General features: G+C 39.9%; 5 protein-coding genes and 1 long non-coding RNA gene across 7 annotated transcripts in view; all 6 read left to right on the forward strand.

Annotated features, from left to right (window-relative positions):
- Positions 1 to 7805: 7805 nt before the first annotated feature.
- On the forward strand, positions 7806 to 11611 carry LOC115747507 (calcium-dependent mitochondrial ATP-magnesium/phosphate carrier protein 2-like). The gene is made up of 4 exons (XM_030683692.2): positions 7806 to 8809; positions 9960 to 10748; positions 10869 to 10959; positions 11079 to 11611. Exons 1-4 carry the CDS (start codon positions 8392 to 8394, stop codon positions 11269 to 11271), a joined length of 1491 nt encoding a protein of 496 aa, XP_030539552.1. The 5' UTR covers positions 7806 to 8391; the 3' UTR covers positions 11272 to 11611.
- Positions 11612 to 23764: 12153 nt separating this feature from the next.
- On the forward strand, positions 23765 to 48819 carry LOC115747455 (potassium transporter 4). Its single transcript, XM_030683637.2, has 10 exons — positions 23765 to 23782; positions 42968 to 43046; positions 43997 to 44237; positions 44316 to 44561; positions 45230 to 45280; positions 45361 to 45621; positions 45819 to 45871; positions 46247 to 46361; positions 46456 to 46710; positions 47247 to 48819. The coding sequence occupies exons 2-10, from the start codon at positions 43005 to 43007 to the stop codon at positions 48326 to 48328; spliced, it is 2346 nt and encodes a 781-aa protein (XP_030539497.1). The 5' UTR covers positions 23765 to 23782; positions 42968 to 43004; the 3' UTR covers positions 48329 to 48819.
- LOC115747510 (nudix hydrolase 12, mitochondrial-like) lies at positions 29715 to 33624 on the forward strand. Of its 2 annotated transcripts, XM_030683699.2 has the most exons (7): positions 29715 to 30359; positions 30500 to 30588; positions 32110 to 32224; positions 32309 to 32392; positions 32703 to 32852; positions 33139 to 33353; positions 33419 to 33624. In XM_030683699.2, exons 2-7 carry the CDS (start codon positions 30518 to 30520, stop codon positions 33423 to 33425), a joined length of 642 nt encoding a protein of 213 aa, XP_030539559.1. In that variant the 5' UTR covers positions 29715 to 30359; positions 30500 to 30517; the 3' UTR covers positions 33426 to 33624. The 2 variants fall into 2 exon arrangements, with proteins under 2 accessions (XP_030539559.1, XP_030539558.1); XM_030683698.2 differs by having other exon boundaries at positions 29716 to 30359; positions 33139 to 33624.
- Positions 48820 to 51510: 2691 nt separating the features above from the next.
- Positions 51511 to 55496, forward strand: LOC115747514 (syntaxin-22-like). The gene is made up of 7 exons (XM_030683702.2): positions 51511 to 51822; positions 51915 to 52008; positions 52145 to 52281; positions 52423 to 52494; positions 52910 to 53067; positions 53179 to 53279; positions 55127 to 55496. Exons 1-7 carry the CDS (start codon positions 51650 to 51652, stop codon positions 55190 to 55192), a joined length of 801 nt encoding a protein of 266 aa, XP_030539562.1. The 5' UTR covers positions 51511 to 51649; the 3' UTR covers positions 55193 to 55496.
- A 2953-nt stretch (positions 55497 to 58449) lies between these two features.
- On the forward strand, positions 58450 to 60561 carry LOC125315077. Its single transcript, XR_007198452.1, has 3 exons — positions 58450 to 58579; positions 59180 to 59997; positions 60207 to 60561. It is a non-coding gene; the product is annotated as an uncharacterized LOC125315077 (long non-coding RNA).
- A 7095-nt stretch (positions 60562 to 67656) lies between these two features.
- LOC115747468 (pentatricopeptide repeat-containing protein At1g11290, chloroplastic-like) overlaps positions 67657 to 70185 on the forward strand; it is a 3306-nt gene continuing 777 nt past the window's right edge. The window contains exon 1 of the mRNA XM_030683650.2: positions 67657 to 70185. This exon is cut by the window's right edge and continues 777 nt beyond it. Within this exon, the coding sequence (XP_030539510.1) occupies positions 67824 to 69704 (1881 nt within the window). The 5' untranslated portion in view covers positions 67657 to 67823 and the 3' untranslated portion in view covers positions 69705 to 70185.

Below are 70185 nucleotides of genomic sequence, written 5' to 3' on the forward strand. Positions count from 1 at the left end.
GAGATCATTGCAGCTCTTTTCCCTACTAATTAATTTTTATCTTCAAGACATGATAGTTAACATCGTCATGTCGAGGTTCTTGGATAACAAATTTATGGATGAGTATTTTTGTCCATCGCAGTTGAAATTCGTAAATTTTCTTGGATCGTTCGAAAAGTCGTAATATTTTATTCTACAGACAAAGTTTCAGATGTTACTTGGGGATTTGATCGGACCCTTGTTGGTGACCAAAAAAAAAAAAAGAATTCTATGTGCCGTCTTTTCATTTAACATTTTCAAGTAAATAATTGTCGTTTTTACATTTTTTTTTCCTCATAATGCTGTAATAATTGGACTTTTATTTCGCGGAATATATCGAAATCTATTAAAGATAAATAAATTTTGACTCGTAGAATCATGTCCAATAAGTAGAATAACCATGTTACACTTCGGACTCGCAATACATTGTGTAAGTTTTAAAAGCAATTATTAATTCAAGGAAAGAGCGAGAAAAATAATTTATTGATTTAAGAAAAGATCTAGGCTTAAATAAGTTAATAACTAAACATATGAGATGCACCTCGGTTTACACTTATATTCTCTTTATCTCTGCGCACAAACCTGGTTTGGGGTTTTCAGTTTAACTCAATGCATTTCACTGTTTCATTTTCATCTTGATTTTTCTCTCAACTTGCTCGAAAGAATTGTTCTTTTCATCATCTTAATAGGAAAATTGCATGACAAGTTCTAAATTTAATGTACGGTGTACCACCGAGTCATGAACTTTCGATTGGGTTCAATCAGATATTAAATCCTTACAGAAAAAAGGGCAATTTTAAGTCGTGCGCTTTCAATTGGCTCAATCAAATAGTAACCTTTTATTGAAAAGTCCATTTAAATCCTAAAAGTGAAAAGGCACAGTTTAATAATGTCACGTAAGCACATATTATATACCCATAAGCAATTTCGGATATTATTAATCGACCGCAATATTTCAGAATATTCACGATTCGATAGAATCAAATAAGAGTTTTTATGACTTAATTGCATATGTAAACAAGTCTTGTGACTTTTATTCAGGTCATGAAAAAGTTTGCTTCTTATTTTTCTTCTTTCTCAAAGACTTCTCTCGTTGGTGGACTTCAGTAATGCAAGTACTCGAACTTGACTCAACATTTTATTTTTTTTAAATGTCAAGATCAATGTTCTCCTTTTTCTCGAAAGATTTTTTTTTTTTATAATCGAGGTGTCCGAACTAGCTTGCGCGCACTTCAACTATTTCTCGGGGAAGACTAGCATAACAATCCACCACCATGGCCCCCCCACTTATATATCCTCCATGTTGATTGGGAACCGAGTTACCCCCATGTTGATTGGAAACGGGGAATATTTACTTGTACTTATTCGAAGTTGGTTCAGAAAATCATGAAAAAAAAAAAGAAATACATGGAGAAATTCTTTCGAGAATATTTACTTGTACTAATTTGCTGTAGAAAATCATTGTTTTTGCATGTGGGCATCATTTAAAGAACACAAATCCGATGACACTATTCAAGAAAATGATTAACTCCAAAATTTAGATGGTGGAATATTGGTCCAAAATTAATGGTACTTAAGAATTCATATATAGAAAATATTAAATGCCCAATATGCAAATTACATAGATTAACTAAATTTGGTTATCTCTCTTGATTTATATTTTGCTACTCAGAAAAGAAACTACACAGTACAAAAGAAGTGAGTAACGCAATATTTAAGCTTATAGGATATATAACTTTGTCGTAAAAGTTTCAGCTATGGAAATAACTGCCATCACTCTTACAGGACATTTAACAAATGTTTTACGGCTGCAATAGCAGGAAAGGTACCAAAAAAGGACTAAACATATTACATTAATACCAATTTAGTCCTGAACGTTTTATTTCGATAAATTAGTCATAAACCTTTTTGCATTTGCACCAATTGAGTCCATCGGACCAATTTTGGCTAGAATAATTACTGATATGGACGCCGATCGTATGATTTGATATGATCGATACTAACGTGGATATTTTTCATTATATTTTAATTAAAAAATTAACTTCTTTTCTTTTTTATTCCTTTTTTTTTTCTTTTGTTGAGGGCCAACAAAGCTGACCCTTGCTGACCATGGGTGAGGGGCCGCACGAGCTCTTGCCTAGTCCTTGCCAACCCATAGTAAAAAGAAAAGAAAAGGAAAGAAAGTAAAGTTCAACAAAAGAAAAGAAAAGAAAACCAAAAAATTAAACTAATATGTCCATTTAACATTGGCATTGCCACGTAGTATGGCCGGTGTCGACGTCAACGATTTTTTGCCAAAATTGGCCAGATAGACTCAATTATACAAATGCAAAAAGGTTTAGGACTAAATCGATCCAATTAAAATGTTTAGGACATAATTGGTATCAATGTAATATGTTTATGACTTTTTTTTATACATTTCCAGTGCAGGAGCTTATAATATAGCCTTTGGGAAGTTGTCTCACCTAACGTTAAGGTATTGCTTTGTCAAAGCATATTTCCTCGAACATACAAGTTACATCAGTTAATGGTACATCTACAACACAACATTGTTACACTTTAACCGTAGCTATATCAAACAAGGTCTTAATCTCATAGCTTTTGAGAGTTGTGATAGAACAATTTCGACAATGATCGAGTGATTTGAGATCTTAAACTAAGAAATGCGTAATTTCGTGCATGGATGATTGTATCAAGTCTAATTCGCCTCTACAGGGAATTGATAGTCAATGGTAGTTTTAGTGATGTTGTGAACAAAAACAATTAATTAGGATCTCTTTGACAACGATTCTGATTATCCGATTTTGTTCCCCGGATCAAAAAAGGATAAAAAACATGTTTGGTAACGTAAATGATTCGATCCCTGTTCTCGAAAACAGTTTTGGAGCAAAAAGAAAGTTAATTCTGAAAAAAAGAACCACTTTTGAAAATCACAAAAAAAAAAAAACAAAATTTTAGTTATTTTAAAAAGATTAAGTTCATGTAGGTTTCCACGTGTACTTCTGAGCTTTAAAAAAAATATAAATTAGATTTGAAAATTTACTAACATCTAATTTTTTAAACAAGTGTTTTTAAAATTAAATTTAAAAATAAGATTTAAAATTTTAAAAAATTTTAAAAAATTTAAAAGGGGAAATTTAAAAAATATAAAAAAAATTCAAAAGCGAAAAATTTTAAAAAATAAAAAATGGGGGGAAATTAAAAAAAATGTAAATTTTTTAAAAAATTAAAATTTTAAAAATAAAAAAGTTAAAAATTTTAAAAAATTAAAAAGAACAAGATGAAACATTTTAAAAAAAGAATTCTCACTACTTGGTTGTTCCCGGAAATAGAAATTTTGTGCATTTACTAAACACGTTTCTATTCGGGAATAGAAATTTTGTTTAGTTACCAAACGCGTTCTAATTTTCTAAAAATAATTCGGAGAACATAATCAGAAAATATAATTCTAATTAGAATAACTTCAACAGACCCTTAGTGATGGGTTGAGTTAAATGATTGAGCTCTTGATAAACAAGTGGTGTATGGTATCAAATCCACTATGCCAATTTACGCAAATCTTTGCATGGATTTTGAGGTTAGAGTGATTATGTGATGATCGATACACTGTGAATTTTAACTAATTTTTTTTTTATAACTATTAAGGCAGTGTTACTGATTTCTTCCCTACCATGACTTTTGCAAAAGAATCACTAGTCATCTAGCTTAGCTCCAACCATGCATTTAACCCTAATCTAACAATCTCAACTTTATTCTTTAGATCTCCAGGTGTTAGACCCTGCCAAAGTTCCAAAGGTCTCTCTCTCTCTCTGTCTCTGTCTCTGTCTCTCTCTCTCTCAATGAAAGAAGAACCAAACAAGCACAAAATCTCCTCATATCACCAACGAAAAGCAGTGCCCAACTTGCATGTGCTTCATTTAGTCAAATGAACAGAGCAAAAATCCTGTGCTGCTGTGCACCCATTAAGATGGAACTCATTATAACTCCAATAATACATGGCCAAATGAATGCGGATGATTATTGTGCACTATAGAGTATAGGAGCTGTAAAGAGAGAGAGCATTGGGGGCTCAGACTAGACTCACCTTTTCCTCCATTCACTTTGTCTTCTTCATCTAGGACATGAGCTTCAGAGTGTTGTGTCACCAACCCAGTCCCATGGACCACATTGCTGACCAAGCTTCTTGCAAGCCATGTCCTCTGGATCATCGACCACCTTCCTCTCCATATAATATGATTTTCTAGCACGGAAATTATCTTCTTTGAGGTTGTCAGGTGCTCTGTTGGCATGAATTTTTCCCATTCGTCTCTCACCTGCATGTGGAAACTAATTATCAGTTGGCCTATGCTTGTCCAACTCAAAAAGATTACTCACCCACTTTATAATTTCTTATCTTTCCCCGAATTTATAATTACATACACCTTTGTTAAATCTCTTGTACATTGCACTCTAGCTATGCTCTTAAGCTACCACAGGAGTTCAAGTCAATGACTCAATGGTATCATGTCCTTTCTGAATAGAATGCTAAACCTAACCTACAAAATATTCTCTACTTTTTCATTTTCTGTAAACCCCATATAAAAAGCACAAGAGGACATCCACGAAAGAAACACAATCAGCAACTTTCTCTATCAATATCTAAAGGAGACAAAACCAGCAATTTCTCTATTAAGTTTTTGAGTTATTTTCAGCTAGGGTTTGCTGATTAATATGGTAACGTAGTAGATGAGATCTTGCCATAATTCATGTATGATGGGTTGAACCTACTTGTCATGCGGAATTCTCTCTCTGTAGTGGCCTAACTAGCAAGATCTCTACCTAGATGTTTTTAAACTATTTGTGATGTGCAGACTAGGGTAGGTATGAATATGGAAGCCATGAGGATTCTGAAATAAATATGCTGAGTAGGTGGGGTGGGAGCAATTGATCCGAGCCTATTGAGGAAGAATGCTATTTCTGACCGAGTCCTTGAATGAGCCCAGCCACGAATTCCACACCCGACCCACCCTTAGTGAAGTGATTGCAATGGGGCGGGACGGGAGCGAGGTTGCATTCCCCCGGCCCCGTCCGGCGATGCTCGAGGAGGCCTCGTACTCGCCTCATGCACGAACGTTCACGGGCTTCGGCTGCGTTTGGTTCACCTTTTGCAGAAACTTTTTGGGATAATGCAGAGAACTTTAGGTTACACGAGTTTGTCAAAATGCAAACGGTGTTTTAGTAAAGTACAATTTAAAAGTGCATGTGAAAGCAACTTTGGTTAAAATGGAGTATTGAGAAAAATCACACTATAAAGACTTTTAATACTTTTTTCAAAAAAAAAAACAAACCTCAAACTAGTGAAAGGCCTCAACGGCCAGTGGGTTATGTGACCCCGACCCCAAGCCGAGTCGCTCGGGGTCGCGCCACCTTAGGCGAGACCGCTGGTGCTAGATCTAGCTTGTAGGCTACCTAAGCCCTTTGCCGAAGACATCGTGTGAGATGGGCTATTTTCGAGATTATGAAAGTTTAGCGATGACAAAATTAGCATAAAAAAAATATTAGCATGTTGGAAAGGGAAATGCATGCGTAACGGTCACACTAATCAATGACAGTGTGACCCGTGCTAGCATGGCACCGCCCATTGTCATTGAGCAGTGGACGGTTATGCTAACCGCTCCCTTTCGAAAATGCTCAAAACTCAGAGTACCTCCGGAGCTTACCAAAACTCTCTAGAAATTTAGCAAACACCATTTGCCTTGGACCAATTAAAGGCCTTTTGGGAAGGTTTCCCAAAGGCACCCTTTATATCCCCACTTTCACGAGGCATTGAGGTTTCATTGTCGCCCTGCTTGTATCGTCCCATCTTTAGTCCTTCTTAATTCAAAAACTTACTTATCTAATCCTTGTAAAAGTAACAGTAAATGATTGTCAAGCCCTATTCAAATTAAAAAACGACAAACAAGGACTTTTTTTTTTCTTCCAAAATACTTGTTACTAGACATTTTTCAATCCCATTCGGACCACTATGCTAAGCAAACATTAGTGCATTCATCCGCGCGTAAATCTCTCAAACGAAACAAAAACATGCATGCCGTGACAAAAAAAGACACTCGCCAAGCGACATCATGCGAACTCGATGAAGACGGTGTTCCGGACGCATGATTTGCTTCGCTCGACCCCCCTCCTTTTTCGCAATTCGCCCGCCTATTTATGATCGCCGCCGATCGCTCCCAAAATGTTTTTCATCGGAGGAGGAGCGAAAAGAACACGACCCCGATAAGCCGACCATGAGCACCATGAGTCCTAGACCCGTGGCTCATGCTCTTGCCTTGCTGATCTTGCTATTGTGCACCGGGGTGGGCTGGGTCGATGGCCAGGGCGGGGGTGGGGGCCAGGACCTGCGAGCACGGTGCCTCCTCGGTTGCGACCTCACGCTGGTCAAGTGCGACTTAAGGTGCGCCAGGAAGTTGGCCCATCCTAGGATCTGCGTCTTCGGTTGCGCCTTGACCAATTTAAACTGTCTCCAATCTTGCAATGGCGCCGCTCCGGGGCCGGGGCCAGGGCCTGAACCCGGGCCTAAACCACCCAAGCCACCTAGACCGCGGCCGGGGCCTAAGCCACCTAGGCCACACCCAAGGCCATGCCCAGCGCCGCCAACCCCTCCACCATTCCCACCGCCGCATCCAGGTCCACCCCATCCACGCCCACCGCACCCGTGGCCACCGCATCCATGGCCACCACTACCACAGCCATTCCCTCCTCCGAGGCCGTGGCCGCTGATCCCTCCGTGTCGACGTCCAACATGCTCGTGAGATCGTGTGCTATATACATGCATGCCGATACTATACGATACAATGCAATGCAGTGCCGGAGGAGGAAATGTTGCCGGGGTTAAGGGAAGTGAAGGCATAAGAAACAATTCAATACCGCCTTAGGCGGACAAGATACATAAATTCTGATGCTCTGATGTACGTTTCATGAAAATCTATATAGGCGAATAAAATTTCATTGGGCCTTTAGGGTTGGAACAATGAAGACAGCTTAATTAAAGATACTTGAAGTATCTCGATTGTCGTCTAGGGACTCTTTATCATTTACCGTCCCTTAGTTCTATCGCAGCAAGAATCCACAATCGAAGTTCAATCTACGTGCTAACTCTCGTACGACAATTTCTCTCGTGACACTTAACCCGGTCCGATCGCGGGTTTTCTTCTTTCGGCATAGCTATCTAACACCGGTTCGATCCGCTTCGATAGCCTGGCTTGCGATTGCCACTCCGATATGGCCTGGCGAACGATCGCGCTGGCAATCCTGGGCTTCGCGTCCGGACCCAATTCGAAGCCGTTCCAAAGCCTCGGGGCAAGATTCCATATCCGGGCGTGTCCGATCCGATCCGATCGTATCCCACCGGAAGGACGGGTGTCGCCGAGGGACGGATAGGGTAACGGATCGAACCGAACCTCGTAGCGGGCCCTCTTCCGTTTCTCATGGGCCGGGCCCTGTGCCTCCTGCAACCGTAGACCACGAATCTACGATTTGTTTAACGTTCACGCTACAGTGGACTCCTCCCCACCCACGTTTAAAAAAAAAAAAACATGAAGCACAAGCGAATATTCCCTTTTTTTTCTTTTGTTTTGGACCACGATTCTAATATTTTATTTATTAAAACAAATAGAAATATTCGTGAAATTTGTATTGTCAAAATATAAATATTCACATTGGATGGATAAAAAAATAAAATATTTTATTTTATTTTCCCATTTCTTCACTATTTTATTGTAATTTAAATAAATACGAATAAACAAAACATACGAAAAGGAAAAACAAAGAAACGAAGGATTCGATTTCTCTCTCTCAATCTCCGTCTCTCTGCCTCTTCTTCCTTTTTACGGATGGGCATCTCCTCCACAATTTGAAGCGGTCATCGCCGGCGATCCAACCCCGTCTCCGGCCGGAATCTCCTCGGCCATGACTTGTCCGCGCGCGCGACGCGATGGACTTCTCCGTCCTAGTCTTCGGTTGGAGTCTCCGTGCCTTTTTTGACGCTCCGTCTCTCCACGTTTTCTATTCTTCTTCGCGTGTTTGAATTCGCTGTCGCCTTTTTGACCTAAATTCGGCTCGGGATTTCGGCGTTTGGGCGAGTTGGTTGGGGCGTCTGGCGTTGGGGCGAATCGCATTTTGCTGCGTGCGTTGCTCTTGCGATTCTTTGATCGGTGAGCTGGTATCACTTTGTTCGGCCACATTTTGGCTCGGATCTCGATTAGGTTATGGTGAAGCCTCGAGGATTGACTCTGCCGTGAGAAGCTGTAGCTCGAAGGAGGTTCTCAAATTTTTCTTTTTCTGGTCGGAGGATTTTGTTAGGGTAGTTCTGTCCGCTTATTTTCGATAAGAGCGATGGAGGCGCATGCGAAGAATGAGAAAAGGCGGCGATCGAATGGGTGTAATCCGGTTGCAAAGCCGGGGCCAGTGTCGATGGATCATGTGTTGTTGGCATCGGGCGAGACGAAGGAGGAGAGGGAACAAAGAATTAGAAGTTTGTTTGGCTTCTTCGATACTGCGAATGTTGGTTATTTAGACTATTCACAGATTGAGGCTGGGCTCTCCGCCCTGCATATACCTTCGGTATACAAATACGCGAAGGATTTGTTGAACGTGTGTGATGCCAACAAAGATGGACGCGTTGATTACCAGGAATTTAAGCGATACATGGACGACAAGGAGCTTGAGCTTTACCGCATTTTTCAAGCCATTGACGTGGAGCACAATGGTTGCATTGTGCCTGAGGAGCTATATGATGCTCTTCTTAGGGCAGGTAATACCGTCTGTTATGAACTTCTATTGTTATTCAAGTGTTATTTGAACTCTTTGTTGTTTATGTCATTTGAGAATGCTGATTTGCTCGATGGCTAGTGTTCTCAAAGGATTGAGAGTTCTGATTTTAGGTTTGGTTGCTTGATTTATTCTCACTGTCTGATTGGAACAATAAATTTGAGGTCACACTCAATTGGGATCACCAAAGTCCTTGTGATTCACTGGGGACTTACAGTCATATCGAAGTCTTGTTTCCATACCTTGAATCACAGCATATTATGACAGGACTTGAATAGTTTTCTTCCCTGAATGCCAAAATTGCTTCGTTTTATCTCCTATACCGATCAGTGATTTGTTCTTGTCGTCAGCGCCCTTACAAAAAAAAAAAAAAAAGGAGAGATAAAGGATCAATCGAATTGAAAGAGATTATGTTATCCTGCAGGATGATGTATATGGACTTTAGAAAATAAGCTCGACAAATTGTTGCTTGCATATATTCTTCATAGCAAATCATCTTTAAATGTCAAGAGAGTCAATAAGAGTTATTCATAGTTGAGGACAATATCTCCAGTAATAAGATAGTCTTTCACATTCTGCCAAGTGTAATTGAAATTATATTTAGTAATTTCAGTTGTTTTTGTCATGAAAAAGGGAAAAAAAAAAAAAGAGTAAGACTGAAACATCTTGTTAACCTTCTGAATATCCGTCCAAGAAAAAGAATGCCAAAACCGAAATTTTCGCTTCCCCTCTTGCACTCGCTGTTTGCTCTTGTGGTAAATGTGATTAGTTCTTTACCCTATTTGTCCCTTGCTATTGTTGTATTTGATATTTCACTGTGTCTCTGACTCGGGGGCTCTGTACTTGTCTTTCAGTCAAAAAATACTTTCATTGAGTCCCAGCCTTGCATCATGTGATGTTTAGCCTGTCGAAATTGATTCAGCAACCATCTTGGTTATTTGTCTTTATGTTGTGAAGGCAGTTAGCAAAATACATGCAGCAAGTAACAATTCATCTGGCTAGGTAGATGTTCATAATTGAATGACTTTATTAGTGGGATGTTCAGCACTCATGGGTTCTTAACAGAGGAATTAATAGACCTGCGTAGATTGGTTATTTTCATTCTATAAGCCACACCAGACTCTTGTTTGCAGGCATTGAAATTGATGACGAGGAGCTTGCCCTTTTTGTTGAGCGTGTGGATAAGGACAATAATGGCGTCATAACTTTTGAAGAATGGAGAGATTTTCTTCTGCTTTACCCTCACGAGGCAACTATGGAGAACATTTATCATTACTTGGAAAGAGCTTGCCTTGTTGATATTGGAGAGCAAGCTGTGGTACCAGAGGGCATTAGTAAACACATCCATGCAAGCAGATATCTTATCGCAGGAGCTGTGGCGGGAGCAGCATCTCGTACTGCAACTGCCCCACTTGACCGGTTGAAAGTTATTTTACAAGTGCAGACCACCCGTACTCGTATAATGCCTGCAATAAAGTCTATATGGAAGGACGGTGGTCTTACGGGATTTTTCCGGGGCAATGGATTAAATGTTGTGAAAGTGGCTCCCGAGAGTGCTATAAAGTTCTATGCTTATGAAGTGCTGAAACGTGTTATTGTGAACGCACATGGAGGAGAAGATAAGTCTGAAATCGGGCCTATGGGGCGCCTTCTTGCCGGTGGTTTAGCAGGAGCTGTAGCACAATCAGCTGTTTACCCCATGGATCTTGTGAAAACTAGATTGCAAACTCATGTTTCTGACGGAGGGAAGTGTCCTAGTATAGGACAAATGACTAGGGATATATGGGTTCAGGAAGGGGCTCGGGCATTTTATAGGGGGGTTGTTCCATCTCTGATTGGGATAATTCCTTATGCTGGCATTGACCTCGCTGCATATGAAACCTTCAAAGATTTGTCCAAGAAGTACATTCTTCAAGATAGTGGTAAGCTTGTCACCACCGCTGAAATGGCTCACTACCTTTATTTCCCCGTTTCACGGTGATTGTGGAGTTCTACTTGTGACTGGAGCTTATTCTTATTAATGTTGTTCTTAATGTCTGTAGAGCCTGGCCCTCTAGTGCAGCTGGTCTGTGGGATGACCTCTGGAGCTCTTGGAGCTAGTTGTGTCTACCCTTTGCAAGTCGTAAGGACAAGGTAAGTCGAAATGGTTCCATCTTATCTTCTCCTTTCCCTACTTGTGTACTCGTTGTTTAGCTCTGGGATTAGGATATCTAATTTTTTGCATCCCATCCTAACTTTGATTTTGATCTTAGGATGCAAGCCCAGCGCCCCAATACAGATGCTGCATATAAAGGCATGTCAGATGTATTTAGGAAAACATTTAAACATGAAGGGCTAAGGGGATTCTACAAAGGAATCTTCCCTAATTTGCTCAAAGTTGTTCCATCAGCAAGCATTACTTATATGGTTTACGAGACTATGAAAAAGAGACTACATTTGGAATAGCAAGTTATGCAAACTTTCCCAGTTCCTACTGGGGGATTGACAAGGCTGACAAATGGCGGGGTGTTTTCATGAGGAAGACTTTGTTTACATTAATAAGGTTACTCATTTTTGGTAGATCCTATGGTTATTTGTCTAATTATACTTCAGTGCTAGCTTAAGATATATTGGAAGGGGCAAAATTGGCTTGCCCACCATCTGGTAGCTGAAACCATCTTTTTTTGGAGTGATTACCAATTAGCCCATGTTGTATGATACAGAAGCATACGGCATAAGGTTGACAGAAACCTGATTTTGTTATTCTTTCTGGCGGCAATTTAATCAGAATGTCCAGTTATGGAGAGATATTGTGTTTTCCTGTACATTTTAGTCATTAGCCTTTCCAGTATTCCATAGTCTTAGCACCTGTTGGTTGTTTTTGTTGTTTTCAGTCCTCTCATATTCACTATGATGGTATCCATTTTCCTTTTCTGGAATAGTAAGCGACTAACCGTGGGATCACTTTAACAGACACATTGAGTTGTCAAAATCTCTTTCTGGGATATCCATATTCGTATTAACCAGTTGCTTAGATCATGTCATTGGCATACGACAAATAGCTTTATAGCTGCAGTCCGATTTACGTGTCAGGCTTGGCTCTTTGATATGGTTTCGTGACTTTCGGAAATTCTGGTGATTTCGTCCATAACTTGTCCCTGGTATGTGCATTTCAGTTCTTTAATGTGGGATGTTTCTGTTGGGGAATGGGTGATTGAGCTGTGGCAGCATTACCTTTAGAACATCTACATAGGGTGAGAGAGAGGGAGGGAGGGAGGGACTGCAGGTGCTTTGCATGAAGGAAGAACGAACTCAGTTCTTATTCTGTGCATTACATAACTCTGATTATTGTGGAGTTAGAGCTGGGCCCTGGACGATGAGCTGTGTTCCTCGTACTGTGCTTGTCGTTTAATCATCGTAATTGTGAATGTCGAGAGTCCATAGCGATTACCTTTGACTGTTCTTGTAGAAATTAACTTGTGCGTCCCAGTTGAGCTGATCTTCTGCATTAAGTTTGCCTGTGCTGGTACAATGCAGTTTAATCAGAGTTTCAATCAAACCTTAAGCTACAGTCTTTACTATATAGCATAATGCTTAATCTTATTATCGGGAACATGCCCTTAGGGAGGATGATATTTTACTTGGAGCGATGTTAATCTAGTCACGGAGAACAGATTATATCCTGGAGGCTAGCAGTTTATGAAATTTCATTCCAGAATCAAATTCTGCCTGCACTGTACCACCACCGAGCTTGATGATTTTTCATCTTCATTTGTTCTTGATCCAGTTGACATTCATTGCTTTCTTGAATGGTTGCTGAATACGACCTTATTCTGTTCTCTCTCTCTCTCTCTCTCTCTCTCTCTCTCTCTCTCTTGAATATTTAGCCCTTGTTGTGTTAGAACGGACAAGAGTACTTCATGAGAAGGAATAAAAGATTTTTTTTTTTCGGTCAGAGAGAAGGAATAGAAGGTTGAGCGGTGATTTTGTATGAAAAGGTGGTATGCAATGCGTGCACTGATGGTGCGAACCTAAACGGTCTAAGGAGTCTCTTCTTCGTACTTTTGGCGAAATAGAAAGATTGATCGGCGAAGGTTGACCGGCGATTTTGCATGAAAAGGCGGTATGCAATGCGTGCACTGATGGTGCGAACCTAAACGGTCTACGGAGTCTCTTCTTCGTACTTTTGGCGAAACGGAAAGATTGATCGGCGCGTCGCTACGAGAACAACCGAAAAGCCAAATTTGTGGCGTGAGCTTTTCAGATGTGGCACTAGATCGGCCCTTCAAAGCAAGGAACAATTTCACGAATCATTGCACGGAGGGGGTCTATGATCATGAGTGCATTTTGGAGGGATGGATGGGGACTTTAGTAGGGACGTCCTAACGATCGTTCGTCGTCGTGTAGCTCTGGGGACCCAAGGGGCTGGACCAGTGTCCCGGCCTTGGTCTGATTCCCTGTCGCGGGAAGTGGCCCGATCTGTGCGTTGACTCCGGTAAACGCACTTTGGCAACATTCACAGATCTGATCAATCACACACCTTTTGGCCCCATTGAGGAGCTGCTATTTTTTTTGTTTTATTGCTTGCGCTGTCCGAGCGGTGAAACCTGTCGATCATAGTCGAGGGTCGTTGAAATCTAAATGCAAAGCCGATTAGGATAACGTAGCGCGGAGCAATTAATAATTTTAGTTTGCTCGTAACTTTTTCGTTTAAGCTTTTGAGTGATGGTGGGTTTAGCCGGACTCGTTAACGATTTTTGACTTTGTGGCTTCTTCTTGGCGATCTCCTCAAAATGAAAGTAATGGGCTTATGCTCAACCCAACAATAAAAATATATCGGAGCTGATGATTTGATTGAGGCGTGCCCAATATGCATCAGTATCCCGAACTCAACGAAGAATCTCATGGATCTTCGCAATCGCCGAGCGCACTTTGCCATCAAGGTTCGGCTTGGGTGGAGAAAACACGTGAGGAGGAGATTGTTGAGATAAAGGTGTGGATTGTATTAGAAAAGTCGTAAGTTAGAGAATTGATATAGCATAAAACAGGCAATAATTTTAGTTAGCCTCTTAACTCATTGATTTAGATCTTTGAGTGAAAATGGATCCAATCGAAGATTGTGGATGGGCTCGGACTTTGATCGACTATGCCGTCTATTTCTGCCACTTTGGTTTGTATTCTTACTGTTGTTGTTGTTGTCCTTCTTGGTTTGGAAGCCAATTTCTACAACCGGAGACAAAGGGATCCATGGCATCCAAAGAGTCCACGTCATTCCGACGTGGCAGTCCCTCTGAGCTTTTTTTTTTTTTCCCCTCTCATCGTCTTTCACATCCACAATTTGCAATACCCATTTGCTTCTCGACTCGTATCGTGCGATGTAAAGTTTAAGGAACGCATTAATCATTCAGTAATAGCGCACGATATGGGAACATCAATGTCTTGGGTCAAATCCATGTTGATGTTTGTGGGTGAATTCGTTACGACGCAAATCGAAAATAATTTTTTTTCCCTATACTTTGAGAGTTAGGAGAAATTATCCAATCAGCTCTAAATATATCGTTCATAAATTTAGTCGTTTTGTTTAATTTTCGCTGGAAATCGTCGACATGGCAATTTAATTATCGTCGATCGTCCTACGTGACACGCCGCTACGTTAACGGTTTTCGGGGAAGATTGACCGAAAGGGCTACGTTGGAATTTCCCACATAGGTATAGGACTAAATTGACAAAATTGAAAAATTTATGACTGAATTGACATTCGTACAACAAATTTAGGACCGATTGGGTAATTTTCCATTCGGAGTCTAGAGATAGCATGATCGTTTCTTTGTTTGCTGTGTGTATGGTCTTTTGATGATAGCAAAAAAAAATAAAAAATTGTCTTTAATGCTAGCACATATTGTACATGAGAAATGCTATAGATGTTTACAACCTTATGTATTGAATCACATGGCTAGCAAGATTTAATTCCATTGCCTGCCAATTTAGAAAATTAGTCGGCAAACATTTAAATAGTTAAAAGCAAGCACCCATAAATAGAAAAATCATCATTAATTTTCTCCCTCACATGAATCCCCCCTAGCCCCATATTTCAAAAAGAAATGCTTCCTTGACAATATTGTCGGGAACGGTATAATATCAACTGTAGATCCAAACACCGTCATTGCATGTTTTGCATAAAGCACTCATCGATTGGAAGATCGTGATCAGAAATAATGACAGCCCTGTCATATTGTCGGGCGAGCAGCTTCCTATTTCAAATGGCATTGGAGTTAAAAGTTTATTTTATTTACCAAATGATCAATCAAAGTTGATTAATCAAAAGCATGATGAGCATTTGTGGAATGGCATCCCTATCTAAGCCAACGTGGAAGTGAGCTTTTGTTCTCTTGTGCGAGCTCAAGAGAAAGAGAAAAGGAAGGGAGTTTCTGTGGGATGTGGACAAGAAGATGTTTGTCTCATTCGTCCCACGTGGGTTGAAATCGAGGGCGCATTGGCGTAGGATTTGGCCTACAAAATCCAACCGGGGTTCGCAATTGGCAACCCCCGTGGACGCTGAAGCAACTTGGAAAATTTTGCACGGGCGGTTACTGTGACATAGGAACGTCGTTCCGTGGAAAATCATGGGGGCGGAGGAGGGTTATTGATTGTTTATCGAAACACGTGTTGGAACCGAGAATTCAACGGATACCCAATTTGTGCCGGATCGAAGAGTGATTGGTATCGTATCTCCGAAAAGATTCTCTCGTTTGTCGGGACCCGAGGGATGGTATGGAATCAGTAGTGAGAATGATCCAATCAATGTTAAACATGTTGTACAGCCGGCGCCCTAGACCACCACTGTAGCGATTTTCGGGAAAAAATTGATCGGGAGGATAAACGTCAAATTTTTGTCCAAAATTTTAGGACCGATTAAGCAAAACTAGAAAATTTGGAACTGACTTGATATCCATACAATATGTTTAAAACTGATCGGATAATCCTCCCTAGAAATTAGTAGCATCGTTCCATCAACGGTTCCATGGGTATATACAAGAGAATGTTCTTCTTTGGGTAGGTAAAAAGAGAGGAATAGTTTAGATGAGTTATCGTCTTCTTCTTTTCTTATCATTTGCTCCAATATTCCACTTTTTTTTTTCTTTCCTTTTTTCTTTTGGCCTTTACTAGAGTGGAATTTTAAACTTCTCTTAGAGAAAACAGATGAAATTAGCGATTTTCTTTTGGAAACACATGGGACGAACCTAACATTTTGAAGATGACACATTTTAATCTTGGAGATCAAATGCACTAGAAACCCCTTTTTTCCATGCAATCATAACTTCTAATCCGGACTACGCCAACAGATCCCCTTGATTATATGATACTTCCCAAAGAAAGAAATTGCTAATCTTCCTTGAAATGACACACTTTTCGCGGCGTTCTTTCTTCTTGTGTGCGGGACAAAAAAACTGTGGACTCTTAGAAACAGAGGTACAATTTCGATAGAGAAAAATAAATTGAGTGTCAATGGCTCACATGGACTTTAGCCTACTTCGTCGTTGTGAGTGTGTCACGAGTAGAGAACCCTTTAGGAACAAAGGGTCTGGTTGACATGGTAAGAATCGAATGTAACGGGGAGTTCGGATGAAATACTGGTCGGACCTGACGTATAGGATGATGTGGTGGACAAAATCGATCACGATGAAGAAATTGTATGGAATATTTACTTCGAGCTGGCTAGCCTCACCGTTTCAAAATGTGTTCGGTGGTGCACACTCACCAGATGAAATGGTGGATGAAAATTATTACAGTCATGGTTGGCTAGTGAACGTCATCGCCAACTACCCGAGGGAAGATTAGGGTTTGATACCTCTCTCTCTCTCTCTCTCTCTCTCTCTCTCTCTCTCTCTCTCTCATCGGCATGCCGCAGACGGGGCGGCACTCGGATTTCCGTCTCATGAATGTGGACTTTTGTAGCGTTAATAGCGTGCTTGAAGATGTTTCGATTAACGTATGCATCTCAAATCCATACCCCTGAGCTATGTGTGGTCACCCAAGCCATGAACAAAAAGCGTTGCGCCCTACGGCATCAGACGCAATGGCTTATCTCACCATCGCGTCAAGGGGGACGCAAATGGAGGAGTTCTCTTTTCCCTGAAGTTGCTCAATTTGATTCCTCAATGGACAGCTGATGGCGATATGTTAACAGTTGCTAAACTAATTCATGCGCAAGTGCCAAATTCCCGCTCGCACCGCGGAGCTCGATCGGAGCTCGGTAACTCGAAAGGCTCGAACTCGGGCTGAGCCCGAGTGATTCCCGCGAGCCGACCTCAAGTAGCAAGACTTACTTTCAGCTCCCAAATCTTTTGAACCCTACCCTCCCTCACAAGCTCTCGCAATTGTAATTAGGACTAATCATCGAGTTTTTTTTATTAATCGCGATTACCATCTCACTTAGAGAGGAAAATTTGCACAATATAAAGATCTCGAGCTTTTAGTGCTCATCCAGAATTTACTTTTGACTTTTTCCACCTTTTTTTATATATTATTATTTGTCGTTTTAGATTGGACTCTTATTAAATTGAGTACTTTCCTATCATTAGAAAATACATATATTGTAGTACTTAAGCTCATTAAAAATGCTAAACATTAGTAAAGTCTGTACGCAAACGTCAAGCACATCCTCATGGAGCTTCACATAGTCTTTGAATTTGTTTACGGGAGAAATGAACTCAATTGATGATATGTTAGACCGTAACTATCGCGCTTTGTGATGTCATATATGAGACAATTCTCGTAATACCAGACATCTAATCCTCGGACATTTGCGTATTGGCCTACGTAGGTTCGCCGGTCTCGGCCCGGGTGAACATCTGTATCATGCGAGAATATGAAACTTATTTTTCTAGGGCAAGAAGTGCAAGAACATGAATCTTATCTAATTCCACAAGGAAACATGAGTTGGTGTTGCAGAGCATCAATCTTTGAAGCTTCGACTCCAACCCGCCGACCAGCAGGTGACGGCGTTTAAGGCCCTCACAGACACCCATGAATGCTTCCCACATGGCTGAGGCAAAGGCAAGGCAACAAACCACCAACCCTAATTATTAATTTCCAAATTCAAGAATTCAAAACCCTAAAGATCCAATTCTTTTTCTTCCTCTCCCAACCGCTCCAAAGTTAAGGCCAAATCTGCAGATGCTCTGGTCAGAATCTGTCTGCTGATGGGAAGAGCTTCGCCCAGATGGTTTTGGTCAATAACATGGTACTAGTTTACCTGAGGTTTCTAAGCCCCCCTCCCCCACAACAACATATGCATTTCCAGGAAATTCTGCTGCCCAAGCCTATCTTTCTCACGACATATATTATATACATATGGCATGAATATATGAGATGAGTATTCCAAGTTGAAAAGAATTGTTTGCGCCGGCAACATCGGATTGGCGACATTCACGAAGTTTAATATGGAAATCCATATATTACGCACGACATGAATCCATCGTATCATTCGGTCACGGTGATGAGTTCTTCCGTCGCGGAGCGCAGAGTAATTATCCGATACATAATTAGCCCGAGCTTCACAGGTCGGGTGATTTTCGATGACTTCTTTTAAAGACGGATTTCTTGATTTTATCGAGGCATTATTGTTTGTTGTACTTTTTCTTATGATTAAATGGAGTACCGAGTGAGCTCTTTTGGTAAAATTCTTAATAATGTATAAAATCTTATGCAAAAGATTCATGAAAAAATGATATAAAACAGGCGCATGTGGTTCAATCATAGTTTGTAGGCTTCTAAAGCTTGACCTATAAGATGCAAAAAAATTAACAGTGTTCAATATGCATTCATTTCTTATCTCTTGAGCATCTCTTGATCTACTAAAGTTTTCATGACATGTTCACAAAATGTGCTCAATCACCTAACTATTTTTCTTCCAAACAAAAAAGTGGAGTCAAATAATTATACTAAATAAATTAACAAATTAGACTAAGAGATGGGATAAATCGGGTGGTAGTATATATCATGGATTTGTGCTCACGGAAACTTTTGGTTGTGTAGAAGTGTCGTTAGTACTCCTAACATGTGATAGACATATGAGTTTTCGATCTCACAAACCCCACATTGAAAATTTACGATCCTCATTTTTTGGGGAAAAGCACCCAATTAACTCCTAAAACTATTATTGTATAGATGTCAATTCAGTACCAAACTTGTTAATTTAGTCATAAATATTTGAGCGGAATTACAATTTAGTTTTATTGGCCAATTTTCGCCCGAAATCACTGACAATTTCTCTCATGTTTCCCCTATGGGGTTCTCTATTTTTCTGAAAAAATAAGGATCCGTAAATGTTGAAACAAAATATACGTATAGGGACATTAATTTCACGAGTACAAATTTATTGAAAGAAAAGATGTGAAAATGTTGTTTACGAATCTGGTCTCAAGTTGGAGGGGCGAGAGCATGTGATGAAGACAGGGATGGCGGTACATGCCAATTTTGGGTATAGTGTTGTATCATGTCACTGTCTCATTCATTGCCATATTGCATGGGGCTCATTTAATTTCTACCATCTTCTTCCCCTCATCAATTATCCTGCCCTTTTATTAATTACACTTTGACTTCATACTTCTTTTCCCCATTGGTGTGTCCATCGCATGCGATACAAAAAGCAGGCCTGCAATATTTTCGAAAGGGGAGAGTTAATTTATTGATCTTATAGTTAGGAGGATCTTTCTCTTTTGACTGTTTGGGCAAAGAAAAGGATAAAAATTAGAAAATATTATTAAAAGCTGTAGTTTAAGGGAAATGCTTTCATGATGACCGACAAGATTTATCAGTTATTTTTTACTGTAAATCCACACATCATCATCCCGTATTTTGCAAAAATCACTCATTAATTGAAAAATCATGGGGTTAGAAATAACGACAGTCTTGTTGGACTATCATGATAGCAATTGCCATTCTGAATAAGACATGAGTGAAGTGATAATTCAAGATGAAAAGAATGAAACGAATGATGGGGTTCCGGCATTATACTTTTCTCCATTGACTTTTAATCAATTATTAATAGAAAAAGATGAAAAACATTGTGGGTGTTGGATAATGGAAAAAGAGCTATACAAAGTGGAAAAGAGAAAGTTCCTTATGTCTAGGGAATAAGGATGTCTGTGAGAAATTACTGAGAAGCTTCACTAATCATTTTCGAGCTGCCTTTTGATCATTTATACTTTTTCTAAACTGACTTTTAATCAACTATTAATAGAAAAAGAATGAAAAAACATTGTGGGTGTTCATATGAAAAGATGTATATTATGGATAAGACACGAGTGAAGTGATAATTCAAGATAAAAGGAACAAAATATGATGGGTATAGTTTTTCCACTAACTTTTAATCAAAGACAAAAGCCTCCAAAAATTCCAAATTATTCATACTCTAACACATTTATCATAAATTTTTTCTGTGACCCCAAAAATCCTAAACGTGTACATGTATGACATATTTACTCTTCATTAAGGTTCCATCAGCGAGCACCGTTAAAAACTTGCCTATTTGGATGTCGAAAATCAAAAAGTATTGATATGGCGCCAATAAAATAAAAATGACGTTGTTTTAGCTGAAAAATCATCCGACGGGATCTTGATGAATGATAAATATGTTACATAGGTAAAAGTTTTGGGTTTTCTATATCAGAAGTAAAAGTTTAGGATAAATGTGTTACAATAGGCATAGCTTAAAACTTTTGATGTCACAAAAAACGAGAGTTTAGGATAAAAATGTCACAGGGAGAATAATTTATATTTTTTGTGGCTTTTTTTTTTCCTATTAATCAATTATTAATAGAAAAAGATGAAACACTTTGCTGGTGTTTGATGGCGGAAAAGAGATATAAAAAGTGGAAAAGAGAGATTTCGTTGTCTAAGGATGCCTGTAAGAAATTGCTGAGAAGCTTCACTAACATTTTCGAGCTGCCTTTATTTACTTTCGTTGTTGATTCCATGTTCTCTTGTGAGAAGTTGTCTTTGCCTCATCTTCTGCTTTGTCATCACCTGCATTAAAGTTTATATAATCTGCTCAGTGGATAATGTTCATGTTGCGTACGCTCCATTTGTTTGAAGCTTTCTTCTCACCATTTTCCACAAGGAAGGGAACTAGTCAAGCATTGCCTGACGAATCCGAGGGTTTGGAGTTAGATTTTTTTTATCGTAATATCGGTTAGTCTTATGAGATGGGTTTAATGGTTAAGGAATAAGTACATGTATGGGTTAGGCAAATGACGGGCATGACCAATTCTCCAACTTTCGTAATTTGGATCACAGTGCTTAGATTTCAATTTTATCTTATAGAATTCATAGAGAGATTAGTTAAGTATGAACCCTATCTGAAATGGACTTCCCAGTCGTAAGAAAAGCATTTGTTTAGTCTCTACGAATGAAGAACGCAGAATAATCTCATACTGGTACACATCTATTTCTAGTATTGATCTACCATTTACATCTGAGGGTTGTATTTCTCAAGTGTGCTGCTAGTTCCTCGTTGTCTGGTTGTGATGCACCTGCAACTGCATGCAATACTCTCAAAAGTCCAATAAGTTGGGTTTGGTATGTGCTAATGTTAGGGTTAACACAATTGACCCAAATATCCCCGGACTTCAAGGGAATTTCTCCCACTAGAAACCCTACATACTCTTCCCTCTCTCTGTCTCCCCCTCTCTGCCTTAGCCATCGGGTCGCGCCGAACTCAGAGTTGCATCGTGTAGCCACCATTGTCTCACCTTACCACCATCCTCTCCCATCAACCTCTCTCTCTCTCTCTCTCTCTCTCTCTCATTGTAACTATTTAGATACACGTGTGAGTTGTGTTAAAAAAGTCTCATATTGAAAAATTAGTCTAGTGTGGAGCAATCAATATATCTTAGCTTCAGGAACAATATATATAGCTGGCCCATAACTTTATCAACTTGAGCTTTTGAAAGAAGATGAGCCAAATTGGATATTTTGACGGGGTTTGAATTTGGGATCTCTCTTGGTGATCTCCCCAGGTTAGGGTACTGGACTTCTGTCGTGCACTTCCATCGGACTATGGATGAAGTTTGGTATGGATGGAGATTTAAGTTGAGATATCTTGGCTCTCTCTTGTGGCGTAGCAATACGGACCGAGCCGGATGGCGGACTTCATGGTTTAGTATGGAGAAAAAGACTATGGATGAAGTTTGGTATTAATGGAGATTCAAGTTGAGATATCTTGAATGCCGAAGGAAACCTAGATTAAGGGAAGAGCAAAGAATACTAAGAGGGAGAGATTATTGAGTTATACGTGTTAGTGAAAGTGAATAAAATTGGATAGAGCATCAAGGTATCGGACTTTTACCGCACGCTGTCGACAGAAGCCAACAAAAGTCATGACAAGAGAGAGGGGGAAGGCGACCAGAAAAGAAGAAAAAGGAAGGAAAAAAAAATGAGAAGATAAGAAAGGGGGAGTAGATCCGAGCCGCCCTTGTAGCAAGATGTCAACTTCTAAAGGTGAATTTGCTCCCTAAGTAAAAATTTAGAGGATCCCAATTCCGACAACAACCTACGAATTTCGCAGAACCTTTTTAAGTGCATGTAGACACACTCACCCACAAAACAGTCAACAAACCCTAATTAAAATCCTAGTTCTAATTTTCACAAGATGCATGCACATGCCTCATACGACGGGTCGTTCTTGGACTCTCAACAAAATATTCGAGCATACTCTTATAGACCGAATATTCTAAGCCATCCCACGGGGACTTGCTCGTTAAAAATACACGCAACATAACGGCAGCAGAGATCAATCACGGCGGGAGATTTTTCAACGAAAGAGAAAAGAAGCATTCTTACATTTCTGACGATGTGATTCTCAAGATCGTCATCTAATAATGTGTTCTTTGATTAAATATCGAGTTGGTCAACTTTTGGAGGAGAGAGGACGCCTCTGGAATCTCTTGATGTCTGTTCTTTTCTTCTTCTTCTTTTTCCCCTGTTGTTTATATTTATTTGGGGTGAAAGCATCTCTCGAAATTTCATGTAAGCTTAATTAAGAAGGCGAAATAATTTGTTTCAATTATGGTGCATTATTGCACATGTAATGATTTAGGGGAGGAGAGAGGGGGGGGGGTCTAATTTTTTTTTTCTTCCTATTTTTCCTCACCTTGGCTTCATATGCTTGTAAGATCAAAATAACTTCTCCTCATGCGACTTCATGTTAGGATTCGGCCCACAACCCACAACGAAGTTAAGCGTAAAAGCGAGAAAAAGAAATCGAGACACAAACTTTATCCGGTTAGCCCTTAAATTAGGGCTACATCCAGCAGATTATTCCTCTATAATTGGCACTTTACACCTTTCAATTACATTACTCGATTACAAGTGAAAAAAGAATATATATATATATATATATATATATATATATATATATAAACCAAACATTAAACTATTAATAAATATAAATTCAAACTATAAAAGCCTTCTGATGGCTCGAAGGCCCCGCGTTTGGGATCCCATCGAGGCAACTACCTCGGATCTCTTCCCGCTCATTAAAAGGTGTGATCCTGTGCTTTTCTATTGATAGGGATTATGAAATGGAATCCCGTGCTTTTCTTTTAATAAGGAGTATGAATCATGCCTCAATACTTCATACATCACTTTGGACGCTACGGCCGATATATTGTTTGTAGTTAACTTCCGGTCGTCTTTAGCATGTCATTGAATATTTGCATGCGTTTTAACTTGTTCATTTGAGCTCGCTAGGGTTTTCACACGTTGAACGATGGGACATCACAATAGATTTGTTTCACACGTGTTTCTTTGTCATCAACTTTTGGTTTGCTTTAGACACGAGAGTATTAGAAAATACCGAGTTTTGATCAATTGGTGGGGTATAATGTCACCCATGAGACCGCCTCCATTTACGTCATAAATTGCGAGAGAACGTGCGGGACGGTTCTTGAGAGAGAGAGAGAGAGAGAGAGAGAAACCCTAGGAAAAATTTACTTCTTCTTGGATAAGTGGTGTAAGAAATCTTTATTTAACCCTAGAAGTCCATGCATGAGGGCCAAATTGTTTTTTTTTTCAAGCGCTTATCCGGTGAACTAGTATATATATATAAACTTTTTCGACCATCAGATCTAATGAGATCCAAATGAGATGGAATGGTCCAAATCCGGCTCCTTGTTAATTCATGCAATGACTTCTCGCTTTTCTTTCGGACATGAAAGAGAGTTTGTCATTCTAGAGGAAGGGCAAATCTCACCGACTCTATGCAAAATGTTTTAGGTCACGAACACCTGCAACGATAAAAGTTTTAGACTTAGTCGGTTCATGAAACTTGTTCGGCACTTTCCGTGCTCTTGCGTCATCGAGTTATATGGGAAAAGGTTGGCATGATGGTGGGATGATAGTCGGCCCTTTTTTGATGTACACATTGTGTGATCTTTTCCTTTCGGCCCACTGTTGATATTCTGTTCATTTTTTTGAAACATCGGATGTGATGAAGTAGGCCGGATAACAAAAGCGCATGTGCGTCTCTCTCTTATGATGGTTGGGTCAATAGTTGACCTTAAATTCGTGATACATGTGCAAGCTAATTTAAATAGATTGAAGGTTGGTCCTTTCGAAATTCGGCTCTATAAGCTCTTGACCTATCTTGTGTCCTTGAGTAGGCTTGCGTCAATCAATCTATTTAAACATATATCATATGTCGTATTCACTTTGCCCATCGTATGGGTGATGGATTCTCGGTCCAATCTGATCCTTAGACGGTCCAATGAAACCGGTGGATTATTAGTAAGGATGAGCAATACGGACTTTAACTTTTATATTTTAACTAAAATTAGGTTCGGATTTAAGAAATAAAAAAAAATAACCGGTGGATTAGTAGGTTTAAATTTCAGAAATAAAAATAACAAAAAATAATAATAATCAATCCAATCGGACCAGCGCTCCTGAGAACGGAATCAAATCGGCCGGTTTGGTTCGATTTGATCCGGATAGTTTCCAATTCCGTTAGTTTGTCTTGCTCAACCCCAGCCTAACGTGTTTTCATTAGAACAACATACATATATTCGTGTTCATTTTGACCATGAGGAGTACGCATTCAGACTTGGTTTTCATATACACGTGGCAAACCCCCAATTCCTCAAGCCATCTCCCTCTACAAAGCACATAATTGAAGAAAGAGATTGGTTTGTTCAAATAAGCTTTTGTGACCCTTTTTACGAACTTTCGTTGCAAATACTAAGGAAAAAAAAAATACTATTAACAAGGAAATGGCACTAACTTCCTGAAAGACATCGATATTTATATAATAAGGACTGAGATCCTCTAAATTCAGTATTTTTCTAATTTTAGGTAAACCGAAACACCCTCCCGGCACAAAAGATCTAAACACATCGGTCGCTGAACAAATGGATACCCGGATCGATCGTGTTATTTTGTTATTCTCTCCTTTTGGTTAGGTGTGCGGTCTTCGTGTAAATTTCTCAAAAGTTGAGGATATTTTGGTCTTAGAGCTAACATTATCAAGTATACTTATTCTCCTAAATATAGAGGAATCCAATCCATATGATAAAGTCATGGGAACAAAAAAAAGAAGAAGCAATTAAAAAAACTCTTACGCAACCTCTAGGAACTAGGATTCTCCCAACATGGGTTCGATTTGTCCATTATGTTATGCAAAGTGCATTGAGCTATTTTTCTTTCCCTTTTTTTTTTTTTAGAAATCCTATAGTAACATCACATGAACGAACTACTTGGAGGGGAACTAGCACAACAAACCACCATCACAATCCCAACTTAAATATGAGTTTTGCCGGGCATAAATTGAACCTCCAACCGACGGATCCTGAGCTAAGAGTATGAGAGTGGCCTTAGTATCGAGTCGATCCCAAGGCGGATAAAGTGCGCTGAACTTAATCACGCCAGAGAGCGAAAGAGGATTTTAGAGATGCATGTAATTTTCAAGACAGTTATCTATGTAGAGCAGCTGCAACAAAAGGTGTCATTTTGATTCAATGTGGTCACCCAAAGGCTTTGGTTCACATGGATTAGGCTTGTGCGGGTGCGATTAAACAATACATTCGGTGCATTATTCGAGTAATGGAACATGTCAATGACATGGATAATAATGGAGGAGTACAATTTTGTTTAGCGATTAGGTGATGCCGAAGCCAGCTTTGAAACCCCTTGCTTAGTCTAGCTCCCGAGCGGTTTTAAGGGAGCAGTCACCCACATTGGCCCGGTGCATTTGGGACTTTAGTCTCGAAGTGCTTCTAGTAAGGCTTGAACCTAAGATCAAAATGAGAAGAGTAAACTCCTTTACAATCTAAGTCAACACTTTATCGGTGAATTTCTAGCGCATATAGAACTTTGTCATTCATTCTTTAATGGGAAATGCTTCTCCGACAAGTACTATCGAAATGGTATAATTTCAACCGTAGACCTACACACCATCACCACTTGTTTTACATGAAGCAATCATTGATTGGAAGATCGTGTGGTCAGAAATAACCGACAATACTGTTAAATTGTCATGGTAGCAGCTTCCTTCTTTAGTATACTATAATGGGACTCGATGATGCCATGGAAAAAAAAATCTAAGATTTGTGTGTGACGCGTTTTTGGGACAACATATCATTTCAACATCATTGCCTTTCTTTAATGAGTGTTTTACTTGACAATTAATTATATATTATTAATGTTGAAAGATTGTTCAACATCTCTTGTAGACAAGTTATATATGCTCTTCATATTAATGTGGTCTCCTTTTACCTAATATTTTAAATCTTTGAGTTGGACTTTCTAACAATTAAAATCAGGATTATTAGTATTATCTACCAATAATATCATAGTATTCCAATTTATCATCATTTTGATTTTCATGTAATAAATAGATTACGGAGAAATGGAATAATTCATTGAAATTTGGATTTCATTCATCATATTTTTAAAGGATTGTGAATAAAATAGAACTGAAGACAAAAAGAGTATAAGCTCATAAAAAAGATCTTTTAGATCTCTTCCTTTTTTTTTTTTACAATTCCCTAAATCAAAACATCATAATCTTTTTTCCTATTCCTGGAGATCATATAATATATACCTTATTTGTCTATTTTTATCTTGATTTGTCTATTTCTAGATATCGTATAGTATATACCTTATTTTTATTGGATATTGATAGGGGTGAGCAAACTGGACCGAACCGGCATAGACCGGCCCGGGATCGGACCGGACCGAGCGGGTTGGTCCGGTCCCCGGTCCCAATAAATAGGACCAGTGACCGGGCGGTCCGGTCCTCGGTTTTAGGTGGATGGGACCAGCCCGGACCGCCCGGACCGGACCACCTATAATATATATAATTATTTGTATATATAGATATATATAATTAAAAAAATGAAGCTTTCATTTGTTTTCAATGTTCATTTCTCGAGCCATTTCCATTGTTAGGCTATACATTCTTGAAACTCGGACAACCCCTCAATGTTATGAATACGATATATCCTATTTATTATGGTCTTTTCCAAGGCATTGTGTGGTGAATGTATGTTGACATATTCTTTCCGTAAAGACATGATTCAATCGATTCATTTAATATAGTGGTGGCAATTTCTTACTGTTCATACATTTTAGTTGTTCATTTCAATGAGTAATCATGTATTTTATTTCTGTACACTGCTTGGATGTGGAATTCATTTAGTGAACAACATCACTATTAGTATGTCTTCATCGCCTAAGTTTTTTCAATTCTGTCATTTATATATCTCTATTGTGTTAGCGGTTAGACCAATGTCATTGTTAAACCTACCATTATGTGAAGACACACCTTCATTATGAAGGTGAGTAAACTGGACCAGCGTGTTTTTTTATTCAACCGGGGGTATAGATTGTAATTTAACATGCAATCCGAGCATATTATATTTCAAGGGTTAGATTTTAACGGTCCCATCGGGCCGGGACCGGGATCGGACTGGACCGCCAATCCCGGTCCTATCCGATCCTGGTCCGATCCTTGGTCCCGAAAATTTGGGGACCAAGACTACGAGTTCGGTCCCCGGTTCCATACCGGAACCGGACCGGCTCGGACCATGCACACCCCTAGATATTGAGCATATTCGCTTATTTAATTTTGAGCAACTTTATCATACTAATTTCTACTCTACCTTCCCGGAATACATCAATGAATTGACTTGAAATATAAAAGAAGTTAGGTGTACTCTTCTATGCTTAAAAGATAATTTGGAAATCAAAATTTTTTCTTTAACTAGGTTTTAAAGTAATAAAATAAAGAGGAAAAAAGAAAGCGAAAACTAAGCTATATGAAATTCTCTGTTTGTTTGGGAAGAGAAGGAAAGAGTCATTATCGCCTAAGAAGGCCATAACACATTTAAGCAGCGTTTACAATATGTAGGAGATATTGCGCGACCATTCAACAACCGACACGTGATATTATGTGTCGAATACTCACGGATTTCTTTCTTGGTATCTCAAATTAATGTATTTGAAGGGTGCCCGTTGCCCGTTGTAGGAATGAAGTTGACATTATTATCCTTAGCTAAACTTTTCATTAAAGAGTGCTCCGGAGATACTTTTTAAGTAATCGATTGAGGAAATTGTGTAGTTTCCAACGGGATTGACGATTGTCCACGTCTTTTACATAATCGGTGCTCTCACAATTGAATAATTTCACGTTAAATATATTTAACAAGTGCCCGGAAGACACTCACCGATAGGACTAAAGACGAGATTGTCACTAACTAGGGAAGTTTACTTTGGCTTGAAGCACAATTTTTGTAGGCATACACACGCTACTCATATTATCTTTGGACAAGGCCGGGCAAATTTGGCCTGAAAAAATTTTCATAGATGAAAACATATGGAATTCGAAATTTGTAAAAATTAAAATTAGGAAAATATGTGGTCTCGTATTGAAAACCTCATGAAGGCAATAGAAAGTTTGAAATAAAGAATCAAATTGGTCGAGACCGTGAAGAGTCAAAAGTATCAACTTTGGGAGGTGGCTAAAACATATAATACATGAAATAGGTATTGAAACATAAAACAAACTTACCCTTTTCACCTCTAACACCACGGTAGTAACTTCTCGAATTGTGCTCGAGCAGCTCGGCTGAACTAAATCGAATCGATTCAATTTGGTCTGGGTGAAAGCCAAACCTAATCTGTTCGGGGCCGAGCAAAACAAGTCCACCAACACGCAGCCCTCCTTGCCCCGCCTTGTACCACCATTCGGAAATCGGCTTCTAAGACGTGCCTGAATCTTCACTTCCCCTAGAATTACGACATCAATATGTCAAAAGCCAACTTTTCAACCGGCGAACCCCGTCAATATCGAGAGAGTTCCAATCGATGAACGGTCACCGCGCCGGCACGCGGGAGACGCGACAGACAGAATCGTTTCAAAGTCACGACGGCAGTTCGGTGCCGGTCTTACGAAATCAATTTACCAAAGCAATGAGCATGGTGGTTTTCGGAGTCACTTAAATGCGGCATGAATGTCGCACCGATCTTTATTTTTGCAGGTAAATCTCGTTTTCTACGCGAACCGATTTGAACTCTTCCCAATGGTCGGAATCGGTCGGTGGACAATTTGGTTTTTGGGATAGCGATTGCCCCAAGTGATTGATTTCGGCGCCGGTCGCCCCTCTTGCTCCCCGCAAGAATACTTCTATAAAAGGACAGATAACAACATTATTATTATCATCATTATTATCATTATTATAATAAATAAATAAATAAATAAAAGATAAAAATCCTTAAAAAAATTCATTTAATTTTAAAAGGGGAATTGCGGAATTCATCTGCGCCCGTTAAAGTTTTGAAACGTCGATTGGTTAAGGATGGAATAGAATAGGAGAATACAAAACAAAACAAAACAAGAAATCAAATAAAAATGGGGGCAACAAATAACGACCGCTTCGTACGTCCGGATGCAGAGCCTCCTGCGCAGCGGCCAGTCGTTATAAATCGCGAACGTCGCTCTGCGGAAATCTCTCGCCCTCTCCGTCGCCACTTCTTGGTTTCCCCTCTCTCTCTCTCTCCCTCTCCATCCCCTCTCTTCCATTTCGTTTCGGCTCATCGTTTTCACCCCCAGAAAGGGCGAAAGAAAAAGCTCCCATCTTGCTTCTCTGCCTCTCTCTGTGTTTTTGTTCCTGTTGTTGTTCTTGTCGTGTCGGGTTCATTGCCCCTTCTTCTTTCTCTTTTGTCCGTTTGTGGTTCTTCCGGGATCTTGAACTGGTCCGAGGAAGACAGAGGACGAGAACTTTGTCCGTTCAAATCTTTCGCTCGTTGCCCAAACCGTCGTCGAGAAAGAACAAAAAATTTCTAGATCGCGAGGACTTAGTTAACAACAGGGCGCTTTGGGATTTGAAGGATTCAAGAATATCTCTATCTGTCTTCCATTCTTTTTCTGTGGACCCATGATTCGGGGAGCACGGCTTTGAGGGCTCGCGGTTCTTGTGACTTCTCCTCCTCCTCGTTGTTCTTCCGCATTGGGCTCTAAACAGAGGCGAACCCCAGAAAGAAAAAACGAAAACTTGGTGTGTTCTTCGTGCTGTTTCGATCGATTGCTTTGCGTTTTCTGTTATTTGGGTTGATGGGTTCTTGTGTGCTTCGATCGCTACCGGTTGTTTTGGCTTGTTTGATGAGCTATAGTGAATTGACTCATGTTTTCTTGAAGGTTTTGTGCCGGACGAACATGTCAACAATGCTGGCTCGGAGAGGCCGACACCGGCAGCGGTACGAGAACAACTTGCGGCTTGTTTCTGGGTATGCCAATGTTTCCTTTTTTTGCTGGTGCAACCTCTTCTTTGTTCTACCGACATGAACAGTTCGCCTGATGATCTTATGCACGATCGATTTTTTTTAATTTTTTTGTGGCACTGAGTAAAATTTGCAGAATTTGATGGAATCGTGATGCCCACCCCACCATTTTTGTCGAATATCTTTTGCTTTGTGCGACGGAAAGTTTCAAATTTTAAATTTCCCTGAAGTTTCTGAGAAAATTCGGAGCGTGTCCACCTGAAAAGCATATATCTCTACAGAACTTCGTCTGTGTTTGAATTGGGTCAGCCATACGTTTTATAAAACTTGGATTCCTACAACCAACTGGCCAAAAAGATAGAGACGAAAAGGAAGGACGACACACCTGCTCCTTATCTACTGTTTGCAATTTGCATCAAGAAAGGGAATATTATGATTGACTTGACGCACGCTCGCAAGCTCTTTGTGCGTGTATCGTATCTGTAGGTTCTGAAGTTGGAGCATTTTCTGCATAAACCATGCCTGATAGTTTTTGTCTTACATGCGGAATACAAGGATCCAATCGTTCGTGCTGGGCACAGCCATGTTTAAGAAAAGAAAAGGGCCAATGGAAGGAAAAATGCAGATCTTTACCGCCTTTCTTTATTGTTAGACATGGCATATGGGGGCAGACAGTGACGTGAACTTGACTTTACAGTTTGGGTTCATTTTTTAAAGGATAATTTTGCTTGCATCAATAATTGTTTCCTCAGTTTGTTTACCTTTGGTTATCGCTTTCAGAAGGCCTATTCATCCTCACCTTGGGGCCACTAGAAATAACAGATATCTAGGCATTTCACATGCATTGACACCGACTTTTTATGACAATATGCTATGCAATGAGTGTACACTATAGGGATAAGGACGTGCAGTGCGTTCACATCTGGGGGAGGCGCTATTCAGCTAATAGTTTCACTAGTGTGGTTTCTGTTTGGGTAGGACAAGAACAAAAAAACAGATCAAGCATAGAACTTTGAAGCAATTTGTGCGAGTTTACATTGGATTACATGCGTTCATGAGTTGTAGAGACTTAAAAAAGATGGTATTTCCCAAGTAGTCATGAAAGTAAAGTAAACCAGAAATGGAAATTGAGTCTCAATGAATATGAAGAAGAGATAGTGAAGCAATTCGCTGCAGATAAAAGTTATCACATGTCCGACGTGTACTAATGGCTTTCGCAATCTCAATTATCTAAAGTTTTGAAGACATGGATCCATCCTTTCTTGTAAGCTAAGATGTCACGGTGCTTGACTTTTAATTGTGAAAGATAGTATAAGTTCTGATCATCTGGAGCAAGTTGCTTGATCTGTTTGAATCCCATAATTCTTCCATTAGTAGATCATATTTTAACATTGGTTGCAAGAGATCTCGGGATTGGAAAGTTCTGGTATGCACTTTTATTAACATGATGCATAATCCGTGCAACTTAATGCTTTAAAACTCAGCGTCCATTGGGGAGTGTTGCTCACAGATAAATCTGTGTAACAGATGCATTCCCTACCGCCTCACAAAAGGAAATGACTGTCAGACAGATAACTTGGAAATCAGAATCGAAGTCCTTATGATCTCATCACCAAATCGTGATGATCTAGTCTTTCCAAAGGTATAATTTGTCTCAGGACATCGGTACTCATTGTTTTCTTGTGTTTTTATTTTGTTAAGAGACATATTTGCTTTCCATTTTCAGGGTGGATGGGAGGATGATGAAACTATTGAAGAAGCCGCATGTCGTGAAGCTTTAGAGGAAGCGGGAGTAAGGGGAAACCTCAATGTAAGTTATTTTCGTCTTTTGGACCTTCTTCTTTGTATGGAAAAGTCTGAGAAGTCTGGCAGTCGCCAGAGACATGCTTACCGTAAGAGAAGCCAAAAGCTGGAAAGAATTACCTAAACTAGGCTTTTTCATCTAATGTGCCACAAAATCTATCTGTTATGAAATCTTCATTTGCGGGCAATTCCACCTTATCAGATTTATGGTTACTTTAACTGTAATTGTAATAGCAAATGATGAGTACTCAGTAGTTACTGTGGCGTGTTGCCACCTTGAACTATCTGACGTATCGCTGATATTTCGCATTGTTCAGGACACACCATTGGGGGTTTGGGAGTTCCGAAGTAAGAGCAGACAGGACGTGTGCAGTCTAGAAGGAGGCTGCAAAGGTTATATGTTTGCATTGGAGGTTACTGAGGAGCTAGAGACGTGGCCAGAGCGTGAAAATCATGATAGGAGATGGGTGAGTGTTTCTTGGAAACTCATATTTTCATGTCCAAATCAGAGCACATATTTAGGATCTTTGGGTTCAAGTTTGGGACATAGTTGGTTAAAGTTTCTGGTGGAAATTGCCTTTGCAATCGTCTCAAAGCTTGTTGACCAAGCCAAATATTTCTTTCTTATTGACTGCAATCCCCTTAAAGCTGTGGATGATTTGACCGATATTATGCAATCACTAAGATTATGCCCCATATTCACATTGCTTCTTTGTTGGAGCCTTTGACTCAGTTATTAATGGTAATCCACAGCTGTGTGTAAAAGAAGCATTTGAACTCTGCCGCTACGAGTGGATGCGCAACGCACTGGAGAATTTCCTGAACATGCTCGAAGAAAATGGGAAACATGAATTCGAGGCAATGGAAGAGTTGATCGAGTCCCCTTCCCCGACCGTCTCGGATTGCCAAATCCTCACACCCAACTTGTGTATAGATCACCCTAATAGTGCCCAACGCCACGGAATGACGTTCTCTTGGCTCATCGCGGTGAAGGGCTTACCGTTGTCCTGAATGATGCTGACATGTCTCTGGACTTGTAATTATTAATTTGTGGGTTCCAAATTGTTAGCTAACCTGCTCGGTTCGGGTTTTACTTGTGTATTAGGTTCTCGTGTGTGTCCTAGATCCTAGTGTGCCGAGTTTGTCCTTCCAAATGTGAAAAGGATAAAGAGTTTGTGAAGGAATAGACCGTTGGCACTCTTTTTCTAGATTCATCAAGAAAAGTGTTCATTTCTTCAATTCCCCAGCTTTCAAGGAATTTGATGTTCAACTGCAAAGAAGAAACTTAGTCTTGCTGGCCTATATACCCATGACGGTGATGTTCTTATCTGTTATCTCTGATGCTGCAGACACAATGGACTCACATCTTCTGGCATGCTGAAGCTTGACCTGGCTTTCTATTTCCAGTCTCACATTTCGTTATTTGGTCGAGGCACCAATCGATTTGTTTTCCTTGTTTTCTTTTTCCCTCGATGCACGGTCGGTCGGTCGGTCGGTCGCAGCCGTCCCTTTTTCACTCGATACACGGTCAGTCACAATCGTCCCTGCAGCGGAACACCTCGCCATCAGTTCAAATAGACAAAAAAATTGTACTTTAAATCTTCGGCTGGATGATAAGTAAAGCCAGTTTAAGTTCTCCTACAGGGTCAACCGTATCAACCTCTTGATGTATTTAGTCAAGTGTTTTCGAACTCAACATCTCCATTGTAAACAAACTTATTTTAAGATTGGTTTTGCCATGAGTGGTGGAGGAGCGTCAATACACCCATCTCCTTGCATGTCTCACTGCAAAATTTGGTACATTGAATCCTACTTCGTCCTTACGTGAGAGAGAATTCAGCTTGCCTTCATTGCACCATGGATAAGACCTCCAATCTTGATGCTTCATTGAAGTGGATTCAATGTGTTGAGCCGACCCGCGTCGAAATTTTAAAATTGGCAGAGGGCGTCTTCCACGCACAAGTAAGTAGGGGCGAGTGAACTGAATCGGTGTTAATGGGGGGGTTAACATTATCCTTTTTATAGTGACGAATATTGTATGTGTTCATAAGAAAAGAAAATGTAGGTTTTCAGTTTTTGGAATTGGGGACCGAATTGGCCCATTGTGAACGGACCGAACGAGTCTTACCCATTAACTCTGTGTATAGATCATTAAATGGAAATAATAATCGAAGCAAACTAATCTATTATTTACTTCCTCACACTCCGCACAATCCATTTTCTAGAGAAATCGTTTCTTACGATAGTGCTTTATTCTTGACTTGTATTTATTCACTTGTGTATAGATCACCCTAATTGTTCTTTGTTCTTTACCGTTAACCGGCCGGTTCTAGTTAGGAACTTGGAACACGAAACCTGTATGGCTGATTTTAGGGAAGAACCTGGAAACAAACCGATTTTGTACCAGTTTAGTCCTAACCCTAAGTAAGTTCTTTTACACTTTTCTTTAAATCGAAAATACATATGTTGAAACTCAATATGTTTATATATGACGCATTCATAATATCATATATACAATAAAAATTTAATGCCACGAAAAATGTCACTAGCACGGATGTGACAAATTTATCCCAAATGTGACAAATTCACCCCGAACTAATTTTTGTACCACAAAAAACTTTTACTGATTTGACAACTTGTGCATAAAGCGGTAGTGGATTTATTTACTGAAATCAAATCATCATATCATAAAAGCTGTAAAAAAAAAGATTATTTGGATAGTCTGATCGGCGATATCACGTACGTTGACAACCTTGTTTCTCTGAGGAAATAATGTCATGAAATGCGGGTCCTTATTGGTATATAATCATTGCCGATTAGTTCCCGTCAACAATGCCCATTGTGTCTTAGAGTCTGAGATAGAAAAATTGGGGGCATCAAACTCACAATAATACCAAGAATAATGTCCCGTCTATTGAGAAATAGATAATGCATTTTTTCTTGATTTTTGGAATGACCAGAATATTATTAAGTGAAAACTGACTAGTCTCATTGCCAAATTAACTAGTCCCAGCATAAGTAATCAGTATTGATGTGCCATTCTCAACTATCACATTATCATGGCTATGGTAAGCTATCACCACATATAATTATGGTGTAAGTTAAAGATGAAAGATAACAATATGATCTTCAAGGAAATCAAATAAAAGACAAATCTGACAAAAAAAAATCTCCAATTGATCAACTGGTGGATGCTTTGCTTGATGTGTCATCTTCACACTGATTTGTTGAAGATTTTGCAATGTCACTATTACGATCTTCTTTTATGATTCTTGATTTGTTGCTTCAATACCCTTTCCAATCATTCGTCCAATTTCGATGATGGAATTATATATAGATAAAATTAGTAATTGCTTGTGTAATTAAAATGATTGGAGTGAATAGTCTTAGCCTCCGTTTGTTTAACAAAAAATGAACGATTCGAAACATATTTTCTTAAAAAACGATCTCTTATATCGCTTACGAATATGAACAAACTTTTTTTCGTTGTACACGAAAATGTTTAAATATAAATTGTTATCGACCGTGAAAATACTTTCAATTGACTACTCATTCAAGCGATATAAGAAATCTTTTCTAGAAAAATATTTTCTAAATGATTTTTTTTTTGTAAAACAAACGGAATAATGATTTTTTTTTTAAGAAGACATGCTTGAATAGGTGTGAATAGATGGGATTAAGTGACTGTTGTTGACGTATGTGGCAATCGACCCATTAAAAAAACTCTAGAGAGGCCACTTTTCAAAATTACTTTTCGAAATTAGAATTTACTTTTTAAACAGAGAAAGTATCTTATAAATAAGATAATACCATATATATATATATATATATATATATGTACAATCAAAGCCAAGACCAAGTTTCTTAAAATTCAAAATCATGTAAAAAATTCACCCAAGCGGGCTTATTCACCGTCGATTTGAGTAGGTTGATGGTTATAATTTTTTAACCAGTTAATATCGCGAAAAACCCCAAATTTATGTACGTGTGACAATTTACCCCAAATCAATTTTTTGACTATGAAAAATTTCAAATTGGTACACTTATGACAAATTTACCATCCGTTAGTTTTCGCTAAATTTTACCGTTAAATTACGAAGTTAGATGATACGTGACAGTTGACGGGTATACCGATTTAAGGTTTTTACCTTCCGTTTGGCACGGTTGTACCAATTTGTAGTTTTTCGTGGTATTAACATAAACGTAAATGTGTTTAGACAGACTTTTACTTTTCATTTTCTGTTTAATCCCAAATTTTGTGATCCACGCATTTCGACCTTTTCTAATCAAGTAACACATGAAATGTTCACTATACATAACTTTTTCCATGTAAATACCCACATGAAAACTTCATAATCATTTCAAATTCGGATAAGATTTCAAATTTTGGCGACTTCTGCCGAAGCGTAAACGAAATCAACTGCAAAGATAAAATCCTAGCGGGGGCTATGACCATCGACATTGCTTGTGGATTTTTTTGTTTATTCTATCGCACGATACGAAATATCACCTAAGTTTAATTAAAAAAAAAAAGTAGATTAGAAGGATTGCACATCGATGTCCAAATGGGAAGAACCTAAAGACCTCTTACGGAAAATTCCTAAGCCCGTCAATCTGAACTCGACACCATCATGATCGAAGCAGTTAAAGTTGCCATCATCCCACGCATGGCCAATCAAATCAAATTCAATAAACCGTGGAAGAAACAAATAAAATTTAATCTAGATGACGTGATTCTATGTACAATAATTTGCTGATGTCCCTTTCAATATCTCCTAGTTTCTAACCTCACTATCAATAATGCCCCCTTCTTTTTTATTTCGTCGACTTAATATAGATTGTGACATTTCAAATAATATTTTTTCGTCGCCGAGGTAAGTCCCCGTGGCGCTTAGAGAGCGGTGTTAAGAGGACCCGTCCACTATACCGCTCGAGCTCGGTTTTCAATTGACAAATTGCAAACTTCGGTCTAATTTCAAGACGAGCTCGATTCGGGTTCCGAAAGCACCCCACGAGTCTGAACCGTGCAAGTATACGAATTGGACCGATCGATTTCTCAAGCCGCTTCCGAGCCAAGCAGCTGCAAATTCGAGTTTGAGCTAACGAGACGCTCATCGGGCCTATGTTAATTTAAGAGGCATTTTGCTCGAATAAAAATACACGAGTAGCTTGCCTTTCTTATGCGATCGAGTACATGAGTTACACGTCATATTGCTTTTTATTTGTTACAACCAATTTAATGTTTATTTTTGTTGCACATCGAAAGGTTTGGCCATAATAGATTCAAATACTTGCTCCGGATCGATTTCCAGATTGTAATTACTCTAGTGAAAAACTAAATAAAATTTCGACCAAAAAAATAACTAAATAAAACAAGAAACAGAAACTAATTATAAACATCTTCCATAGGTTCCTTTAAATTTTTCGACAAAAAATAAATTAAATTTAGTCATAAACAAGAATAGAAAAAAAAAATTGCATGAAAGCCCAATTCCATTTCGTGTTATCCTCCCATATTTTCGTTCCGGATGCGATCGCCACCCGCTCCCGAGGGCGCGTGGTGCACGCGCCGGCCTTGCTAGTCGCGTCGCAGCATCCCGCGTCTGAAGCGTGTTGGGGGAATCCAATTTGAGTCCACGGCTCTGCTGCGGGGGCTGTGTCCACGTCAGCACTGCACACGTGCGGGGGCCGCAAAATTCAAGATCACATCTTAACTTCAATGACTTTCTAAATCATTGTCCATCGGAAATTAATTGGGAAAAAAAAAAAAAAAGGGCCGAAGTCAAAGTGCTTGAATAGTTATTTGGCCATTTCAGAATTTAAAAAATTAATGCTAGAAATGATTTCGAAACTCTGTTTTTTTTTTTTTTTTTTGTGGTGTCCAAATCGATTTTTCCACGTCTCGCTTGTTATTTGTTTGACGTTGAGGTTGAGTGAGATCGTGCTGAGTATACCGAGCTTGGTTCCAATGAGATTTTCCTTAGAAATACCGAAACTCCGCCTCCTACGTCGTCTCCCAACGCGACGGCGGTATTCGGTACACAAGGCCTATTGCCATGGCCATGTTCCCGTCTCTTGTGCTCATCCGACATGGAATAATTTACGTAGGGCGCCGGCTGAGTTACGTAAGATGGCTGGCGTTGAGTAGATCGCGGCATCAGTGGTTTTTTCAGCTAGAATTAATCGGGTGGATTATATTGGCAAAATCATCGAAAAGGCTCAATACTAAATTGGCCAAGAGTTAAAAGGTTTATCACTATATCGACACGGTTGGAATATTTAAGACCGAATTGGCAAATCGTCAAGAGATTTATGACTGAATTACTATAATTGAAAAGTTTAAGACTGAATTGGCCACTCGCACTAGATTTATAACTTTTTGGACGGTTTTCTCGCAAGAAATGAGTTACGTTACTTGAGGCTATTGATAAATTCAAAGGACTTAGTCAATTCAATTGGAATTAATTGTAAAGACATCCATAATATCAAATAAATCATTTTGATCAACATATCTAGTTTCGTTTGTTGACTATGGTACATGTCTCGTTTAAATATTCATCAATTGGAATCCTACTCCCCGGCTTGATCGAACCAAGCCTCCACAATTTCGGAATCTCCTTGTCAAATGACCTGTTCTCCCCGGTTGGAATAGATAAGCACATTGACTAATCAAGTGGACAATGACGACGACTACATTAGAGAGAGTATATAAGTAATATGAATGCTGTAAATCCTCTTCTCTAAATTATTTTCCTTTGTTTATATTGGATGGTGTCATCTCTCTAAACTAAAGGAGGCGCATTTTATCTAATCACACATGCCCCCCCCTCTCTCAATAAAACAATTTAATGTTGTTTTCATAGAAACCTATTTATATATTTTTAGAATAAATATATTGAAAGTCCTAAAATTTATCACGAAAGTGTAATTAAGTTCTAAAACTTTCAAATTATCAAAATTTTATGATTATATTGACACAATTGAAAGATTTATGACTAAATTAGCATAATTGAAAAGTTTAATGCTGGATTAGTCATTCATACTAGGTTTATAACTTTTTGGATAGTTTTCTCGTAAGAAATGAGTTATGTTACTTGAGGCTATTGATAAATTCAAAGGACTTAGATAGGCACATTGACTAATCAACTGGGCTATGATGACGACTACATTAGAGAGATCATATAAGTAATGTGAATGATGTAAATCTTCTTCTCTAAATTATTTCCCTTTGTTTATATTCGATGGTGTCATCTCTCTAAACCAAAGGAGGGGCATTTTATCTAATCACGCATGCACCTCTATCGCAAGCGCTCTCTCTCATAATAAAACCATTTAATGTTGTTTTCATAGAAACCTACTTATATATTTTCTGAAATAAGTATCTTGAAAGTTCTAAAACTTATCATGAAAGTGTAATTAAGTCCTAAAACTTAAAAAAAATGTAATCAAGTCTTAAAACTTGCCACAAAAGTACAATTGAGTATTAAAACTTTCAAAATGTGCAATCAAGTTTTAAAACTTATCATAAAAGTGCAATTAAGTCGTAAAACTTTCAAAAAATGCAATCAACGGAAGAATTTAATTTCACCAATTTGATAAGTTTTAAGACCCGATTACACTCTTTAAAAGTTTGATGACTCAATTGCACTGTCGAACAAGTTTTATGACTTAATTACACTTTTTGAAAATTTTAGAACTCAATTGCACTTTCGTAACAAATTTTAGGATCTCCAACACATTGATCCTTATCTTTTTAATCCCTTTGCCTAGTCCTAGTCATGTCGTTGAATTCCCAAAGTCCAAAAGACAATTCCCAATGATTTTGCATGCCATGAACTGAAGATGAATCAGACCACATAAGCATGCTTATGTACTATTTCACTCGTGGATTGGGGGGGCACTTGAAGCTGCCGGAAATCAAGAGTATGAAGACTAATGGGTGGCATACGCCATATGGTCCACTAGACTTTACAATGTGCAAAACGTGATGTGATCTCTGTTTCTCTTAGTGGACACTTGATGTCCAATTTCATTTTCACTCATCACCGAAGAAAGAATCCGCGACCGCACGGGGTGCGTGGGTCCCCCTCCCGCCCCGGCCGGGTTTTTTTTTTTTTTTTTTCTCTCTTCTTCTTCCCCTCCAAGAAAAAGGTTGGTGGGAAAATTTGCGGGGAACCAAAGGATGGGATTTTGGCGAGGCGGGATGGGTGCGGTAGTAGGCCGCCCCCGCCCCCTGTTCTCCCGCACGTTTGTATAGATTTTTTGACGTAAGTTCTATATGTTTTGCTAGTTTGATATAGATGATATATGCAAATGTTGTATCCGAATATAGGTTGTTATTTAGTTATTTAACAGAGATGGTAATTAATGTTAAGTATTGAATGTTATAATCAATATAACTCACATATTAAAATTATCCATTTAAAATTTCAATTTTTGATGATTAAAGTATACGTAATTTTATTAAGCGAATAGATTTTCATTCAACTTCACATTAATTTGTACCTTACAATAAACTAAACTACTCAAGGGTTAAAATAACATATCTCTATTATTTGATTTATCTAGTGTTATTTTTATGCTGTGAGTAGGTCGATGTTAAATTAGACATTTGAAAGTCTTATATTTGGTGATTTGCTGCTTAAATACATGTTGAAATACAAATACACAGACCAATTTCTCGAAAACTCTTTTTATCTTTATGTTCCCACGGATACCGAATCGATCTTTTTGTTCGGAATCATCAACATGCGGGACCAGAACAAGTGAATGCTGAAATTTCGCGGGGAAACATACATTTTCAATTCAAGAAGATGTTACTGCATGAATCGAGATTCGAACTTCTATCATTTTCATCCATTAATGCTGTGGAGAAGAAGAGATATAGTCTATTTTATAGCAGCTAGCAGGTGTCTATAAGAACTACGTCCAACATGAAACTTGCGATTGGTAGTAAAATACCGATTTTCTTCTTAAGACTTATTTTGATCTTCATCATATTCGTGATCCAAACCGTAATGACGTGAGAACCCCTCTATGCTCTAATTTACATTAAAAATTAGCCGATGTTTTAAATTGTTCATTGCACCCTAAATTAATTTGAGATCCCCCTGGGATGAAAATTGTCATTGCATTTTAGCTCATTTATGGATTTCCTAATGGTGATCTCATCGTGACATGGATTGTTTATCTTTGATCACTTGAAAGGGCAAACTTAGTCGAAAAGGAAACTCCGACCCAAAATAATTGTGATATTACTTTTTGTTCGGATGTTGATTGAAAAGATTAAAAAAAGGGAAGAAGCGATTGTTATATTGCTATAGCGCGTTGAAATAAGAATCGTGTAAAAGTGTAAGGGTTTATTCAAGTAGTAAATATGTTCGTGTTTCTTACGGACAACCAAGATGGACTGATTAGATTGGAAGCAACAGGGATCAGATTGACAGATTTGGTCTGATTCTAGAGGTCCTTGGTTCCTCAATTTTGAATTGATGTCCAGACGGTCTAATTCCTAATTCTAGGGGTATCGAACTGATGGGATAGTCCACCTGAATCGACAAATTTTCAATTTTTTTTTTTAAAATACAATTGGTATGCGTAGAAATGAGATTCTAGGCAAAGAAAGAGACTTGCACATGGGAAAATATTTCGATTAAATATTTTATCATTAAAAACAATATTGTACGTAAAAACGATATTAACGTAATTACGCACAATATCGAACATTGTATTCGATATTCACTGTAACATGGACATTCTCATGTGGATTACGAGAATATTGTACTTAAATATGTGAATATCGAACAAGTTCCTTTTTTTAAAAAATATATTTCCATTTTAATTTCAATTTTATTAGGATTTCATCGGACCGTCCAGGAATCGAACAAGACCAGTGGTCCGTTTCCCAATTCCAAAAATTGAGAATCGGGACCATCAGTCCGATCTCGATTCTTAAGGAAATCAAACCCGCCCGAATCATGCTCGCTCCTAATTTTTCTCGACCAGGGCCAGCTTGCAATAGAACTTTAGGAATTGGGCGCTGATAATTTGCTTTCGGAGCGACCTCGGAGGAATCGATGGGCGTACTTTTGCCCATCGCATGTGTCCTGGCGACGAGAAGACGGGCACACCAAACGAGGACAAGGCCTTCAACGAAGGTCAAGTTCCAGCGAGGATCACACGTGGCACAGTCGGAGTGGGGCCTTCCGCGAAGGTCAAGTTCCCAGCAAGGATGACACGTGGCACAACCGGAGTGGCCAGAAAAACCAATCCCCGTTCCGGGCCATAATTTGCCGGTCGGGCCGTACTCGACCCGAATTACATCCACACGAGCAACAGCCGGGGGTAAAAGTAGACACGAAGCAAAGCTTAAGGGAGTAACGCGCGTTCCCCCCGCGTGAGCCGCCGGCCCGTCGTCCCTATGAGGCTAAGACCTCGACACGCGAGCAGGTTGTTGTCGTTTCCCGCACTCCGCAAAGCAACAAAGCCAGCAGATTCGCGAGATTTAAATGGAATTTTAGTTTATCTGATTCGAGGATTAATGGAGCACACTGGGAATACCGCTTCGCTCTAGAGAGAGACTCGAGAGAGAGAGCTTCTCCGGCTTGGCGACGCAGGTCATGGAGCCAGAATCTGGGATTACTCCTCGCAACCCGTCTCAGGTTAGGGTTTCTGTATCATCGCGGTGGGCTCGCCGTTCGGTTCGTCGTAGTTCACGTGGTTTGAATCCGCATGGTGCCCGCCGTGGCTGATGTTGTGTTGCGCTGCTGTTTTGATGTCGTTGGGGGTGCGGTTTCTGTTTGTTGGCGTGAAGATTTGGGTTGGTTTCTCACTGGAAATGCCCACGTCTGTCTCGTTGAATCTGTAGTTGTGCTCCGGGAGCTTGAAGCTGCTCTTGGCGTTTTTTTTCTGTTACTCTTTAGTTCGTATGAAGTGTCGCAAATCATCTGGAACTTGAAAAAATAGCTGTTTTTGAGACAGTTTGTTTTTTATTTTTTTCCCCGGGAAGTTTGTTGTTCTGATAAGCAGCGCCTAATGGGTAGTGATGTAGGTTGTTGAAATGATGTACACTGGGAAGTCTGATCGAAGTTTTCTATGCAAATCGTTGATTTTTCAGTTTCTTGTCATTTTGTTTTAGATAAACGCAGTAATTGGTTGTCTGATCGAAGTTTGGGATTCGAATTGTCAGGTCTACAATTTTTTTTTTTTTTTTGGATGCTGTTTGAGTCAAACAGTCATTACTATCTCTGACTTTCCAATATAATTCATCATTTGTAGTCTCTCCTCATGTTACATGAAAGCTTGGGGCCAGACTTACGAATGTTTCGTTTTGAATTTCTATAGGTTGACAATATAAGAAGTTTAGGCACTTGATGTATCATAGTTGACTGGCTATTTGAATGCGTATATTACATGTATTGCTTTGGTCATGGAACTTCGTTCATGAAGTGAACAAATATGGGTACATATGTCTACTGTCTTTTGCTGGTTCCTCAGAATTTTCATTCACGCGAGCTTAAAGAGATATCCATGCTACAATTTATGGGTATCTATTTTTTGCTAAATTTCGTAAATGGCGGAGGCTTGAACTTTGTCTTTTGTGGCCTCGCAGCTTTGTTGGGTCAACCTATCAAGGACTTTGATATTAGCATACCAAAGCCTCGGTGTGGTGTATGGAGACCTGAGCACTTCGCCTCTTTATGTCTATACTAGCACATTTGTGGGGAAGTTGCAGACACACCGAAATGAAGATGCGATATTTGGTGCTTTCTCCTTGATCTTTTGGACTCTTACTTTGCTACCATTGCTTAAGTATGTTTTCATCCTGCTCAGTGCTGATGATAATGGTGAAGGTATAAGGATTTTACTCTTTCTCTATAGTGTAGTTATATTGTTATGACCAAAACACTAAAAGATCTGGTACGTGTCAGGTGGGACATTTGCTCTTTATTCACTACTTTGTCGGCATGCAAAGTTTAGTTTACTTCCCAATCAACAAGCTGCTGATGAGGAGCTCTCAGCCTACAAATACGGACCCTCAGCAGCTGTTGCAACCCCTTCTCCGCTGAAAAGATTCTTAGAGAAGCACAAAAAGCTGCGAACAGCTCTCCTTCTCATCGTATTATTTGGTGCTTGCATGGTAATTGGGGATGGTGTTCTTACTCCAGCTATCTCAGGTCAGATAGTTGGGATATTCTTATTAAATTGGTGTAAATTAGAATTTGCTCTCACCTTCAAGTTAAGTTGGTTGTTGGATTGAGTATATTCAATACCCTTCTTGGTCTCCTGGGCCGTGCAGCATAACTTGGATACCTAATGACCTGTTTACTTTCTGAGTAGAATTTTCGTAAAACTTTTGAGGGATTTGACAGAAAATACCCATAAGCAGCTTCAGGACATCTGAACAATTGCAAACGGAGAAAGCTTGGGCAGTGCAGATATCAATAACTAAACTCCATCTGGTGTTTCTTTGCTTTTTAGCTCACATCTGTATATATTACATTTAATATCACGGTGAGTAAATTAGTCATAAAATTAGTAGGCTCAAGTAATGATTCTAGGACTAAATATGATAAGGATAATAATTGGTCTTATGCAGCACCATCGGTCCGTTATATCATTGACTTACAAAGGATATTACTATGGTTTTACACGGATTTTCTATCCAAATGGGAAATAGAAATGGAACAAACACCCTGTTTCCGATTTAGTTATTCTGTTTATGCGATCAGTAGTTCAGATGAACATTTGCTTAATGACATACTCTGTGGCTGGTGGTGACAATTGAAGCTTATATAGGTGATCGTTGCACTTCTGTTTTCTTATGGCATGTATTTTGCTGCAGTTCTCTCAGCAGTATCAGGCTTAGAAGTCACAGAGAACAAGCTAACAAAGGGTATGTGGATCTCTGTCCCCATGGCCATGTGAACTAGAGATGTGATTCTCATATATACTGCGATGGTTTACCTAATGCAGGTGAACTGCTCTTGCTTGCATGTGTCATATTGGTGGGCCTGTTTGCATTGCAGCATTTTGGCACTCACAGGGTAGCTTTTATGTTTGCTCCAATTGTTATCATCTGGTTGATATCCATTTTTTCTATTGGTGTTTATAACACTATACACTGGAATCCAAGTATCATACGAGCCATCTCTCCATATTACATAATCAAGTTCTTCAGTGAGACTGGGAAGGATGGCTGGATTTCTCTTGGTGGTATCCTCCTCTCAATAACTGGTATGTGGGTGCCAGATCCTGATGATCTATTCGCTATTGTGCATGTACTATTCGTTTGACTTTGATTCTGGACCTTAGTTGTTTAGGTGGTATGAGAGTTGTTAGTTGGTCCATTTTGAAAGGCTTGGTTGCTAATTACCATTTCTGGTTCCCTACTTCTTCGGCTAACTTTCTGAAGTTCTCTCTGTTCTGGGCAGGTACTGAGGCTATGTTTGCTGACCTTGGTCATTTTACTGCTTCTTCAATAAGGGTGAGATCTTCTTGCACTTATTATGCATTGCTTGCCACAATGTCACATATATGAAAAGCTCTAATATGATGGGAATGCGGACATAATCATTATCAGCGACTCTAGTTTGTGTAATAGATAGATTCTTGGGGAACAAACGCGAATGAAATTGTCATCTGATGAAAATTAATGCCTTCTGGAAACAAATAGCCCAAAGGGTTGGAATCCAATGATGCTATTTATTCTTCATAGTGGATTTTTGGTGGAAAAGGGCTGGATCATTCCTTGTCATGCATTCTGTTATCCCAAAGTTATGCTGCTGCAACACGGCACTTGGTCGATCCTCGTTTTACGTGTAAATTAATCTCATGTGTATTTTCTCTTTGAAATGTGCAGCTTGCATTCGCTGTTGTCATATACCCTTGTTTGGTAGTTCAATACATGGGTCAGGCTGCTTTCCTATCCAAACATCTTGACTCCATTTCTCACTCTTTCTACGACTCAATACCTGGTTAGCTTGTTTTCTCCATAATGCCTCTCAAAGTTCTTTGTATGGGTCTTGTTTGGCATTTGGTCTGATGTTACTTTTTATCGTTGCACTACAGGCCCCGTGTTTTGGCCTGTATTTGTCATTGCCACTCTTGCGGCCATCGTGGGAAGTCAAGCGGTTATAACTGCTACATTTTCCATTGTCAAGCAATGCCATGCCCTCGGTTGCTTTCCAAGAGTGAAAGTAGTCCACACCTCAAAGCATATATATGGACAGATCTACATCCCGGAGATAAATTGGATCCTCATGATTCTTACCCTTGCTATTGCAATTGGATTCCAAGACACAACTTTGATTGGAAATGCTTATGGTAATTTCCTCCCTTTTCCCCTCTCTACATGAATCCTTTGTTTTCCGAGTTGTGTAGAAGGCTAGATGCTTCTGGACAATGAACTGTGGGGGTTTGCTCGCATCATAAACTGATCTAAGTGACAAGGCCACACTAATTTTAGAAAATTATTTATCACGCATTTTGGTAAAGATTGTCTAACATGAGGGAGACATAGTGTGCTGGCAAGCTTTCCCATTGTTTCCTAGAAGTTACAAGGGCAAGTTGTGATGACGACTTCTCTACCATGGCAAGATAGTCTAGTATGTTGTCTTTCAACATTCTGCAGCACAAGAGCTTCACATTCTTCGATGCTTTTTTGTCTGTTAGACCTTCCTCTGTAATCTATGCGCATATCTGTATTCACTCTCTTATCCTCCACCCAGAAAAGAGATCTCTAATCATCATTGGCTGAAGGAGTTTGGTATATTGGTTCTGCAGCTCTGATGATTTTGTTTCTTCTTAATTATCATGACCAGTTGTTTGTTCTAATTATCCACTGCAATTTTGGTTTTCAGGAGTTGCGTGCATGACAGTTATGTTCGTCACAACTTTTCTCATGGCGCTTGTCATTGTGTTTGTCTGGCGAAAAAGCGTTTTAGTGGCTGCAGCTTTTCTTCTCTTCTTCTGGATCATCGAGGGCGTCTACTTGTCAGCAGCATTAATGAAAGTGCCCCAGGGAGGATGGGTCCCTATTGCTCTCTCTTGCATTTTCATGATTGTCATGTTTGTGTGGCATTATGGAACCCGCAAGAAGTACAATTACGACCTGCATAATAAAGTTTCATTAAAATGGTTGCTTGGCTTAGGTCCAAGCCTTGGTATTGTGCGCGTGCCGGGAATAGGTCTCATATACTCGGAACTGGCAACAGGAGTACCTGCAATCTTTTCCCATTTCGTAACAAATCTCCCTGCGTTCCATCAGGTGCTTGTATTTGTTTGTGTGAAATCAGTGCCAGTGCCGTACGTCTCTCCTGAAGAACGCTTCCTGATCGGTCGTGTCTGTCCTAGACCTTATCGTATGTACAGATGCATCGTCAGATATGGGTATAAGGACATTCAACGTGATGATGGAGATTTTGAGAATCAGCTCATACAGAGCATTGCCGAGTTCATTCAGATGGAAGCTGTAGAACCCCAATTCTCGAGCTCCGAGACTTCATCTCTGGACGGTAGAATGGCAGTTATAAGCACCAGAACTGTCCAATCAACTGCAAACTTAGTAGTATCTGAGGTGGAGGAGTTTGATCTCTCGATCCAGAGCAGCAAATCTTCGACACTTCAAAGCTTGCGATCTGCATATGAGAGTGAGAACCCTCAGGTCAGGAGGCGTCAAGTGAGGTTTCAGTTACCACCAAATCCAGGGATGGACCCAGCTGTGAGGGATGAATTGGTGGACCTGTTCCAGGCAAAAGATGCAGGGGTTGCTTATATAATGGGTCATTCATACGTAAAGGCTAGGAGATCATCATCGTTCTTGAAAAAGCTGGTGATTGACTTTGGATATTCATTTCTCCGAAAAAACTGCAGAGGCCCTTCTGTTGCGCTAAACATTCCCCACATCAGTCTTATTGAAGTTGGCATGATATATTATGTCTAGAGCCTCAAGGGTCTCTGCTGTGACCCCGGATTCTCTTTCTAGTGGGCAGAGATAGATAGATGTGGTCGACTGCCTTTGAAGAAGGTGTTGTACATTAGACTGTAGGTTAGAGCTTTCGTTCTTTCTTTTTGGTTGCATAAGATGGGGGGGAGGGAAACTGTGACTCATGATACGCCTAGTGGTGGGTAAAGAAGAGGGACTCCTGATCGTTATAGGCCATCAATCTTCAGCTTTCAGTTATTAGGTTTCTAGATGCAGGCCTTTCAAGGGGAGTATACTTGGGTTGCTTTCAGATTGTATAGCTGGACACAAAAAGCTGTTCATCATCTGGTTAATTGATTTCGTTTTTATATATCTTATAGGGTGATATGAAGCTGGCAACTTGATATTGAGATGTCGTATCCAATCCATGGAAGCACATGTATTGTTCTGTTTTCCAAGCCCGGATTACACAAGCAAATTGTGCTTATAATAGGAAAAGCATTCATTCCCGACCTAGTTGAGTTTTGAAATTCTTGATGGTGGGAACCGTTGGGGTTCTTCGGTGGTTATGTTTTACGGCAACTATATCTATGTGCTGGAATATGTTAGCATCTAGTTTGGATGTCGCTGTGGTAATAAATGAGTAATAACTCTGTATTAGCAGCATAACACAGGCATTTCCTACCGGTTGGTGATTCTGTGCTGCTGCGAACCATGCTTCGTCAGTGCTCTTGCTCGACATATTATTCAGTCAGGAGTAAAATCTTGGTTTTTGGAAACCGGAGCGAAGTTTGAGTTATGCGCCGCCAAGTGCCGATGACCGGTCCCCCGAGGTGATATAGGGATGGTAGCTTGAATCCATGGAGATTTTAGCTGCTCTTTCAAAAATGGTGGATACGTTGGTCGCATTGGTTCTCTCTTGGTACCCTAATCCTATCCATTCTCAAATGGGCTCCTGTTGTAGTGGTAAGAGGAAGCAGTCATGGAGTCTTTCGGCCGATTTGCAAACTTGTCGCGGCGAATTTCGACGTCGAAACAACCAATTCGAAAATGTTAAAGGGCGAATTTAGAGGTTGTAAAATGGGTCGGGGCTCCAATTTTTCAGTCTGAACTTTTTGAGCCTGGTTGAGCACTGAGCAGTGAGTATAGACTTTCACCAATCGGTTAGAAATGAGGTTCAAAAGAGGAAAGCCCAATCATGCACGAGTCTCGCTGGGACTCAGTGGATTTCGAGCAGATCCATCGTCGTTCTATTGACTCACCAGTCGATTCATCAAGTCACCAACACATTTCAAAACTTCTCAATTTCCAAATCTTTGTGGTGGATTGCTACATCTTATTCATTGCACTTTTTGCCAATGCTAATGGTTTGTTTCCAGTTTGATAAATACTTGATAATATTAAAAATAACAATATATCGCTTAAAATATGGAGAATTACCAAAAAAATCTCCAATCTATTTTGTTCGTACCAATTCAACTCAGCTCAAAACCTTTCGATTTGGTTAATTTAGTTCTGAACCTTTCGACGGTTTGTCAAATGAGTCTTATCGGCCAATTTTTTTTATTGGAAATCGATGATGTGGATACACCAGTCGTTTTAGATGGCGCTAACGTAGACAATTTTTGCAATTTTTTGTTATGTTTTTAAGAGTTTCGTTCAATTTCAATTCGTTTTAGGTTAAGTTGTTTTTATTTTGTAGGCGGTTTATCTAAGTTGAGCTGGTTTACTTATTTTAAATTGATGTAAATCCCCCTTGAATGAACTTGAGTGTCTACATACATCCAACATGCAAAAATAAAGGCGATTTGGTTCGATATTTAAATCGGTCGGTGTTAGCATAGAAATGAAAGGAGGTTATTCGATAAGTGTGCATGCTTCCATACTAAATATTCGACTAATTAGGGATGTAATTTTCCTTATTGCAAATAAGGCATACTTTCAAAAACAAATAGTATTCGATTTCGATCGATATGCTTGACATCGAACATCTCTTACTCTATTGCTAGGTCTCATCGATCCGGTTAAGTGACATCGGCTCACAACCTCACAATGACCCAACTATTGAGCGTTGATAAGTCGTCGAAATTATTTAACCTAGATCCCGTCCCTATCTACTGACATGGTAAACATAATCAATCATGATTTGTGAAAAAAAAAAAAAAACACTAGAGATTGAGCTCATTCAAGCATGAATTGGGGAAAAACAAAGGTGCCATGTTGTGCGCGGATCGCGGTAGCTAGGGTCTTTTTGGTCAATGGTTCTGCGTGCATGGCCGAGGCGTCCTCTCTATTGTGCGAACCGAAGTGCTTGCCTGGCTGGAGACCCTAGAATACTTCCGATCCAAGTCGGAAGCTATTTCGGAGCTACACTTTTTTAAATTTTTTGGTCAGAATTTCGGAATTACACTTCGATTAATCTAATTTGATAAGGTGTCTAGTAAGCATAGATCAGTCCTTGTGGGAGGTAAGTTTCCTTATTAGGAAAGCTCATGTCCTGTCGAGTCTCCTTTAAGATTGAAGAGTGGCCCACAACAAAAGATAAGAAAATAAAGTGGCGGAACTGGTTGTCAAAGCCCATCGTAGGAAACAACCTTCCTTCTATTTGGATTTTATATATCCCCTCGAACTCTTTGGGCTCTTTTTATGTTCTGAAGGTGCATAGCATATATGCACGATCTAACAATTTCTTAAGGGATAATGACACAAACATTTTCTAAATTTTGGATCAATGCACAATGTTATTTCTAAACTTTTAATTTGTTAAATGTTGTCCCCGATAAATGTTCAACTTAATCCATAGAAACATCCAATTTCATCCTTCTATTGATTCACGTTCATGAACAATATCGAACATCCAAAAGTATATGGATCACATTGAATAAGTTAAAGTTCAAAAGCGATATTGCAATTTGGGTTAAAGTTCGGTAGCCATATTGAACAAATCAAAAGTTTAGGGACGATAGTGCATATTGATTTGAAATTCAAGGACCTTTGTGTCATTTTCTCATCTATTAATATTATCTTCCTCACAAAATAAATGTAAATAAATAAATAAATAGAAGAAGTACGAATTTTCGTGGTAGCTAAAAGAGGAAGAAGAAAAGGGACACCACAAAAGCAAAAAATAATTTTGCTATTTCCAGTCAGGGCAAGGGAACACTCGTGACTTGTCAACCTTTTCATCATCTGGAAGCAGCAAAAAAGTTTCCTCCAATCCACGGCTACCACACCACCTTCTCTCTCCACCGTTGCTGGTGAACGTGATTGCGACTTTCACCGCGTCCGTACTGGCCACAGCGGCTGTGATTCTGGAAGCTCGAAGGTCAGAGACGGAGAATGAGCTTCCAAGACGTCCAGAATGGCGCGAGGCCGGCTTCTTCCCGGTCCCAGAGCCCCTCGCAAGCGGTGGCCGCCGGGATCTTCCAGATCAACACCGCTGTCGCCGGCTTCCGCCGGCTCGTCGACGCCATCGGCACCGCCAAGGACACCCCCGATCACCGCCAGAAATTGTTCGTCTCATTTCACCCCCTCTCTCGTTACTCGCCTTTTTTGGAGTGCCTGGAGAGAGGCAATGTTCACCGGCGAGTTTCCCCGTTTGCAGGCACAACACGAGGCAGAGGATACTGCAGTTGGTGAAGGACACTTCGGCGAAGCTCAAAGCGTTGAGCGAATCCGATCACGACTCCAGAGTAAATGTATGATCTCTTCACTTGTATTTTGATTTATGTGCCGGCTCTTTTTTCTCCTTGGATTTTCACTCCATTATCTGGTTTGATTCGATTGAAATTTGAGCCCCGATTTGATGCATCCGTGTGCGTTGCGTTGCTTTAGCCAAGTAAGAAGATAGAAGATGCGAAGCTCGCAAGGGATTTCCAAAATACATTGCAAGAATTCCAGAAAGTTCAGCAGCTCGCGGCCGAGCGCGAGTCTGGTTATGCTCCATCTGGTCCTCCTCCCTCTGCAACAACGTGCGTCGTCTATTTGGATTGTCGCGTTTGATCGATAGGAAGAGATAATAGCTTGTTTGTTTCCTTTTTCGTTATCACTTTCCTCGATTCTCTGGGTTTGATATTTTGACCATTGGTCTATGTCGACTGCTTCTCAAACAGTTCCGGGTCTGATGAGCAAGTGGCATCTAGAGTGGACCAAGAATACCAACCTTTTCTTATGGATCAGAGGAGGTAGGCAATTCAACTCCGCTGAATTACTTCAATGTTGATTAATCAAGGTTGGTATAGGTTTGGTACCCATTTTGCCTTGAGTCTTGTTCAATGGCTTTTTCAATGTAGGACATTACATGCAGTGCACATCATATTGGTTCGGTAATCTTTCGAAGTGTTGCTTAGCAGTGTTCATGCTGGGAGCTATCAATGCAATCTCGTGTTTGTAATTTATGTTACTTGCAAAACATGCCTGTTTTGTTGTTCGCTCAATGCAGTATAGCCTTGGAAGCTCAACGTAGTCTTTTTTCCTGCTTTTATTCCGGCATCTTATTGGCTAAACATGAGTAAACTTCATGCTAACGAAATGGAACACAAAAGTCAAGTATTTTAAAACAATGTCTACAATAAAATAATATCAGTTCTTCTATTTCAGGCAGGAGGTTGTGCTTTTAGACAATGAAGTTGCTTTCAATGAGGCTATGATTGATGAAAGAGACCAAGGTATAAGAGAAGTAGAGGACCAAATTGGACAAGCAAATGAAATATTCAGGGACCTTGCTGTTTTAGTTCATGAGCAGGGTGTGGTAATTGGTAAGACGCCAGTATAACACGAAGCTATCTGGTTTCCTGTTATAAATTTCTCCTGGCTCTGTTGATGTTTTTACTTTGGTTTTTATATGATGACATCTTTCAACATTACAGATGATATTCAATCGAACATTGAAAATTCCGCAGCTGCGACAAAGCAAGCAAAAGTTCAACTGGTTAAAGCTTCTAAAAGTACGAAATCCAGATCCTCATGGGTAAGTATCTAGCTTGACTATCAGATCATGTTTTTCCTTCATTACCATTGGCGATATCAATAGCCAGATATAAGAAAACATTGTTTGAATTGTCAGAAATAAGTTTCCCCAAGAAATTGTCAATTATAAGTTTAGTTAAATTCATTGTGGTTTTCATGTCCTTTGCTTTAAGAAAAGATATGTACTATTAACATTGAATGCTGCTGAGGACGCCACAGCTGTCACTGCTACCTGTAGGCCAGTAACTTGACCTGCCATGATGGCAAAGGCATCACTCTGCAATTTCATTTGTGTCGTATGAAGGTCAAATACAAGGACGCTAATTCTTCTGCTTCCTTTTTCATAGGAGAAGAATAGTTCAGAGAAATGATAAAGTTGTTCGGTTAAGTTGGTATTATGAATGTTCAGTTGTCCATAGTAGCTCAGAACACCTAGTTCCTCTTGTTACATTATCTGCTATTGAGTCAATACTTTCTATTTATCCTTGAACAAGATCTGGAAAAATTCCATGTGAGAGCACTTTGGGAGAAAACTCTGCAATTTCATTTGTGTCAAAGGCATCACTCTGCAATTTCATTTGTGTCATATGAAGGTCATTTACAAGGACGCTAATTCTTCTGCTTCCTTTTTCATAGGAGAAGAATAGTTCAGAGAAATGGTAAAGTTGTTCGGTTAAGTTGGTATTATGAATGTTCAGTTGTCCATAGTAGCTCAGAACACCTAGTTCCTCTTGTTACATTATCTGCTATCGAGTCAATACTGTCTATTTATCCTTGAACAAGATCTGGAAAAATTCTGTGTGAGAGCACTTTGGGAGAAAACTCTGCAATTTCATTTGTGTCAAAGGCATCACTCTGCAATTTCATTTGTGTCATATGAAGGTCATTTACAAGGACGCTAATTCTTCTGCTTCCTTTTTCTTCGGAGAAGAATAGTTCAGAGAAATGATAAAGTAGTTCGGTTAATTTGGTATTATGAATGTTCAGTTGTCCATAGTAGCTCAGAACACCTAGTTCCTCTTGTTACACTATCTGCTATCGAGTCAATACTGTCTATTTATCCTTGAACAAGATCTGGAAAAATTCCGTGTGAGAGCACTTTGGAAGAAAACTCCTGGGTGCCAAATAATTTGCTTGATGTAAGAGGTGATCTTGTGCTCTTCATGAAATGAAGGCAAAAGCAGCCCAAGCCCAAGCCCAAGTTTGCTGGGCATCTTGGCACCAAGTCTCTTGTCCTCTCAGGCGCTGTTAATCTTTACCCCTTAACCTCCACTTACTTGTTTATCCCTTTCTGAGTTTGACTTGTCAACTAAGGCTTTCTACATACCCGGAGAAACACCTCTTGACCAGAAGCCTATTGAAGAAAGAATTGGGTTAATCAGGCTTATTAGTTGAGGTCACCTGTATATGAAGAAGAATGACCATTAGAAGAAGTCATGCATTACCTAAACCTAATATTTATTATCATCACAGTTTTTATCACTCCCTCTTGCAACTTCAGCTTAGTCTTTGGATCCGCATGTTTAACTAGTATCCAAGAGAAACAGAAGGTAGAGGACGTGGCTTGAGCACCAATAAGCCTTTTTCTATCTTAGATATATTTCTCAGATGGATCACCAAATACTCGTGAACTAAGCCAGTCACAGTGGTTCCACATGATCATAGAATAAATTTTGACTCTCAATATCCTTTGTTGAGTTCTGAGAATGTCACATGCTGACTGTTTTGAGTAGGATGTGTAATGTCTTTTGTGATAGGATTGGGCTTTTTTTTTTTCAATAGGTTTTTTAAAGCCTTTCCATTAAATCTTCTGTATATTACTTACTTTTTTCTTTGTTGTTTTGGCAGTGTTGGTGGTTGCTGGCAATCTTTGTGGTGGCTGTGATCATCTTCCTCCTTGTCCTCATCCTCTAGCTTTGCGAGTATATTAGGCCGTCAAGGTGTGGACTCTACTAAATTTTTTCTTCACTGTTGGTACAAGTTTTGCTAGTCTCCATTTCATAGATGAGTTTAGCATGCATAAGCGTGGAACAGCGGTGTTGTGCTTTCCTATTTATTGATCCTTTGGTTTCTGCATTCGGTTCTGGCTGGGTTTTCTTGTTTCTCTCTCTTTTGTTTTTCGTTTTTTTTGGGCCTGGAATGTTATTATAACTGATTGGATATTATTCTCCTGATTGGTGTGCTTTGGACGGAAAATACATATTGTCCTTTCCATATAGCTATTCAAAAGACCTTAACTAGATCTATATGAGTTCAATTATGTGTGCTTCTCTTCGAGTGGAAGTATGATTTGTTATGTTGCAGCCCAGAAATGTAATCTAGTCAAGAATAAGAAGCACAACTATACCTTCGATGGTAGTATGCGTTGTCTGTGGTGAGAGAAAGAGGGAGAGAGAGCTCTCTTTGTTGTGGTCCAGGCTAATTAAAAAGGCACACAACGACAAATGTCCATTTCGGAGGAAAGATCATTGGGTAAGCTTCTCCTTTCTACTTAACCAAGGAGAGTTCTAGCTACCAATGAGATGTCAGAGCAACATGTCACTCTTGTTGGCTAGTTTCTGTTGGCATTATGATTTCCTATTCAATCAGGGTGAAAAATCTCTGTGAGGCAATGAAAACCACCGGTTCTGTCCTTTAGAGAAATGTTAAGACTCCTTAGCTTTGGGTTAATCGTGGCAAACTGAAGGACGGAAGAAAGAAAGTAGTACCGGTTCCTTTTGTCGTTGAGTCGTGCATTGGTTTGAGACTTAAATATGATCGACAGTCGGGCCTTGGAATTGAATAAAAGAAATGTGTAAACGGATCGGGATCATCGCAAATATCAACTTTCTATCCTGGGAAATATTTCATCGAAGTTGCATCACGGGAGAAGAAGGGAGCACGTTTCTCCTGCCCTATGTACGTATCAATTTGTGTTATGAAGTGTAATTCGGGTTGCAAATACCATTCCTTTTACCCTTGCTATTTGGGAAAAAAAGATACCAACAATGTCTTAACTTTCGTACGACGTTCATTGTGGTTCCTTAACTTTTTAATTTGTTACTGCGGTTACTTGTCAAAAAAGGTTTACTTGAATAAGTTGACGATTTCCTTTGTAGGAAAATCTGATGAGGTGTTATACGAAATTGCCCGATGTGGGTTGCTGGGGTAATTATATCATTAACACCATAAGATGTCGTTCGGCACTTTCCTTGCCCCAAATTGATGACTCGAGGCTAAATTAGGTTCCAATAAAGAACCCTAGACCCATTTTCCATCTGTATATCAAAAAGTTGCAGATCTATAAGAAGTTGCTTATGAAATTTGCAATGGAGAGCTAAGGGGACAATAATAAGCCTCCTTTTCGGGATTCGGATTCTCTAACATTGGGAATCTATGTTAGGGGTAACAAAACCCCTTATTGGACAGTTTATTTCCCATTGGACAATCAACAGTGAATCGCGTCAATAAAAAAAAAATTCTCACCCAAAATTTTTTTCCTCTCAAAATTTGAATTGACTGATTGTTGACCATCCGATGAGAAATGGATGGCCCAATGGGGGATTATGTTACCCCTAACATGGATCCCCAATGTTAGGGGATCCATTTCCTCCTTTTCGTGCTCACAAGAGTCACAACTCTGTTTGCTGCAATGCTCAGGCGACTAGTGTGTAATTCATCTCTGCAGGAGTAGAAATTTATGGACTTGCTGCAGCAACTTCTACAAGTAACTTCACATTTCTGATCACTAAGATCTAGGCAGAATTTGCATCTAGTGATGACATCTGAGTTTGCTCCTTGTAAAGGGCGAGCTTGAAGGAGTTCATCATCAACAACATTTTGCAGGAAATCAAAGCCTAAACCCTCCATGCCATAACGATAAGAAAAACACAAGGTTCGTCGTCTTCCTGGCAAAGGAAGCATCTCGCACTAAATTTTGGTACGACCCTTCCAACAAAGCAATGTCAAATATGATGTAGTTAAATGAAAATCCATGAACATCTTGTTAAAAATTATGGCATTCAAGGGATCAATCGAAATACTATGGCATCGAAGTAAGCGCCGTCTAAAAGTTATGACACTGGTAGTGTCATTTTTCCCTGCAATGCAAACAAGTAACCACATACGAGTTCCTTGGTATTGGGGCTATGTCATTTCCAATATCCTTAGGCTTAAAGCCCTTGAAGTTTCTGTTTCTTTTCCCCACATAAATTTGTGGAGCCTCCAATGTCACATTTCTTCTATGGAGGTCGAAAAGCCACGAGCCCTCTTGTTATATATACTCCTTTTTAATTGCTTCAGTTGTCCTCCTCCTCTCTCTTCTCCATCTGGAGGTTTGCCAGATTGGCCAAGAAATGTGGATCGCATCAAGAACTAGCGAGAATCCAAGAGGACTCGACCTTGCCTGAACTCTCTCCCTCAAGGCTCCTCGCCTTGTTCTCTTTTAGCCGCCGTGTTTCCATTTCCTTATGGAGGTTGATGCCTCGGCAATGTTTAGTCGAAGAACCAAAAAAGTTTTTCTGGTTTTTTTCGCAATTGAATATGGTTTTGATTCGTGACAAATCTTCTACTTCCACCATGTTCATCAGCTCCCTTTTCCCATTGCTGTTGTCGAAGAATTTTCGTACTTTCGTTTGGCATAAACATTTTATCAGATTGTGAGAAGAATGGTTTTTCCATTAGTTTTATGCTTTTGCCGAACTGGGTTTGAGACATCATGAATCACCATGCAGGCATGCACATGTTTACCGTCCTTTGGTTTTTCAGTCGTGTACAAAACTGTTGCTAACTACCAAAGAAACACAATCTAAAGGATACCATTGTATGCGTTTTCCGACTACTGAAAAATCGTCTTCAACCAAGTCACCTGAGGAATTGTGCGTTAAACTGCGGCAAATTGCATTTTCTGCTGTCTTCCTTTTCTTCTCATCTTGATACTGTCAGCCGGCTTCATCTTGAGATTCTTCTGTATTGCCTTTTCTTTAAGCATTGCTAAGTGTCTTTTGGTGTTTGTGATTGGTCAGTGTACTGTATAGTTCTCGATGAAAAAGAGAGACTATCCAGTACTTTCTCGTACTTTGGAGTGAAGCAAGAAAGGGGAGGCTCGGGGGGAAGTTCAAACAAGACCTAGTTCTCTCTTTGCACCTCTCGTGGAGCTTCTTTTCCTCTTCACCGCCGGAGTCGACATTGACCTTGTACCAGGAGGAAAAATTCATGCATACATGCACGGTTTCGCAAGTTGTCGAAGCGCCTCACAATATGCGGATGATCTTGTCACCACACATGGAGCAAGATCGAGGGAGGCACGGTTATGAGGAGTTGGTTCTGTTGGATATTTCAATAATTTTTGAAATATTATTTTACAATGATTTTGATAAAATTATGACGGCAATGAATATCCATCAATATTTCCAACGGTCGATTTTCTAATGGTCGTATAATGGTCTCCTAATGGTCAGATTTCCAACGGACATATAGCGGCTTCTCTAACGGTTAGTTTTCTAACTGCTTACTAATGGTCTTGTAACGGTTTTGTTAACGGCTATTTTCTAATGACTATTTCCTAACGATTCTTTTTGTTTGAATATAAATTCTCAAATCAAACAAATACAAAAGGGTGTCTTAAAAATTACAAGAAAAGAATTTTCCCTTAGTTTACTTTCTCTTCTTCATTGGGTTATACACATAACGTTGTTCCTGTTCCTTCTAATATTCAATGCGGAATATAGAAGAAGGTTTGTTGTATCTTGTGAGGATAGCCGCTAGAAGCCTTACGCATCGAGTTTCGTACTCCGAGGGGCGGAATTATCCTTAAGGACAATGCTCGTACGCCTCGGACAATTGTTCTTACTTTTCTCTGTCTTTTCCAACATATTTCCTACAATTGTTATTTTTATATGTTATCTAACATTTTTTCAACAGGTTCGACATCATTCTACCAGGATATCAGATTAATGAGACACTACTATACTTGCAAGCAGTATATGAGTCTGGTTGGATCTCTCTCTCTATCTTTGTAATGCTTTGAGGTCTTGATTTGCCATTGTGCCTGTCTTGTACCAATGAATTCGAACCATTTTTTTTTTCGAACAATGTCGAGTCATCATAGTTTCGAGTAATTGTACTACACCAGACTAAGTACAATTAAAAGAGACCTCCATTGGGTTTCACGCATTAGATACCATTGAGGACATCTTTTGCATTGCAATTGGTGTTCATATAGGATCATTCATGGAGTCTCTACATGATATATTTTCAATATGACAATGGACAGAATTCTCGAAGTGACGTACACATGTTAATCGCCCCATGTTTGAAAAATAATTACATCCCTATATGTGTTTACAAGATGTTCGGAATTCGTCGTAATATAGTAGGCTCGGATGACTCAGCTCCTAAGCTGTAGCCAGAGACGACGCACAGAAGCAAGATCGCTCGTCCGACATAAGCAGGGAAGTATTATTATACTATCTCATATGCTTTTCAAAACATCTCCTGATTACAACGTTCACTGGTTTTATTCAATCTCGTTAGGTCCTCACAGTCAGCTGATTAAGCATTCAGGTATCCCCCCCAGCACTCATCGACCCTCAGCATCGAACAATCGAGCCAACCGTGAACTTCTTACATCGGACCTGGAGCAATTTTGAGAAATATTAACCGCTCTCCATTTCAAGCCAGCAAAATAATCTGCATGAAACGAACAGAACGGTGCCTACGAACCATGGATTTCGACTCAGGTACTTTGCAGCACTTACTTTTAATGTTCATTTCACACATAAAACAAGACATCCATGTTAGGTAAAGGCAGCTCTCACCAGCAATTTCATTAAGGTTACATAAACCACAGGGGATCTCACATTCTTTTCGACCAATTGCAAGACAAATTAAGCATCGCCAGGTGCCACCGTCAGGGATTAATCTATTTTCCCTTCTTCTCTTCTTGCAGATAAAAACACGTACAACCCAAGGATCAATGACAGGATCATTTGGTCAAGTAATGTACAGATTGGCCCAAGGAGACGCCAAGGTTTCGAGAGAAGACAAAGAGTCTCGTACCATCAGAGATGTTCCAAACTACATCAGTCCAGAGAGAGTTTTTCTTCCAAGCCTTTGTCTGAACTTTTGTTGTTTAACGAACCCTTTTCTTGGGGGAGAACGAGTGCACTTGAAGAAACCAAGAAACAGTCTTCTAGGTTTCTCCAACTCTTGTACAGAAGTGAAACTTGGAGCGAATGTTGTGCTGCTGTACTGACGTGGATTATTATTCCTTTCTGGCAGGCGGGAAAATTATCAAAAAAGTCCTAGACGTATTGCAACTGTGTCGGTTCAGTCCAATTTTTTTTTTCGGGCCAATTCGGTCTTAAACCATTTGCATATGTGCCAATTCAGTCATTTCTAATCAATCAACATCTTTGGACGGCACATTGAATCATCAATCAATATCAATTTGAGAAATAGGATTTTAATAAGTCAACAGCTAAGGAAAATTGATGCTCTTTAGGCCAATATCCAAATGAATATTCGATTTGTTTTGTTGAAGAGTCATATGTGTTCCTCATCCAACTTTCGAACTTCATGGACCGGAAGTAATTCTCTCAGTCCTTCCTTAGTAATGTCATGAAAATGTATTAGAACTGATTTAGTCATAGTCCTTGGATATGTACTATAGTTGAAAATGATGGGAAAGTTCGTCTGCGGTCATTTAGTTATAGTGCACTTTGGAATGAAGCTATCGAACTTCGATTTCAATAGTAAAATGTACTGAACTGTTGAAATATTTCGTTCACCGAAATATGATAAAAAAAAAACTCCAAATCTCTTATTTCGTTTTCCCCAGCAGAAGCAAACAAACCATAATTACTGAGGGAGTGACGGAGTTAGGTAGGATAAGCTTAATTGGTCTAAAACAGACTCATAGTTAAAAATCGTCTGCTGCCTCAACTATTGATATGTTGTCTTCTCCCTTTGCAATGAAGTTCATTTCCGCACATCCTGAAATTGCCATTGATTTGGCGCGCGTGGCGTGACACTAGCAAGTAAACAAGGGAAATCGAAGGCGTTGCTAGACATCGCTGTCCGTCTAGCAAGGAAAGTGCAGCCCTCGTCCGTTCCAGCGAGGGTCAATGTGACGCTCGCCCACTGTACATGAGGGCTGCGCGTCCTTCATTCGCCGACGATGGGCGGTCGGGACCCTCGCTCGGAGTAGATAAAGGGTGGCAACCCTTAACCAGGGCCAATAAGAGGTTAATTAACTAGATCTATATGAGGTCAATAACGTGTTCTTCTCTTCAAGTGGAACTGTGCCATGTTATGTTCCAGACCCAAGCAAGGACTCTGGAATTTTATATGTTCTCGTCGTTGCGAAGGGTTGACACCGATAGAGAGCTCGGCGTCATGCGATTATACAATTGACGAGTTGTAGATGACCTCGACTATCAGTAGTCGATATTACGGCGGTACAAGAGTCCGGTGTTGTCGTTAAATTATTGATAGGTTGTTGATGGCAGAGGAGCTTGTCCATGGCCATGACAATCGATGACCATTTTACATTTGTCAACCTATGACGACAACTTGTCGACGACCGACACATGGATAGGTTTTGAATAAATTTGGAAGGTAAGAACTGAAGACAGTAAAGATGTCCATTAACGGTTAGATCCAATAACGATTGAGAAGTCATAAAAGGTTTCTAGAGAAGATCGACGTGCAGTTGTGGAGGGCAATCATAGAAATCTAAAGTCATGAAAATGCAGTTAAGCCCAGTGATAATAGAAGAGTTGTAATTAGGGGTGAATAAGTCGGATAGACTGAACCGGGAACCGCCCGGACCGGTGATCCAGTTTCCGGTTCCAAAGGGCTGCGGTTCGGTTTCCGGCCATTAAAATTAGAACCGGTGGCCGGGCGGTCCAGTTCCCGATTTTAGAGGTATAGGATCGGACCGGTCGATTTTAATTATATTTTTAACTTAACCCTAATTTTCCCTTCTTTCTTTCCGAGCCCTCTTCTTCCCCTAGCCTCTCTCAGACTCTCAAACGTTGGATTGATTCATTAGCTGGTTCTTGTTAATCTCCTAATGTGATCCTTTCTTTTCTCTTTTTATAAGTGATGCGCCATTTCCATCCATGATAGAAGTGCAAAAAAGGGCTCATTTCTCGTTGTTATGGGTTGTTGCTGCATTTGTGTTCTCAATCGTGCTCGGTGAGCGCTTTCCTTTTGCATTTGATCGGTTGAGCGCAAATGAGCAGCCGATTGAGCCTCACTATTTGCGTTGGCAATCCCCCAGGGGACTTTGCTTTTTGATTGTTGTTATCTTTCATATATGACCGTCTTGATTTTTTGTCGTTTTGTCTTGGAATATCATGAGATAAAAATAAATTACTGATTCCATTGGTCCGCCTGTGAACCAAATCGGACCGGTCAGTTCGGTCTGGTTTGGTCCCCAGTTTCGAAATTGGGAACTGGGACCACTGGTCCAATCCCCGAATCTTAAAGGGAACGGATCGGATTGGGAGCTGCTCACCCCTAATTATAAGCGCTTATAGATAAGGTAAGCATGTGCAAATCATGGAATGTGATGAAGAAGCCTAAAATCATGGACATGCAATTGTACCCTTGAATTTGAATATCAACCGCCCAGGAGCGGTTATATTTTGCAACAAGCTATATAAGCCGTGTTGAATGTTGTACGAACAAAGTCCCACAAACATCAACACAAGTATGTATCTTTCGGTTTATCAAATTATCTTTCTAGTTCCTGCATTTACTTTCTTCTAGAGTAGTTACGTTTCTTGTTCTTGGTTAAGCATTTCACTTCCCGTCCGACTTGCCACATAACACGATTCAAACGAAAATCAAGACATCAACCTCCGGCGAATGGTATTTCATCGGAGCCATCCTCAGCGAAACCGGTAGCCTTCTCCTTTCTACTTATTCAAGGAGAGCTCTTGCTACCAATGATACCTTAGAGCAACATGCCGCTCTTGTAGGCATTATGGCTTTTATTGAATAGGATGAAAAATCTCTGTGGGGAGCGCCATGAAATCCGTCGGATCTGTCCTTGAGAGAAATGACAAGCTTCCTCAGTTTTGATATAATCGTGGCAAACTGAACAAGGATGAGAGGAAACAAAGCGGTACACTTTTCCTTATGTCCCTGAGATGCACACTCGTTGAGACTTCGATGTGATTGGGGCAATCAGGCAATGGAATCAAACAACCGACCAAGATGGTCGTAAATGTCAACTTTCTATCTCGGAAAACATTTCCTCCGATGAGATATATGTGTGAGTTATGTTAGAGAAGTCTCACATCGGAGAATTAGTGTGGTATTGAGCAGTTAAGATATCGTAGTTGGCCCATAAATCATTGGCTTAAGCTTTTGAGAGAATGTGTGTCCAATTAGATATGTTAACGGACTTGGATTTGCACTCCCTCTTGGCGATATTTCCGAGCGAAGGTATCGAACTTCTGCTGCTCTCCCAACATCCTTTTTGCACATTGTTGCTGTCCTATTTAATAACGATCGGCGGAAAAAAGTAAGCAACGGGTCCTAAACCTTTTAGTTGGTTCAATCAAGTCCTATCCTTTACCAAAAAGTGTGGTTGAATCCAAAATATTTAAATTGGTTCGATTAAAATCTCCTATCCTTGTCGAAAAATGCACAGCCCTCGGATTGTATTGAAAGGTGCAACTTATACATACCATATGAGCACTTCTCGAGTGACGCATTGACAATTTTGGGCGGTTCGTCGGAAGAACTTGGTCGCACTTTTTGAAAATGATTTATGACGTAATTGAACCAATGGAAAAGTTCAAAACTTGATTGCATCATACATCCAAGATTCGGGATTCTTGTGTGAACTTCCACATCCTTTGGTATGCAGCTTAGATTGGGTTGTCAGTACCATTCCTTTACCCTTGCTATTCTTTGTTATCTTGCATGCCTAGGGCACTAAGTTGGTCAAAATTGACCGGATGAACCGAATTGACACAAATAAAAAAAGTTTAGAACCTAATTAAAAAAAAGATTTCTTTTGGTAATTTTCCCATAGTCTTTGTTACCTTCAACTGTCTAGGGCGCTAAAACCTAGACTGCAACTTCAACTTGAAGGAACATTCTTGTGACACTGCAAACACTCATACACAAACAATTTCCTAGGTAGTTATTTCCAATAACCTAGAGTTAAAGCCCTTGAAGTTTCTCTTTCTTTGCTCTAGGATAAGATTGTGGAGCATCCAATGTTATTTGGCTTCTATTTAGGTAGAAAGCCGCCAGCCCTCAACTACATATACTCCTCTTTATTGCTTCAAGTTTCCTCCTTCTCTCTTCCCCATCTCTAGGTTTGCCATATTGGCCAAGAAAGCGCATCATATCAAGAAGAACTAAGCGTGTATCCAACTCCAAGGGCACTCGACCTTGCCTGAACTCTCTCCCTCAAAGCTCCTTTGCCTTGTTCTCTTTGCCGTCGTAGTTTCTACTTCCTTACCTGAGATTGATACCTCAGAAAATGTCTGCTCGAAGAACCGAAAAAGTTCTTCCTAGGACTTGAAATCTTGCAAATCCACGAGTTATCGAAATGCAGAGTTGTTTTCGGAGAAGATTGGTTTTATGCTTTTATCAAATCGGGTTTCAGACATTACATAAATCACCATGCACATGTTGCCGTCCTTTTGCACTTCCGCTTTCAACCAAAGCCACCGGAGGTACTCTGGGTTGAACTGTGGGAAATTTACATTTTCTGCTGTCTTCGTTTCCTTTTCATCTTGATATTTTTCAGCTGGCTTGATTAGATGCAAGAGAAAATGCCGAACCAAAATTACTATGGATTGCACTATAAACGGCGTCTTCATCTGCATCGCCTTTTGTTTTTGCTTTGCTAAGTGTCTTTTAGATTTTTATTTGGTAAGTATTTAGTAGAATTTTTTATGAAAACGAGAGATTATCTAGGGATTATTTTCCCTTGCTTTCAAGTGAACAAGAAAAGAGAAGCTTGAGGGGGATTGTTCAAAACAAGGTCTAGTTCTCTTCTTCCACCTTAATCCATGGTTGGTGTCTCTTGAAGCTTCTTTTCTGCTTTCACCATCTGAGACGACATTAGCCTTGCACCAGGAGGAAATCCATGTATACATATACAACGGTGTCGTGGGTTGTCAAAGCATCTCGTGATGTTCGGATAATCCTATTACCATGCACGGAGTAAGATCGCGGGAGGCACAGTTGTGAGTTGGTTCGATATCTTTCTACCAGGATTTTAGATCGACGAGTCGTTAATGTACTTTCAAGCTATCTATGAGTCGGCTCAGATTGCGGTCTTTCTCTCTCCCTATTCATTCTTTGGTGCTAAATCCTGTCAGTGTCAAGTGAACTGTGAGTTAAGCTGATAGGCCTTCGCCTCCGGCCCATTTTTGTAATGCCTTGAGGTCTTGGTTTGCCATGGTGCCTGTCTTGTACATATGAATTTGAGGCATTCTTTTTCTCCGAACAACGTCGAGTCATTATTGTTAGAGTGGTTAAACTAGACCAGATTTAGTACAATTCAAAAACTACTAGGACCGCCGTTGTGTTTCGCACATTAGATACAATTTGAACACACATTTGACATATTTTGCACGTGATTGTTTTGCGTATCAGATCATGCGTAGTCTTTATACCAGTGACACCATGTGCGAGAGGTAAATAGAGGTAAATTCATCCCTATGATGTTTGTAGTCCATCCTAATAGGGTAAAAATAACACAACTCGTAAGCTGTAGCCAGCCATGATGCACAGAACAAAGATTGCCCCATCCGAGATAAGCAGGCAAGTAGTCCTGATACTGTTTCATTTGATTTTTTAAACATCTCATGACTGAAATGTTTTACTGATTTCATTCGATCTCGTTAGGTTCTCTGGTCGGCTGATTAAGCATTCAGGTTACCCCAGAAGTCATCGATGCACCGGCTCCAAGGATCGAGCAAATCATGAACTTCCTAACTTGGACTTCGAGCACTGCTCTCCATTCCAACCCTGCAAAATAATCTGCAATTGAAACAAAATGCACCGCACCAACGACCCTGCGGATCCCGACTCAGGTAGTGTGCGGCAGTTGCTTTGATTTTCATGCTGTACGTAAAAAATACATGTACGTTAAGCAAAGGCAGCTCTCACCAGCAATGTTATTAAGGTTACATAAACTACAGGGAATCTCACGTTCTTTTCGTCTAATCGCAAGACAATTAAGCACCATCTGGTGTTGACGTATATATCTGCTACTGTCGTCGACCAATCTATTTTCCCTTCTCGCAGATAAAACATGTACTACCCGAGGAGCATCGACAGGATCGTTTGGTCAAGAAAGGTACAGATTGGCCGAAAGAGAAGCCAAGGTTTCAAGAGTGGACATAATGTCTAATACCATGAGAGATCTTCCAAACTACATCAGTCCAGAGAGAGTTTTCTTCAAGCCTTTGTCTTCTCTTTTATTTGTTTAAAGAACCCTTTTCTTTGGGGGTGAACAAGTGCACTTGAAGAAACCAAGAAACATGTCTTACTAGGTTTTTTCTACTCTTGTACAGAAGTACGACATTGGATCGAATTCGCTGTGCTGCCGTAGATTCTTAGTTCCTCTGTGGCTAATTAATTAGACCTCACTAAAATTTCTTGAATTTACTTAATTAATGTTCTCCTTTGTTTTTCCATAATTAAGTCCACATCACTAAAATAAAGTAGAAAATTAAGTTTTAGGAACTGAGAAGCTGTTTCTTTCCTTTATCATACCCCCACCATATAAGTTCTCAATAATTCAGGCCAGCACCATATAAAGTTTAGTTTTTGTTGTAGAGTATATGTGTTCTTCACCCAACTTTCAAATCTCATGGATAGAAAGTGATTCTCAAAATCCTTTGTAATTTCGTGATATTATCTATAAATAAGAATTTTTGTTTCCAGAGGTAACTCTACCTATGTGTAGCCTGGTCTTAACTATAAGTAAAGTTGAAAATGATCGTAAATTTTGCCGATGGTCATTGAACAATAGCGCACTTTGCAATCGAGCTATCAAACTTTGATTTCAACAATCAAATGCATTAATCTTTTACATTTTATTTTTGTTTGCGGTTGATCAACTTCTACCAAAATCTGATTAAGTCTTCGGAGCATATCTTAATTTGAGTATTCATGTGCATACAAGACGTTGATGTGGCACGCATAGCACAACATTAGTAAATGATTCAAAACATTATTGCTAGACCTCGCTCTCCATCTAGTATGGCCACACGACCTTCTCGATCAAGCTAATGCGGTGCTCAATTAATATCACATTATGACCGTGTCATCTTCGGTTTTACAAAAAATGTAATGTTGGTTTTCTTTTCTTTACAAAAAAGAATTTGCCGAAAATTTGATCGAGTGCATCAATCGCAGTAAAAAAAGAAAAGAAAAGTAAGCTTAGGTGCTTTTGATAATTGAAATCAAAGTTTAGTGACAGGATTGGTAATTATCTTGTGAAATTAACGAAAACCCTCCAAATCGAAATATTTCCCCCCCTTATCACCAGATGGCACTTCTGTAATATCGGAGGGACTCCATGCAATTGCAGAGGCTCCGCGCCCTCGAGCCCCTCCACGCTCCCTCTCTCTTCTTCGCGGAATCACAGGCCACTCCCTTCGTTCGCCGGCCCGTCGGGCCCGACACCTGCGTCGCCCTCGTCAAGCAATGCGGCTCCTTGACCTCCCTGAAGGCCGTCCACGCCTCCATGCTCCGGTCCCACCTCCACCTCAACCTCCACTTCCTCACCCACCTCGTCGCCAGGTACGCGTCTCTGAACGCCCTCCCTCACGCGCACGCTCTGTTCTCGCGCTCTGAGTCTTCCGACGTCTTCCTCTGGAACGTCATGATCCGGGGCTGCGTGGACGGCCTCCAGTATCGACCCTCTCTGGGCATCTACGCTCGAATGCGAGGGCTGGGCATTGTTCCGGACAATTTCGCGTTCCCTTTCGTCCTCAAGGCGTGTGGGTGTCTCGGGGATTTAAAGTCCGGGGCTTTGGTTCACCACGACGCGTTGCGATCTGGGTACGACTCGGACGTGTTTGTGGGCAACTCCCTCGTGGCCATGTACGGGAAGTGTGGGCGCGTGGACATTGCCAGGCGGGTGTTTGATAGGATGCCTGAGACGACCGTTGTCTCGTGGAGTTCGATAATTGGTGCGTACGCGCGAAACGGGTGCTATGAGGATGGCTTGCGCTTGTTTTGGGAGATGTTGGATCGGGGAGTCCGTCCGAACAAGGGGGCAGCTTTGGATGTAATGGCTTGTGTGCACAGGGAAGCTGAGGCTGATGTGGTTTGTAGAGTTGCGATGGATAATGGACTCGATTCAGATCTCTCTGTCCTAAATACGGCAATGATCATGTATTCGAGGTGCGGTAGAATCGATGTCGCGCGAACCCTCTTCGACGGGATACATGACAAGGACTTGGTGTGTTGGTCGGCCATGATCGAGGCGTATGCCAAAGCTGATATGCCTTTAAAAGCTTTGGATCTCTTTGGAGAGTTGTTATACTTGTGTATCGACCCTGATGCAATAACATTACTTAGTGTGCTCCGAGCTTGTTTGGAGTTAGGTTCTCTTTTGCAAGCTTGCACGGTGCATGCAATCATAATTCGCAGATTTTTCGAAAATCGTGTTGCGCTAAGTACTTGTATGGTAGATCTCTACGCCAAATGTGGAAATTTAGAGCATGCTAGGAAGTTATTTGATCAGATGCCTGAGAAGAATTTGATATCTTGGAGTGCTATGATATCTGGATATGCGATGCATGGAAATGGTAGAGAAGCACTCTACCTCTTTGATCAGATGAAGTTTTCTGTAAAACCTGACCACATTTTATTTGTATCAGTTTTATCGGCCTGTAGCCATTCGGGGTTGCTAAATGAAGGATGGGAGTGCTTTGAATCCATGAGTAGAGATTTTGGGGTTACACCAATACATGAACATTACGCCTGTATGGTAGACCTATTAGGTCGAGCTGGACGTTTGGATGAAGCAGTGGATTTTATTGAGAGAATGCCAATAGAACCAAATGCCGGTGTATGGGGAGCATTGCTTGGAGCATCTCGTATCCATAGGGATGTAGAACGGGCTGAAAAGGCAGCAAAGTTTTTATTTGAACTGGATCCTGAGAACCCTGGTCGTTATGCTGTATTGTCCAACCTTTATGCATCATTAGGAAATAAGGAAGAAGCTGACCAAATAAGAGACCTTATGAAAAGGAGGGAAGTGAGGAAACTTTCGGGCCACACAATTATAGAAATTGGGAACAGAATCTACACGTTCGTGGCAGGGGACAGATCACATCCACAAACAGATGTGATCTATTCAGAATTGGACAAACTAATGGCTAAAACTCAGCTAGAAGGGTATAAGCCAAACTTCCATGAAGCTGAGGAAGAGATTAAGGAAATCATGTAATATGCGCACAGTGTGAAGTTAGCAATTGTCTTCAGGAATCTAAATATAGCATCAAGGAGTGTCATAGGTATAGGAAGAACCTTAGAGTTTTTGGTGATTGCCATAATGCTATGAACTTTTCTTCCAAGGAAACTGAATCATCATGAGAGATGCTCACAGGTTCTATCATATTAAAGATGATTCTTGCTCTTGCTGAGATTACTGAGGATCATATTGAAATCTGGCTGACAAATCTTTGGATTTACTTCTCTTTTTAAGGTGGCAGTTCGGATCAAGACTTGTCATTATTTCTGATGAGATGGAGATATTCGAAGTCTTCCGTGGCTGGACAAATTTATTTGGCTTATCCAAAAGACTTTTTCATGATCTTTCGCGGTGTGCAGCCCTATGCATCTTTCTCTTGATTGCCTAGTGAAGATCAGTGAAATTAGTGGGGATATAGAGGAATATTTTCTTCATAGCATGAACGAGACTTCTTATG

This window comes from Rhodamnia argentea, chromosome 5 (genome assembly GCF_020921035.1).
Source record: "Rhodamnia argentea isolate NSW1041297 chromosome 5, ASM2092103v1, whole genome shotgun sequence".
In the NCBI taxonomy this organism is placed as follows: Eukaryota; Viridiplantae; Streptophyta; class Magnoliopsida; order Myrtales; family Myrtaceae; genus Rhodamnia; species Rhodamnia argentea.

What these genes read in the sequence shown, in the direction of transcription:
- LOC115747507 (XM_030683692.2), top strand. Translation starts at nt 8,392, where the DNA reads ATGGAGGCGCATGCGAAGAATGAGAAAAGGCGGCGATCGAATGGGTGT. An exon ending in TGATGCTCTTCTTAGGGCAG is followed by an intron (nt 8,810 to 9,959) that starts GTAATACCGTCT and finishes TCTTGTTTGCAG; the next exon opens with GCATTGAAATTGATGACGAG. An exon ending in GTACATTCTTCAAGATAGTG is followed by an intron (nt 10,749 to 10,868) that starts GTAAGCTTGTCA and finishes TAATGTCTGTAG; the next exon opens with AGCCTGGCCCTCTAGTGCAG.
- LOC115747510 (XM_030683698.2), top strand. Translation starts at nt 30,518, where the DNA reads ATGTCAACAATGCTGGCTCGGAGAGGCCGACACCGGCAGCGGTACGAG. An exon ending in AACTTGCGGCTTGTTTCTGG is followed by an intron (nt 30,589 to 32,109) that starts GTATGCCAATGT and finishes TCTGTGTAACAG; the next exon opens with ATGCATTCCCTACCGCCTCA. An exon ending in GAGTAAGGGGAAACCTCAAT is followed by an intron (nt 32,393 to 32,702) that starts GTAAGTTATTTT and finishes CGCATTGTTCAG; the next exon opens with GACACACCATTGGGGGTTTG.
- LOC115747455 (XM_030683637.2), top strand. Translation starts at nt 43,005, where the DNA reads ATGGAGCCAGAATCTGGGATTACTCCTCGCAACCCGTCTCAG. An exon ending in TGCTGATGATAATGGTGAAG is followed by an intron (nt 44,238 to 44,315) that starts GTATAAGGATTT and finishes GGTACGTGTCAG; the next exon opens with GTGGGACATTTGCTCTTTAT. An exon ending in TTACTGCTTCTTCAATAAGG is followed by an intron (nt 45,872 to 46,246) that starts GTGAGATCTTCT and finishes TGAAATGTGCAG; the next exon opens with CTTGCATTCGCTGTTGTCAT.
- LOC115747514 (XM_030683702.2), top strand. Translation starts at nt 51,650, where the DNA reads ATGAGCTTCCAAGACGTCCAGAATGGCGCGAGGCCGGCTTCTTCCCGG. An exon ending in ATCACGACTCCAGAGTAAAT is followed by an intron (nt 52,009 to 52,144) that starts GTATGATCTCTT and finishes GCGTTGCTTTAG; the next exon opens with CCAAGTAAGAAGATAGAAGA. An exon ending in CGAAATCCAGATCCTCATGG is followed by an intron (nt 53,280 to 55,126) that starts GTAAGTATCTAG and finishes TTGTTTTGGCAG; the next exon opens with TGTTGGTGGTTGCTGGCAAT.